General features: G+C 31.2%; 3 protein-coding genes across 6 annotated transcripts; 1 reads left to right on the forward strand and 2 right to left on the reverse strand.

Annotated features, from left to right (window-relative positions):
• Nucleotides 1-1,888: 1,888 nt before the first annotated feature.
• LOC112681951 (myb-like protein AA) lies at nt 1,889-6,994 on the forward strand. 2 transcript variants are annotated; one of them, XM_025552346.1, is made up of 3 exons: nt 1,889-2,536; nt 3,254-3,625; nt 5,117-6,994. In XM_025552346.1, exons 1-3 carry the CDS (start codon nt 2,423-2,425, stop codon nt 6,683-6,685), a joined length of 2,055 nt encoding a protein of 684 aa, XP_025408131.1. In that variant the 5' UTR covers nt 1,889-2,422; the 3' UTR covers nt 6,686-6,994. The 2 variants fall into 2 exon arrangements, with proteins under 2 accessions (XP_025408131.1, XP_025408123.1); XM_025552338.1 differs by having other exon boundaries at nt 1,891-2,536; nt 5,114-6,994.
• Nucleotides 6,995-31,535: 24,541 nt separating this feature from the next.
• Nucleotides 31,536-45,680, reverse strand: LOC112681707 (dedicator of cytokinesis protein 7). Of its 2 annotated transcripts, none has more exons than XM_025552006.1 (34): nt 45,288-45,680; nt 44,908-45,198; nt 44,582-44,819; nt 44,288-44,509; nt 44,058-44,197; nt 43,693-43,984; nt 42,766-42,925; nt 42,441-42,694; nt 42,172-42,364; nt 41,971-42,105; nt 41,556-41,875; nt 41,271-41,462; nt 41,064-41,167; nt 40,752-40,923; nt 40,515-40,687; nt 40,309-40,424; nt 39,977-40,148; nt 39,726-39,897; nt 38,672-38,848; nt 38,257-38,522; nt 37,904-38,175; nt 37,536-37,837; nt 37,214-37,460; nt 36,113-36,348; nt 35,605-36,036; nt 34,803-35,006; nt 34,428-34,610; nt 34,046-34,315; nt 33,880-33,977; nt 33,608-33,788; nt 33,363-33,543; nt 33,021-33,293; nt 32,779-32,953; nt 31,536-32,118 (listed from the first exon to the last, which is right to left on the reverse strand). In XM_025552006.1, the coding sequence occupies exons 1-34, from the start codon at nt 45,335-45,337 to the stop codon at nt 31,764-31,766; spliced, it is 7,248 nt and encodes a 2,415-aa protein (XP_025407791.1). In that variant the 5' UTR covers nt 45,338-45,680; the 3' UTR covers nt 31,536-31,763. The 2 variants fall into 2 exon arrangements, with proteins under 2 accessions (XP_025407791.1, XP_025407781.1); XM_025551996.1 differs by having other exon boundaries at nt 38,672-38,851.
• A 6,879-nt stretch (nt 45,681-52,559) lies between these two features.
• Nucleotides 52,560-59,686, reverse strand: LOC112681899. 2 transcript variants are annotated; one of them, XM_025552255.1, is made up of 5 exons: nt 58,982-59,686; nt 58,181-58,338; nt 57,553-58,102; nt 53,075-55,625; nt 52,560-52,936 (listed from the first exon to the last, which is right to left on the reverse strand). In XM_025552255.1, exons 2-5 carry the CDS (start codon nt 58,282-58,284, stop codon nt 52,629-52,631), a joined length of 3,513 nt encoding a protein of 1,170 aa, XP_025408040.1. In that variant the 5' UTR covers nt 58,285-58,338; nt 58,982-59,686; the 3' UTR covers nt 52,560-52,628. The 2 variants fall into 2 exon arrangements, with proteins under 2 accessions (XP_025408040.1, XP_025408029.1); XM_025552244.1 differs by having other exon boundaries at nt 52,560-55,625; nt 58,982-59,685.
• Nucleotides 59,687-72,089: the final 12,403 nt, after the last annotated feature.

Below are 72,089 nucleotides of genomic sequence, written 5' to 3' on the forward strand. Positions count from 1 at the left end.
CCGGTCCTTGTAATCGGTCCACTTATTTACATTTCAATTTTGATGTCATATAATAAAACATTGAGTTAATTCCTTCTAAAATTTAAACTAGTTTTTCTCAAAAATGTGCACTACATTTATGTATATGTGTGTATTTATTTATGAAGTTTTCGTTTATATAATTTACGAAAAAAATACAAGAAAAAAAATTTAAAAATTAAACTCTTCCAATTAAATCTGTCAATATTTATCAATGAAAATCATGAAAAATACGTTTATGAAATCCTATAAAGTATCCTTATCACATTATACTTGTAATGAATAGTTTGAAAAAAGTATTTGGTGTACTTTATAAATATTTATGAATAATTTTAATTAATAAATAATTTCGGCCGAAAATAAAAATGTACTAATAACTCGTATTTAAAAACTTTTAATTTAATTTTGATTGTATGACAAATTAATAAGCAAGTCACTCAATTATACTGTAAAACTCATAAAAATCATTTTATTTGCCAGTTAAAACCTTGAGCGTAAATTTACAACTTATAAACTCCTTAATTTCCTTAAGACAAAAACATAAACTATGATTCAGTAGTTTGGTAAAATTTAAAGACATTTTCTAGTTCATGACTTCTAAAGAAATAAAATAAATTATACCCGTAAACGAAACCATTATACCCGCAAAAACCAATAATGTTTGATTTTTTTCTACCATCCAGAATTTATATGTAGTATTTATATGTAAGCACTAAAACGAACACCTGTGGGCAATCGAATTGATTTTCTGACGATTTACGAAAGTCATTAATAGTATTTTAATAGCAATAATAATGAAAGTAATAGCGATACTAATTTTACCATGAAATACTTAAATACTTCGAATAATTTGTACCAACGAGTCTAATAAAATTGACCAACTCAACCAACGTGAAACTTATAATTTATTAAACTCACCCTACTGTACAATATAAAGAAATAATACTTGTAATTCAGTGCTGTGAAAATGTTTATTTTTAGTCTCTTTTTAATTTCATATGTATAATTTATATGAATAAAATTCAGTTGTAACCTAGATTTATAGATTTTGGTGCAATGCTAGGTGAAAAACCCGTTTACTCGTTATTTATGTATGATAATTAAAATCACTTTGCATATCAATAATCATTTAAATTTATACTGTTCCGTATAATTGTTTATTATCAATAAGCGTATTAATAAGCGCGACGGTACCTATATCTATCAAATATTAAACTTATAGAAAGTCGTTCGGTCTCGACGTTTGTAATACGCAGCGTATGTAATGATATGTGATGGCGCATTACTATACGCTGCTACTAGTTCTACTACCACTGGAAACGTTATTTAAACATTAATAAGATGTAGGATTAATCTTAGCATCAGCGACCCAACTACTGCGCTTCGCGTTTAATACATTAATACGGCTGTAATGAATTATTATACCTACTTATTATGTTTATATAAGTCTCCGTGTATAAATATAGGTATGCACGTTAATTTTAAACGCAACACCAGACAGATCGCCATCTCGTCGTTGTATTTCGGAATGATCAACGGGGCGACCAGTTATCGTCGATTACGGACCTTCTCAATACACGTACCCATAATGTATATATAATTCGCACGAATCCGTACTAATTTCTCCTATTACGATTTATAACGATAATAATAATATAGGTTTTTTCGATTATAATACGTTCACGCACGCACACACACACGCGGTATTTTCGGATAGGAGATATTTCCTGTACCACCCCGGCGGGTCTAGCTTTACAGGTACACGATCGTTGCGGCGGCCACCAAGTCGTAGTACCTATACGGTGTGAATCGGTCCTGCGACCGCGATCAAACCGGTTGAGTCGACGCTCTTGGTGAGTGTGTGCAGTGAGAGTTTTCAACCATCTCTCATGTGTACACTTTCTTATTATACTTTACGTTACCACCATTACCACTATTACTACTACTACTACTACTATCGCAACTCGTCCACTGTTAACGCCGTCTGCTCGCACGCTAAATCTGCAAACCCTTAGTGCCGAGGATCCGCAGCGCATAGTGCCTGTTCTCAGACAGACTCGTCCGGTCGTGGCAGCAGTCATTTTGCAGCGTGTACGATCGCCAACTAACGGGCAACGACGGCTGTATTCGTTCCGTAAACGTTCTTTAGTTTCTCAAATACTTGGGATCTTTTTTCTATTATTTTTTTTTTATAAATTTTTGTGTTTCCGAATCGAGCACCTAACGCAAAACTGTATCGCCGCGTTTGCGATTCTCCGTACAATTATTTTACGTGGTCACCGTTTGACCGAGAAAAATCGCTTTAAATTAATTTAATAACGACAATTCCGTTCGTTGAATCCCAGTGAATGGCAACGGTGACGACAAAGACGAATCAACGGTATCTATTGAGACAGGATTGATCATGATCTTTACGGCTGTAAAATCGTACAAGATCGCACAATGTCATCGTAAAATGCCCGTGACCAGCGATTCAATTCATAATTACGACAGCTGTGACACCGACGCGACGATGAGGGTGAGTAAACGATTAATTTTCTTTTTCCCATAACTTTGCTATCGTCTTTTAATTGCAACTTAAGTGTCGTATAGTGCCAACGATTGATATCAGCATTGCGGACACGTATATCGCAGCAATTCAATAGTATTTATTAGTCACAACCAGATATTTATTGGAGGGTGTACGATGGTATCGTTATATACCCATAACGAATGTTGTAAAGAAATACGTATACGTAAAATAAAGTATCATGTTATAGGTATTCGGTAGGTATGTGGTGGGTATACGGGCGGGACACACATGTTACTGCAGTAATAGACAGTAATTATACGAATATATTAATATTTCAGTCCAGAGTTAATTTCTTTTCTTTCTTTTCTTTGATCACACATATTCATTGTGAAAGATTATATTTGGAAACAAACTGGTAAAATATATTGTAAATCAGTTCAACTAAGTTATAACTTAGTTATACTATGCATGTACTATAAATTGAAGAGTAGTAATTTTCTTAGGTTTTTATTTGTAGAAAATGGCACATACCCAAGACATTTTTATCGATACATCCGTTGTCACAACGATTTCGAAATGAAAACACTTCTGCGAACGCCGGAAAATAAAATCAATCGTTCATAGCGTTCTCGATGACGCTAAGTGTTTTTTTTTTTTTTTTGTATTAGCTTTTTGTTTTGTTAAATCGCCGTCTAATAAACGCTTTCGTGTTGAATTTTACAGAACAAAATCAGCGCCGCAGGTGGACGGCGCAACACGCTCATGCTGGTGGTGTCAGTGGCGATATTTTTATTAGCGTTCGGCAGTGGTGCGACGAACGCGGAGGCCGCGGCCCCGGCCCAAGTGGCGGCTGCTGTGGCCGCGGCTACCGGTACCGACGTAAATCTCGCGGGGCAACCGGCGACGGTCGTCGAGTCTCCGGGTCCCGCAACGGATTGTGTGGACCAGCCGCACGGGACGGCGTCATCTCCTGCGGCACAGGAAACCGTGGCGATCATCACGGGCTATTCGACGGGATCGCAGACGCCGACGACCGGATTGCAACCGCAGCAGCCGGCCGGCGACGACGGAGGCAGCAGCGACGGTTACCGCAAAGTGAGTTCCAACCGCGGGAATCGGCCTAAACCGCGAACGTACGCGGCGGTTCCCGGTCTCGGGTTACTGTGAATTAAAACGAAAATCACCGTTCTGCGGTCTCCCGTGGCGCGCGGGTTCGGTTGCGCAGCGCTCACGTGTGCTCGGGGCCCGCAAGGTTCCGTCGTAACGAAATACGCACACGTCCGCCACGATACCGGCAACTATATGGGTGGAGTGGTGGTGCGACCGTACCGCGACCCGCGGTCCTGGTTCGTTGCTGGATCGTTTACCCGGAAACGTGTTTTCGAGATTAAAAACGTACATCGTTTTCCCGACTGCATTGTTGTTACGGGTCAAAAAAACGTCGAATAGGAACAAATTGTTCGGGCGTACGAGGTGGATGATGATGATGTTGCCCGCGCAAAAGGATCCCGCGAACAAATACCGAACCGACACCGGAACCCTTAACACGGTGCCGGTCCGCCGTCTGGTTTTTAATGTTTTACTCTCGTTCGGCGAGCGCACGGGTTACGCTATCGATTCCCGTAGATTTTGAGTTCCCGTCCTGCTCTCTCTGGGTATTATATACACGCGTACACACCAAGTGGATACGTATAATTTTTACGTGCGAACTACAAGATAAGAAAGTGAGAGCTACTATTTAGAAAACTACCTGTAGCGCTAAATGTACCACAGCCTCGTCTAATACATGTAAGAATTACACACACACACACACACACCAAATTACAGGTACGTACACGTGTATCACGTCGCGTACAGACTCAATACCGAAACCGGTCTTTCCTTTTCGACGTACAGACGCCACGTGTGTGTACGACAGCACCGCGTCGATACGAGCCCTCGAGCATTGTTCAGCTCGCTTGTGTGTTCGAGAGCGCGGCGCGTATGTGTGTGTGTGTGTGTGTGTTGTGTATAAGTATAACCGCGCGAAAAGCATCGGCTCAGAGACCGCCGACCGGTTTTGTATATTATATTTTTAATTTTTTTTTTTTTTACGGTACACACGTGTACTTCTGTGCCGCGCCGTGTGTTAATTCGCCTCGACGCGTTTTCTAGTGTACCCGTCGCCACTGCCATAGAAAGCGCGAGTGAAAACAAAACGAAAATACAAGCGCGCGCAAAAGTTGTTTGTGTGAACGCACGAGTATATATTGTGTGTGTGTGTGTGTGTGTGTGTGTTTGTAAACAAAATGAGGCATAAAGAGAGATGGATTTTCTATACACAAGACGAACGTGTATTAACCAACTCACAAACTTCCCCATATTATCGAATAAGCTATTCCATCGGCTGTACTTTGATTTTAATGGCACCTAATGCGTACTATGCCTCCGGGGTATTGCTATTTTTTCATGTCTTCGACGAAAAAAATCCCAATCTCGTGTAATATTAATCGTTGTTTTAAGAGTCCATAAAGACGAACATAATGTTATACGGCGTTTTGCGCGTACACATACTCATGTACTAAAACGTTTATTCGATTTCAGCAGCCACAGAACAGTGGTAATACCTCGAAACAAGACGAGGAACAGCGTCAACAGCAACTTCTTTTAGCGCCGTTGTTGATGCCCTCCACATCCGTGTCTGCGGAATGGCCATCATCGCAGCAACAATCCACATCCGTCGATGGTCTTTCGGTGGTACCTTCGTATTCTTCCGTTGTCGGGCGAGAACGTACCGTAATGGAAATCGTTTCCGTTCCCAGTGCTTCTGAACAGCACCTCGTCGACTCATCGTTGCTGCAACCGTCTCAACCCGAGTACAATTATCTGCCGTCCGGAAATCAACAGTCGGAATCGGAACTGCAACAACCCGACCCGGAACCGCAGCAATCCAAACCGTCCGACGCCTCAGAACTGATGCAGATTCCACAGCAGCAACCGCAACAGACGAACGTCCCCTCGGACCTGCAACAGTACTCGTATTACTACGGTAATAACAATAACGTCGTTACCAACCTCAACAACGACGACGATCAACAACAGCAACACTCGAATCACTACTACCATCAGCAGAACCTTGGCCAGCAACAACAACGACAATTGAACATCAACAACAACAATAACAACGCGGCGGCCGCGTACATACCGTTGCCTTTGCAGTACGGTGGCGGTCAGTTCCACTACTATAACAACTTCGGTGCCGTTGGCAAGTATCCACAACAACAACAACAACAACAACAACAGTTGCAGCAAAATCACCACTACCGCGCCAGAGACGGCGGCAGACCGCTGACACGGCGCAACAGTAGGTCGCAACAACAACCGGCGTACGACAACAATGGCAACTTCCATCACTACGCGCCGCTGCAGCTGCACCCGCAACCGCAGAAACCGTCACCGGACCACGGCGGTGAAAGCGGCAACGTGATCGGCATCAAATACGACCAGGATCAGACGGCTGGCGGCGCCGCGGGCAAGCACCAGCCGGTGCCGCCGTTCAGACCCAGCCATCCGGTGTGGGCGTCCCAGTACCCGGTGCCGTGGACGTACTACGTCAAGTCGTCCATGGTGCAGCCGGGACGGCTAGCGATGCCGTATCCGCAGCACAACCATTTCCACGGTCGGAAGTCGCGGTACGTGCTGCAGCAACCGGGCGGCGCGGCGTCCAACCGGATCGGTTATTCGGCCGCGAAACCGCCGCGCACCAAAGTCGTTTACATCGAGTACGGCGGCTTCAAACCGAAAATGGTGCCGTCCGTGCAGATCACCGCGACCGAAGAATTCAACCACAACAACAAAAACAATCGCCGCCAGTCGGCCGCGAACGACGGTGACGACGAGACCGCGCGGCCCAACGACGGCGGTGGTGATTCCACGGCGCAGGAAAATACGGATCATCGTGAGCGCACATCCTCCGCTGCGACGGTGCCCGTAAACGGGACCGCGGCCACGGCGACGACCGCCGCGGCCGCCACGACGGCGAGCATGACGACCACCACGAGTTCGTCTTCCGCGTCACCTTCGTCACAGCCACCGCTGTATCAACAGCAGCAGCCAACGGAACCGGAACAACTACATCCGCCAGCGGCCGCCGGCGTCGTCGTGGTAGTCGTTTGATCCCGCGGACAGGTGACGTCGAGAAACCCGTTACACTTACACGAGGTTTCGTATGTTTCAACGGACCAGATTCCGCGCGTGCGTTTAATTTATAATTTAATTTATATTATTCGATTAGTGTTTTTACTAATGGGCTATTTATCGTAAAATATTATTGTATTACATATGTGTAATTTTTTTTTTTTATAATTTTTTTTTTTTATTCGAATATATCGTATCGCCCATTTTGATTGCGGTATCACCAATAACAATAATTTCGGACAATTATATATACGTATATATATAAATACCATTTTTGTTTCTTTATAATCTTATCGTTTTGTTTTTTGTCTATTCGCCTAGATTTGGTGTGCTCTATTCGAGAGTGGGCGGTCTCCGTAAGTCGATGCTTACAGATTTCCGACCGAACGTATGGGTGAAACACGACTGTGGACGCTTTACCTTTTTTGCAACCCGATTGCGGACGATCATAATATAACAAAAGGTATTATTTAGCACCCAAAAAATGACAAGACTGCGGTCGAAATTTAATGAAGCGTTGCCAAGTTGTGCAACGCAGTTTATTAATATAGTAATATATAATATAAACATTTTAAGTTTAAAAATTGAAAATCAAAAAAAGTAAAAAACAAGCGCTCAATATAATAATAGAATATATGTATTATATATAAATATTAACATTTAAAGTTAAACATTTATATTTTTTCCCCTCTGTAACGACAACTAATTTTTTTTAAATATTGTATCACGTTTTGGTGATTTTTATAATCATTATAGCTCTGAATAGTTAGGTTGATTCTATCTAAATCTTTTTTGCCACCGATTTTTCTCGACCTTTGTTTATGAATGAAATAATTGTCTCAGTTTCGCCTTGAGTTTCTTTTAAACTTCTTTAATTTAATTTCTTCTAACTGCAGTATTTAACAAAAATGACTTGTAACTGCATACCAAACTTAATTCGCTCAGAATTTCCACATTCCCACATTATCAAAGTTTTATTTATTAAATTGGCAACATGTGTCCGTTATAGTGTAATATTCGGGGGTCCGCTGATAAACTATAATTTCGATTAAAATGGTCGCCCCGATAAGAACCGTCCGCAGTCGTGTATCACTGGAACGTCTATCTTGGAACAACGTCTACAATGAATAAACGTTAAACATATTCAAGTAAAAAAAAAAAAACACTTTGTCTCAAATATTAAAACGTCCATGATTTGTTATATTTCATACACTTAATAGATTTTTCAACGCTTACATTCGAATATTAGAGTATATAGATACAAAATTTGGCCTATATACATGATGTGGTTTTAGTTAAAATAGTTATTATGATGAACGACAAAATACATGGTTGTTTTTTTCAAATAAGGTCTTAATTCTAAGACACAAAATGATTAGGGAACATTGAAAATCATTCGTATCACAACTATTAAATAGTAAAATAAAGTATTTCATAGAACTATTTAGAAGTTGTAGAACAGTGAAATCAATTGATTTATCCGACGGTCGTCAAACATTGTCCACTGGAATCCCTATATAACATGCCTTCATTTGCCGACGGAACTGTTTCTAAATTGTCCGAAGAACTGTAGAAACGGCACGTCTAAAGTGTATCGTATCAACCGTTTGCGTAGTATCAATTTTCAATTTATCGAGGCGACGGATTTGTAGACGTGTTCGAAACTTTTGACGAACTCGCGAAAAATTGATTGCACACGAAAGCGAAAAGAAAGGCGATAAAAATTAGGTGCATGTCCGGTCACATCTTCGCTTCGAACGATAAACGTGTATGAAGCGATAAAATAATTGATATGTATTGTTACAAACAACCTCCACTCGACGGACGCTGTGAAATAACGAGTACCTCGCCTGTTAAATGGGTCAATCTCTGTGCGCGCGCCGTATACGCTGTTGTACGTACACAAACGTATCGATAGGTATTTCCAATGATTGTACTCGCGTTGCACTGCGGTGTATGAAATTTGACAGCGGATACACAGGAATTAGTATACTAATACTCGTATGATTAAATATCAAACGTGCCATTAAAAACGATTTATAATATACGTGTGTATGTGAGTGCGTGCGTGCGTGCGTGCGTGCGTGCGTGCGTGCGTGTGTGTGTGTGTGTGTGTGTCTCGTATTTGTGTGTGCGTTTTTGCGGTATTCGTATGCGCATACGAGTCCGTAATGCTATATACTCGTGTGTGTGTACATAATATTAAGGGTGAGGATTTATCAGTCATCGCTCTGCACACAGGTCCCCCGAGTACGCCGCAGACTAGCATTAATACGGATTATAATATATGTATATATAATATTCCATCGCATAGTATAAGCTCTACGGCGATATCGTATAGCATTGTTTATATACACACGCACACGTTTATATATATATATATATATGTATATATACACATATACATATGTTATGTACAGTGCGTGTGTGCTCAGGTACGATCTTCATTATACAATATTGTTCGCTCACCGTGTACCACTATTATTTAACATTGCGCGCTCGCCCACGAATCACGCGCGACACGGCCGCGTTCCGCGCTGTGGACAGAGACGGTTCTCGCGTACTTTCGATATCGTCTTAGGGCGGCGCGTTATATTATTACGGTGCGCGCACTCGCGCGTCTTCCGTCCCTCATCCACCACCGACGGTTTCGGCTACCGCGCGAACGGTAAACGGCGAATCCGGCGACACGTGCGAAACGCGCTACGGCTAGTGGTATATTTCACGTTTCCACGTTCTTATTTTTATTTTTCGTTTTTCGCTCGTCGTCCACGGCCCTCCGAAACCGTTTTCGCGCTACGCAAACATGGATCACGAATGCCGAATAAAATGTATACGTTGCAAATAAAACGGAAAATCTACTGGCATTAGAGCGCGTGGGCACGAATACGCAAACACCAATAGAGTGACAAGTAGTCGAACAAAATACACATAGACGCGCGATAAAATTTGAATTCGTCATTTCGAAATGCGATAGAAAAAAAAAAAAAAAAAACCATCATACATTCATATTTAGTAACGCGAAAACTAACAAACGTCTAACGGAGATTTCGCGCTAGGCGTGTATACTGAAAAGATCATCGGTTATACTCGTTTTTACGCCTGTAGGTATTTTAACTAAATAAAACGTATCCAACCATTCGTCTGTATGTATACGTATATATCACATAACGCCAACAATGTAGATAATGCGTTGCGTTTTTCTCGTTTTGTTTTTACTTTTTTATGGGTGATCCGAACGTGCTGCGCCCAAATTAACGCCAGACAAAATTCTACGAATAGCCCCGAGATATCAAATGTAATACGACCGACGTGGACGAACTTGTAATACAGACCGTCCTATGCAATGTATAATTTATTATATCCGAAAGAGGTATGCGGTTTATCGTGTCGCATACGTTTTCATGTTATGTTATTACCATAAAAACACGTCGAGGCTTGCCAATAAAAACAGATGATTGTCAAGACGGAAGTTTACGATCGTCGATCGACCGAGTGTGACGATCGATGCTTTAAAAGTTGATCGTCGACACACATGAGACGACGACGGAACTACCGTATCAATTTGGGACGCTTTATGCACAAAACCCAAATTTGACGATAAGTCTTAAAATAATGTCCTATATTTAAATGCACTGTTTTTTTCTTATGACTTAAAACTTAAATAAGTATTATTTAGTTGTTTTCCGTTTAAAAAAATTAAGTAAAAACTAAAATATTTTACGATTCTTAGCAAGTCTTTTAGTTTAAATGTAGAACAAGATTAGTTTTAATGCATGTAATTTACACAAAATAAAAAAAAATTATATTAAAATTTTATTTTGATATTATATGAGTTATGATAGTAGATATTATGGATGCCAAATCCATGGCATGTAAGAAAATTACGAGGACAAGTAAAATATATTTTTTTATGTATAAACTATTTATTAAGTTATATTTAATTTTTAATAATATGACAGCACATTAAACATTTTAAACACATTTAAAAATAGTATCGACTGTTTCATTAACTTATTCAAGTCACTCTTTTTGAAAATTAATTTATCAAATATGAACTTAGAAATATACTTATTAACAATAATATAATATATATTCACCAATAACAGAATGATTAACATTTTTTTTAAACATATATTAGGTAATGCACAATATATTGGTCTACTCACTAAATCTATGGATTTTATGTGATGTGATGTGAAGATGACTTCTAACTATATAATATCTACATAAGTATCATCTAAAATAAAATGTAATTACAAATTAACATAATAATAATAAAAAATGTAGTACAATAATATAATGAACGTTTTAATTATACGGCACAAAAAAAATCATATAGGGAAAATTAATTTAAATATATTTTAGTGTTTAAATGATTTAAATTTACTTAAATCTAGTTTAAAATATATATATTATTTATTACCAATATTAATTTGATTATAATGATCAAATGTAGAATTACAAAAAATAGATTGGGTGTTTGATTTATTTTTATTTCAGTGTTACATGGTATGATAAACTTAATATTATCAAAATTATTATTGTGCATATAATACATAACATTTTTGATATAAATATAATTAAAATTATCTACAACGAAACTTGAGTGGAGCATCTTACTAAGTAAAATCTTGATTTTCCTAAAATTATCTTTAATAAGCTACTAAATGTAATATGAATGGAAATGAGATTTATAGGCACTCCCCCAAATGCATATTGCGAAATTAGATTGTGCTTTGGCAAAGTAAATAATTCTGAGATTGTTTATGTTTAATATTTTGAATTTATAAAATTATAAAATGATATAATACTACTAACGAATGAAAGCAGTAATGCTGTTTTACTTTATAAAAAGTTATAAATTATAAACCGATGATAAATTAATCGGTATTAAATAATCAACAACAAAAATCACATCAAGCATATAAATAAAATACGTAAATAACGTTACTTTTATAAATTTAATCTATATTTTGTTAAATTCAGATTGATAAATATTTTCTATGTAGGTAATATTTTTCATAATTTAATGGCAAGCAGGAAGAAGAAAAAAAAATCGGGTAATTTTTAAGTAATGTTGTATTATAATGTTTAAAATAATTGTTTTACTAATATTAAAAAAATTCCTAATATATGCAATAGAAAGAAAACGATATTTCGTTTGAAAATTGTATAGATATATTGGATGCTGAACTATTAGAAATAATAATTTGATCAATATCGAATATTTACATATGCTTCGTTTATAAAGAAATACTGCGAGTCTCACCCCAATCACTGTTCACAGTGTTTATACCACGATAGATGCTTTAAATATGAGTAATACAACGGACATGTAATCATTTGAATACCGTTCAATCAACCTTTATAGTACGTGGTGGACAGAATTTCCGTTTCAAAATCAGTTTGCTATTTGAGTAAAAAAAAAAAAAAAATGACAGAATTTTCAATCAAACGTGGAGTGCTTAATACGGGATTATGATTATTTGTATTTTTATTATTATAATTGTTTTTACACGTGTATATACGTATATAACAAGTAAACGTATGCGTTTTATAAATTATTCAGTTCGAACAGTCGGTATGTTTATGAATAATATTACGGAAATAATAAAGCGATAACATATGCATTTTGATAACTTTGGGCGACGGCGAATGGCGCGAATCGATTTTTGTCTACCGGTTAAAATTCGCCGAAAACGTATTTCGAGGTATTTTGTGCACCTGCGTGAATTTGCGCGTGTGTGCACGCGTGCTAGTGTGTTCGGGGAATCGCGAGTGGAAAACATCATATATGCGGTGGTCGCAAAACACGACGCGAATTTCTATTTCATTATCGAAAGTTCAGTAAAATATAGAATCGCATAATCGCTGTACATGCCGTCGAAATCGAAATGGTCGCCGAACGTGGGAAACGAAAAAACAATTAAAAACTAACACTAATACCGTTATTCCGAAGAACTTTCAGCGTGCACACAAAAACGAGTGGAAAAGCGAAGGCGCACGGAACAAACGTTTTGGCGGTCCCGCTGGAAACGTTAGACCAGTGGTTCTCAACCGGTGTGCCGCGAAATCGATTAGATGTGCCGCGAAAAATGTCTGATACCTGAAAATACCGATTGATAAGACTGTGACAGTTGAATGTCAATTAATTCTGCAGATATATATATATATGTAGATAAACTGTGTAGTGTACACTGCACGGTTAAAACCTTACTGGATTTGGCGTAGCCAAAGTTTTTGTTGTAGTCCAGTGCATGAGTGTGCCGCGAAAAATTGTGATGTATAATAGTGTGCCGTGAACAAAAAAAAAAAGGTTGAGAACCACTGCGTTAAACAATACAATTGCGTTCTTGAATAAAGTCTACAATGACGAGAAATTAATACCTACTAGAACGGCAGAACGTAAAGATAAATCTGCGAGCGACGTTTTCGATTTCGGTATAACATTTTACGCGAATGCCTCGCGTCGCGGTATACATTTATAAGTAAATTATGTAAAGTGTATGGGTGAAATCGTTACGAGTATAATATTATGAGGCGGAATTCAATTATTGAATTCAGTCCGCCCGAAGTAAGACTTAAATGATAATTACTAATTAATAATTTCGCTTTTAGCGCTATGTTATATACGTTTTCGTATTCGTAGATTAATTGAATACGTCTTATACGTATTTAGCTTCACATCCAATAAACTCAAAATGTATTTGTTTCGCATGGTTATCAACGAATTTCGCGTCCACCGTTGGATTAATTACCGATTTAATAAAAGGAGTACAACAGATTATAAAAAATATATATATATCCATGTATCCATATCATTTAAATAATATTTAGGTAGGCTGATTACAATATTAAAAGTTTAGGAAATATATAGTTATCTTGGATTGTTTTCTTTAGTTACCCAAAATATTCTATACAATGGAGCACTTTTAATTACTAATCTAATATTTTTTGGCAACAAAACTAAGGCAACTTTTCAGCATTTAAACATGTTCTACCAATATCTAAAGATCAAATATCAAGTTAAAATAATTATTTGATTCAATGAACTGCTAAGGTAGTACCTGTAATACCCAGATACTGCCTGTACGGTTTCATCCAAACGCTTAATAGTCATAATTAGAGACCGGATTTACATGCGTTTAAAACCTTAGAAATAAGATGTTTCTATGCTCTATAATTTCATCAAAATATTCTTTTATATGCAGAAATATTATTTTTCATAAAAATGTTTTAAATACTGAAAAAACAAATAATAGTAGTAGTTTACAAAATGTAGGAAATTTTCGGCATTTTAATTTACCAAGACATACACTAAAACATGATACTTAATACACTAGTAGTTAGTAGTAGTAGTAATAATACGCTTAAGACTTAACAATAATTAAAATAATTAATGAATTTGTGAAGACTATTTGATATCTGTATTCTGTAACCCGTGATATAAGTATATCACAGATAGAGACGTTAGTGTAGTCTACGCACATGCGTAGAAGCATAGAAAAATGAAGTGTGTAGAACACGATAAGTGCTACCCACGTAGAACGCGGGAACTATTACCATGGTTCGTTTATAAAAATAAGATAAGAGAATATATAGAGAATAATAATTTTTAATTAATTTTCTTATCAATGTTAAGTTCTTATCAATATTCCTTTCGTCAAGATAAATAATATAATAAAAAAAAAATTGGGATTTTTTTATAAACCATTAGATTTTTTACAAAATATTCAAATTAAACTCCAATATACCAATATATTCCTAAAACGTGTTTTTTATACAAAATATTCTTTTTTATGCTCTAAAAACTTTTGTATATCAGTTCATAGATAAATGAACTGTCCAGAAAACTTATCCAAATGGAGCTGCATACTCTCAGTAAAAATATGTAAAAACATAAAAATCCGGTCAATAGTCATAATATATATATTATTTCTGATAGAAAAACTTCCAAATGTCTACTCGTTGTTTTATTTGCATTTCAAACCCGTTTTTTAATCACTGTGTATTTATTTATGTACATAATACATAACAATTAATCCAAATTAATGCTGTAACCTAATTTTTATCAAAAAATACTGATTCTAAAATAATGTATTTTTAGTATACACAATTGTGTAATTCTCGTACCCTATAATTTCTGGTTGATTAAATATAAACATAAAAAGTAATTACATATTTTAATTTTTTTTAAAAACCTATTTTTGTTATTTTATTTTTAAAACATAGAACACATTTCTCTAGTTTTTAATGCATGAACATCCGGGTCATAATAACTTATGAGTAATGAAACTAGTGATAATTAAACCAAGAATAATAAAAACATTCTTGGGGGCAAAAGTTCAATATTGTTCTTTGACGACGGTCTTATTTGTAAATATATAATATATATATATACATAGCTTCAACTCGGCATTATGTTATTTTTGTAAAAGTATATATTGCTTTATTCAGTTTATTTCCTAGAATATGGATACCATTAAAACGACTGGAAATAATGAAAAAACAGTACCGGAAGGTTTAATTATACTCGATCTAAAACTTTTTAACTTGATAACTTAACAATTTACACGATTTCATATACCTAAGAATTCTGTGCACTCAAAACGCACTTGGGTACTTTAAGCTTTGTGCTTTATTTTTAATACTTTTTCCATGGCACTTATTTTCCATGTACTTTATTTACACCGATATTTTTTCACCAAAATCCTTTTACCCCTAACACATCGTCTTATATGTATATACATACCACTCATATATGTATCCCTATCGATCCGTATATTATGATTATATCTCTTATACAACAACCTGAATCAAATCCATAAGAGTATATGGCGGACGTTCCACTCACATTGTTATGTAGTATAGCACTTGCAGCTGGCAAAAAAAATAACAATAGAAAATAAGTCGGCAATTTACAATATTAACGTTGTGTAAGTATATGTTATTTGACTTTCTTGTTTTGTTTTACAGCTAGTGGTCACTGGGAAATATAAAATTCGATCGATCTGCCTCTATTGTAGCTTATGCCTACAGTTTAGTAATAATGATACGAGAACAAATAAACTGCATGAATAACTAAATTGTAACATCTCGTGACCTGGTATATTGGTATAAGCGACTTTTATAGTGTGTCAAAAAATAACCTGACTTAATGTTTCCAATACAATAACAGCGATGTATTTAGACGACCTATATTAAATAATAGTAAAATTATTTTTCCAGTTGTAAAATCAATGGCACTAAGTCCTTCTAAAGTTAATTCAGAAACTATTGAAGCTCACAAAAAAAAAGTAAATATTTAACTGTTTAAATGTAAGCTGTATTCGTAGAAATTTAAGGAGTGAAATTAAATCAATAATTTTTACCACAAATTAAATATTATGGTTTTCGAAACAAAATACAAAATAACTTATAAGACGTTTTAAAATCAAGTTTTAAAACCACGCTTATGGTCTGTGTACTCCAAAATATTTCAGAGATCATTCATGCGAATGCGCATTGTTTTATTTGCACGCTAATACAATCAGTGGGAATTGTGATACCTTTTATAATTGACGAATAAAGTAATTTTTATTTTTTGATATTTATTAATTATACATATTTAGTATGTAGTGTAGAAAGATAGAACAGTAATTCAAAAACAAGAAAAGTAAACAATCAGCTCTGAATACAAACGGAATATAAGATTAAGTATAAAATGATCGCTTATAGTAGGAGAAGAGACGACACCGAGAGATAAGGATTTTATGAATGAGTTTAGAAAATTATTTTGAAAAAACAAGTAAAAGGAAACTCTAAAAATATTATAAATAAAAATATAATATAATTAATACACTATGCACGATAACACCAAACGTCCATTAACATGTGTTATATTTTAATAATTTGTGTCAAGTTAAACCTATGTAAACATCATAATTATAATAATAAAAGCATATTTTATACTATAACAATGTGAAAATATAATTTTTTTTAAAGTTCATTACGTTTAAATTGTTGAAAATTATGAAATATTTGGTCTTGCAGTCATGTTGTTATATAAAACAATCATACTCCAAAAATGTTTTTTTAGGAAAAAAAATTATCAGCAAATCCACGAATATAAAACAAGACAGTCTGAATTTCTGTTTATATAAATTGTCTATTAAACTATATTTTATTTCCATAAATAATGGATCAGTGGAAATTATTATGAGCGTATTCCAGCTGATAATACACTCACGATATTGAAAACGATAGCGAATCCAACGCGTTAACCTAATTTGACCAAACTTATTCGACTGCGAGAAGATTAGAATGAAAATAAAAAAACATTTCATTAGATGAGTGAGTTAACAAAACGCTCATTAAGAACGGGCTATGTGTGTATTTAATATTCGAATTAAAACGAACGGCGTTGGACCTTATTCGGCGTACCTCGTCGGTCGTTGGGACACCCGGACAATACTTGTTTTATCCGTAGTACGTGTGTATATGCATATAATACAGCTGTGTGCAAAGTTCCCGGGGATCGTGTTTACAGATGGAATTTTTCACCCGTGTGCAGTGGTAATTTACCACCCAGGGGCGTATTTAGAGTGACTGGGAGCGTGGGTGAAAGGAGCTGCAACGCCGAGTGTATAGAAGAACTGTTAAAACGATTTTCTACACCCCGAACTAGACTAATATATCAAAAACCCTTCCGTTCCGTTCCCTTCTTAACGAATAAGTATATATATATATATATATATATATATATCATTATATTTTTATAATTCATGGAAAATCAATAATCAATTTTATGTAAAATAATAATTTTGCAATACTTATAATTAATAAATAAAAATTTATATTTTTAATGAATTCACATGAGCATTTAAGCGTTCCACTATTAAGCTTAAATATCTATATAGTTTATGCAACGTTAGTTAATGCATCCTTATCGTCTCGTCAAATGCTGCAGTTATGTCTTGTCTCATAACTTTTAGGTCGACCGTATCCCAATATTTTATAATTATTTATGTCTTACATTACAATGTTCTTGATAGGCTATTTAATCTAAATGGGACATAAAATATAATACTATATATATATATATATATATATATATATATATATATCAAATCGATAAGAAATAATTTATTCATGTTCTCCCCCGTAGTAATTATCTACACATATTTTACTTTCTCGCCAATTCTTTTAATAATTCCATCTCATAACCATTATGTTACACATAATATAATCCCAATGACCGTTCTTAATCAATTGTTACCAAACACAGGACACTTTAATATTTAATACTATCATAAACGTTATTTTAATTATTAAATTTGGTGGTTCTGAAGAAAAACGCGCATTTTACTCAATAAAACCCAACTACTGAATAATATGTTGGCTACCTTTGAAATGTACTTACTAAATATTTATATTTTTCCACAAAATGTAACATGAAAATAACAAATTTAAAATGTAATTTTAAAAAACTCACTTCCCATTTTTATTCGAGTTAATTATTTTTAAAGTCAAACGAGTATTTAATTACACTTATTTAAGTAACAATATAACTAATATTAACTTTCATTGTTGATAATTACTGAATTTAATTTTTCATTTTTTTATTAGAGTAAAAAATGTTTAAATCTCTGATAGTAAAATATAAAAATAAATTTCTTTTAAGAACAATATATTTTCAAATATGAATTTAAATATTATAATCTAGAAATATTAATAAATAATAATTAAATATATTGATTAAAAAAAAAAAAAATCAAAATGGCCTAAATGAAAATATTTTATTTCTTCTGCTACAAGTGGAATTCTAACTTAAAAATTATTCATAGGGAGAAAAAATACTTGAATAAAACTATGTTGGCCTACTCGTAGAGGAACGCTAAAAAACACTGTAGTAAGGATGAAATAAAATAAAAAAATGGTTCTAAGGTAATCGATGTAGTATATTATATACGCTTCGTGTTTACAGCTTCACGTAGTGGATCTACTGCATACACAAAAATAGGACTTGATAATCTAAACAGTTACATTATTTACAATATTTATTTGTAGTTATTCAAATGAACATCATTAATTCACATGCATGGTATTTTCTGTAATATTTATTGCTAGAAGATTCATTAGTCTTTTATGGTCGAGCTTCTGTACCAAGAAATGTCATATCTGTGTATTATAATGTATTATATTTCCATAATATATGTTCCATTTCATTACTCGAATGTATTACCGAAATAAAAATTGCGTAGTTTTAATGTATTAACAATACATGAACCTAATGGTTTATGTATTGTAAATAAATTTGAAAAATTAAAAGTCAAAATGAATAATTTAGCGAGTTATAGGACAGTTAAAAGAAAGCTCGAATATCTTTAGAAACTGTTGAACCCTTTGCGAATTTCATTACTTTAAGAATAGAATTGGTACAATTAGGTAATACCAGCTTCTGATATATTATCCTAGACAGTAATTTATATTTCACATCAATAAAACTTGGCTCTTATTTTAATAATAATTTAACCGTCAGATGAAGTATTGACAACATTAAAATATTAACTTGTTTTGATTTTCGAATATTACATTACTCAATATAATATTAGATTAATATGAATATGTATATATTTTAAACGAAACTTCGAAATCACAAGATAATTATATAATGTTTTAAATAAAACTTTTAAAAGAAAGTACAGTAAAAATCAATTACTAATCAGCAAAAAAATAATTTATTTTTTTTCTAAAAGCTCATAAGTGTACTAAATACTATGTGCCAAGGTCAGCAATTACTTTATACTGTACAATGTTTTATTTTTTAATATATATGCTAATATAACTATATACTTTATATGTATTTCAATTTTTCTTGGATAAATATAAAATAAACAATGGTATCAAAAATTTAACAATGAAATAAATAATAAATATGTACTTTTTAATAAATGTAAGTCTGTCATGATAACATAAAGAGAAATACTATCAAAAAGGAAATAATGATGTACAGCAAAATACGACAATATTGACATAATTTGTTTCATTCAAAATTTCTGATCGGATATGAATTGTAAATATTAAATGTAAATATGATTAGTAAATATGAATAGTAAATTCACAATAGTAAATAAATGAAAGTATCGAATAAAGGCAGTTTTGTTTGTTGAATTATGTATATGAATATGAATATTGAAAAAAACAGAAATTAATACCCAGTACTGTGAGTTGTTTGGATGAATAAATTTATTTGATGACAAGATCGCAATATATTGTGCAGACTAAACTTTTGATATTTTTGAACACTTGGAACACATACGTACATTATTTGCATAATAAAATTAATAATATTATAAAAACATTTTTGAAAAAAAAACCCAAATTTGTAAAATAAAAAAGGCCGAGGTAAGGATTTAGGAAAAATCGTAAATTGCAAGTGCCTATAATCATCACAAATTTCATTAAAATATTTCGGAAATTATGAAATTTCATGAAAACTACAATGAACAAATATTCAAGAATTTGCATTTAATATTTCTAGAATTACAGTCAAATAATAAATATCGTGTATAGTCAAAATTCGTTGCCATTCCAGATTTTATCAAAATTTCATTTTTTCAAGCTTAAAAGCTATTTTACAACTGTTCGGTACATTTTTTTTTAATTCTAACTTATTGTAGTATAATCTATACTAAAAAATATCTTATAATAAATCTTATTTTTGTAATCTTATAAAAATACTTTATCCAATTCTGATCTTATAACCTAACCTTAAATATAAAAATGTAATGTCTTATAAAGTACAAAAATATATTGGATTTTTCTGATATTTGTTGTTTTATCAAAATTTAATATGCAAACATTTTTTTATATATATATTTGATTTCAATTATTTTTTCATTAACCAGTCAGAAATATATTCGTATATGAAGACATTTTTAATATATTTTCAAGATTTTTTATCAAACTGAAATAATTTTACTGGCATTTTACATTAATACATTTAAAATTCATCCACTTACAGCGAACAATGTTATAAATATTCAGTAAAAATTTCAAATCTCTACGGCTATAACTTTGCAATTAAAACGAAAATTCGATTTTGTCAAAATCTGATAAATTGTACATTTTATAATTTTTTTCAGTTTCTCACAATTATTATAAATCTACTGAAGATAATAATAAATCTATTGAAGATAACAATAAAACTATTTAGAAATACACGCAATTATTATAATGATCGGAGCAATGCTTCTGATGGAAATCGTGTACACAGATACAACAAAAAAAGTAACTCATTATGGTAAAACTAATATATTCCATTCCACAATTTAAAAGTTTTTTTGAAATATTTGTGAAATTTTTCTAATAATAAATTTATAAGATAAGATATGATCGATCATTTCAATAGCAAAATTATTATAAGTAGAGTATGGATTTTAAAGCAATAAAAAACTAAAGAAAAGCACTAAAAAAAGCAATAAAGCTGTATAAATCTTCCAAAAAAGCTTAAAAAAACCATTAAAAATGGGTAAATAAAAAAAAGTTAATAATCTTCGGCGTATTGAAAATTACTATACGGTTTTACAATCAAATCTAAACTATAATTCTGAGTAGATAATTTCCAGAGCAAGAGCATATTTTTGTGTTTATTGTCGTTTCCAGATAAATTAATCTACCATACGGTACGTGACAAACTGGGAAAAGGTTATCAAGGAACGATTGAACAAGATTTGGAACATAGCATATAATATGAAAATAAATACTAACTTCCAAATACATTTATTTAGACCACATTTTGAAAAAATATAACTAAAAAGCAAAAAAATAGTTTCTAAAAAAAACATTAACATACAAAAAACTGAAAGAAGCAAAAAAAAATGTCGTGCATTTTATTCTAAGTAGTATAAATCGAATTTAGAGCTGGCGTAGCTTCATTTTAGAGCAATGGAAAAAAAAGCAAATTCCTTCAAAATCCGTACTCTAATAATAAGTATTGCCGAAAAACGAAAAAATCCGCGTACCTATCAGTATATTATATTCCGCCCACAGACAGGATTTAAACCTAGCATGTACCTCTGCAATGGATAAATGTACTTCGAGACACCCCTTAACCTCTTCATCAGTTACAACGGTAGAATGAAATATATATTCCAAGACTATTTTATTATACCACGATTATCGTTTACCTATAAGTATATTTAAGTGTAGCCACGAGGGCAACTTTCTTCTGCATGTCGATGGATTACCACGAATGAAAATAATTATTATTATTATTATTAATTACTACTTTGTCAACAATATTTTTGAATTGATTAATGAATTAATTATACATCTTAAAACTTAGTAGCCAGATTTCACGTCGGAAAATGATGTGTTAAATGTATTATATAACTTTCCGTGTATAATGTTGTAATTCGAAGAACGTTAGCAGGTATCAAATGTACGAGAAACCTTAAAACCAATTCGTGCTAACTCGAACCAAAGACATTAGTTTACATTTATGTTATTAAGTTTACACGTACGTTTCAGTATAACATAATTTGAATATGCCATTGTTTTCGAGGTACCTTTTTGTACATTTTGCCATATACATAATAATTAGATAATACATTACACAATATAATGTTATCAACATTTCAAAAAAACCTTAGAAAAAAAGGAACTTTCAAATATCTATTAACTACTCAAAAATAGTTTACATATTTTGAAAATTATACCATCTATATCTAGTGATATAATAATCATTTAGTGAAAATGTGAAGTTATTATAGGTAATAATAAAAAAAATGTAATTTTGTCAAAAACCAGTATACCGCACCTTTTACCATTTTCGTAATTATTCAGAAAATTGTTGAGAAATTCATTTCTATCAAAGTATTAACTGAAAAGTAAACATTTTATATTTTATATTTCTTATTTTATGATGATTGAAGCAATCCTTCAAATCAAAATCGTACATACGAACAAAAAAAAAAAATATGCACGCACATCATGGTAAAATCAATACATTCTTCGTTTCACACAGAATCGAATATTAATAAAATTTTCGATTATTTATATATTTTTTAAGCATATTATATACAAATATAGGTTGGTAAAAAAAGAACGAATATGCCCTAAAAGTAAAACCCCTAAGGTGTGCAATGTCCATTTAAATGCAAAACGAAATTGCAAAACTAAATTTGTCTTATAATATAAAATTTAATAATTATTTCTCGCTCTACAATTTGAGCGGTCATGTAAAATAAACATACAAACGCTACGAGCAGAGTTGACAATTATCTAGACAACAATGTTAAACATCAATCTATCTAGCTTAGATAAACAATTTAGTTATATACTGTTTATTTATCTAGATATTTTTATTTATGAATTATATCTAATTAATATTTTGAGTGCTTCGGGGACACGGGAATTTTTTCACGTATCACAGTTAAAATTAATATGATTGAAAAAGTACCCATACGTTTTTTTTAATTTCGACGAACAATTATGCCCTGTTGAGTATTGACCAAATGTAGCTATTATTTAGTGAATATATATATATATATATATATATATATATATATATATATCGCTGGGCTTTACCAAGAACAAACATATATAATAACGACAATCAAGTCCGGATTAAGAGGGGACAGAGAGGGCCATGGCTTGGGCCCACAATGGATATCAATCGGATTAAATCGGATTATTTTTTTTGTTAAATCAAAATCAGAAATATTTGGATAAAATATATTAACGTTTCCTATAGGCTATGTATGAGTATGTCGATAATGGATAATATGTTATTATTATGCTACCATAATATCGACAGTATCGTCTGTTTTTTGGCAGGATGATAATGGTAAGGAGGAATTTAAAGGAATACTCGAGTATATTGAATATCGTCGATTACGATAATGAATTTACGGCAGTTGAAATACTCGTATTATTACTAGGTATATAAGATATAAAGCTATTTATGATTATAGAACATATATCTACCTATTAAGTTATTATTAGGGCTAAGATTTATATGCAATAAAAAATTATATAATATGCATTTTATTTACCAAAATATGTAAAAACAAATTTTTATTATTTTTAGAATTATTAATTATCATAACTTGTTATTATTACATTATATATTAGTTTATATAATATATTTTATAAGTCGTACTAATGAAATTAAATACTTCTGTACTGTCTCACAATATAATTTCTAGATACCTGCATAGGCCAGGCCCTTAAAATTTAAATCCAGGCCTTATGTGTCAGCAGAAATTCGGACCGGGCCGGGACTAACATTTTTGGCCCGTGCAGACTTCTAATAAGTACGTCATCAAATAACGCATGAATAATTACATCGATCAATACAAAGATAAGATTATATGTGCATGTAGTATATTTACGACGAATCAAAAAATAAACGTTCATTAAATAAATACCATTTGAAATTAGCCATATAATAAAAACTTGAAAATTTAAGTTTAAAAATTAACAGAATTAACAAGATTCTCAACAATCTATAAATATGAAATTATAAACATTATGTTCAAAACATACAAAAATATTCAAAAAGAAAATGGTTCTATTTAATCGAAAATAAGCCATGTCTTGGATATTCTGAAAACCAATCAATTTGGAATTAAGGAAGAATCATGAAAATGCATATAAATTCTAGCCCTAGTTATTACTTATTAATATAGGCCCCTAAAATTATTTGGCCTCGGGCCTTAATCCGGGCTTGACGACAATCAAAGCTTCTTGGGTAAAGGATTATAATTAACAATAATTGTCATCGTCATCTACTCTTTCTTGTCAAAAACTGTTAACATTTTCTTGAAAATAAATCCTTCGATCCACACCGAGCAGTTTTCTTTTCGTTAATTTTATATTAATAAATTGTAAGACATTGTGACGCGCTAAACGGCCGAACGGGTAAACCCATTGCTCATCCACCACCAATAACCGCTCACTAGTGTTTTTCCCGCACGATCGGTTTTACCACCGAAAACGTCAACGCTTAAATTAGATTCAGAAATAAATATATAGTATCAAATTTTTACCCACTCATTTTTATTCAATTTCAAATCAAGACACATTTTATAAGCCTCAAACAAGTATAAAATGTTTTATTCCTGTTATGTTTTATTATTTTTTCTGTTCATTTTGACAATTTAACATTAAATTATTGTTTTTTTTTTTTTTTAATATATCTTCTTTTTATCTAGATGAATTACGATTATCTTTTATAAAGATAATTTTAGTTGAGCTCATTTTTGTTTTTATCTAAATGGATTTCTGGTATACTATCTTTATTTTTATCTAGATAAAAAAATATTTATCTGGCTACGAGACCTTTACCGTAGTGTCACCGTTAAGTGTTAAGTGTTACTGATTAAGTTCGAGCACGAAGCGATCGAAACCATTTCTGGAGAGTTCGTCCGAAATTATTCAATATCCGGCCAACAAACCGATGGATAATTTTTATCGCACCGAACGATGCATCCTAAACGCGTATTGCTGTTGCTGTTGCGGTCGCGTTATAATGTGCAGAAAACGAAAACTCTTCGTACGAGAAAAAAAAAATGCCTGAAACGCACGGCCGTTGGTACCGAGTGGAGGCGCGTGTGCGATGGCGGTGCGAGTTAATTTTTGAACGGTCCGTGTCATGAAGAACGCCACGGAACAATACGTAAAAAAGGACGTGATCGTGTATAAGTAGAACGATTCGGAACAAACTGGGGAGGGGGAGACTTACGGGATAACGGTGGAATTCAGGCCGTCAAGAGCAGACGAAATCGATTAATCGGTTGTCGCGGGCACGCGGGGGGCGCGCGTTTCGGCGAACCCGGTACCAAGCCGACCGCGGTGGTGCGATCCCTTCGGAATGCGCGGTCGCCCGGAATCGATCTCGACGTGGGCGCGGGCGAGAAGCCCTGCGAAGGGCCCGCAAGGTTTACCGGCGCGCGTTCGTCTTCCGAGACGACTTGCACACCCGGAACGGCGAGCGGGACCGCGTGCGCGTTTCGTCGACGCCGATCGCTTTTGCCGAGCGATTGAACGATGGCCGGCGGGACACGGTTGTTCTCGTTGCGGCACACGGAAAGAACGCCTGCCGCAAATGGCCCGTTTCGCGCGCAACGGTTTCGTCCCACGTACGATTGGATGTCGTACGGATGTTGTTTTCACGCCCGACGGGTTTCCCCCGTGAATCCGTCTGCACGTTTATGATTGGCCCATTCGCTTTCGGCGTGAGTCGGAATCGCACTACTGCTGTGTTGATTCCGTAACGTCCCGTGAAATTACGGCGTACGTTTCATAGAAAATTATCGTAATCCGTTTCCGGTTCGACGAAAACTTCTTCCCAGGCCTTTCTCGTTCCATTTCCGTTTTCACGAAGTTCCAGACACTTGTCCCGCAAACCAGGTCCACTCGCTCCCACTTCGGAAATCAACAATCCTGCGTCAATACCGCCGGTCGTAATGACACGATGACGTGTAATAATTATGAAATTCAAGACATTCGATTGGATTGTAATCATTTTCGTCTTAAAATCAAGAAACGATAATTGTCGTTACGGTATCGCCATGGTCAATTATGATAGTACACAGTCCGGTACGGACGTCTGGGGAAGCAGCAATAGTAAGCAGCCCAAGGAAACCCTACGGAACGGGTTTTCCCGTGATTCCCCGGGTGGTCCTAACACCGTCGTCGATCCGCACGAAAAAAAATATTTATGAATAATAGTTAATTCTGACGTTCAGTACGGATAGATACCGGCTGTATGATTCTCCGGGACCTACTTGCGGTTGAATGTTTTTAAAATATTAAAACACTGTACGTATATGTTTAGATAACTTTCCATGTGGGATAGATGATTTCTGTTTTAATCTTAAATACTCTTAAATAAAACAAAATTGTCCACTTTAAATGATCCGATAAATAAAACCTCGTTATTGTGAATATTATACACCGTTAATGAGATTAAACACTATGTTAAAGTCTGACGTACAAACGTTGTAATCATATTCCAACAAATATTTTTTTAATACAGACTTGATAAAATATGTACCAACATCGTAGTTTTCGCTGCATAGAAATATCATATTATTATTATTAATTATGATTCGTGTATATGTCGTGTCATTACAGAATTATTAATTAATTAAAATGTATTATTATTTTATACATTTGATAAAATAAGATTCTGTTAAGTTTTTTGTAATCATAATGTAAATGCATTATTGTAATATTTAATACATTAATAAATAAAAGAATATAAGCCTACATGATATAATAATATTTGATTTGGAAAATGATAATTATTTTTATTTAAAAAGTGTTCAGACGACAAATTCAAATCGACTCTCACGCATACTACGACAAATGTATTTTTGATTTTCGTTGAAACCGAAATCAATATCATGTTCATTCTTAAATCAAGGTTTGGAACTATTTTTTCTTCTTATAACGCGAATCAATTAACGTATTATGTTTTTAGTACTCGATCACTATTTTGATTTTAGCGAGAGAACGGTCGAAAACACGAATTTTTAACTCTATATAATTTGGAAACCTTTTAAACTGATAAATCAATAATGAAAAATGCGATTTCATCATCAATAATCGTTATTATAGTTATGCAAATTTAATTGAACATTTCACTCACGCTGAATCCTAAATGCTTACGAATGCAAGTTACGATGTGTCAATACATCAACAATTTTTTTTTCATTTGTAAATAAGTACTTCTCTCAGAATCTAAAACTATAAGATACATTGTAAAAAGAAATTAATCAAGTGATAAAATATTCTCTTTCATAACTAATTTACTAAAAAAAAAAAAAAAACAACGTACGCTAAAATGATTTTCTACCTAAAATACAAAAATAGGATTTAGATTTCGCTTTCGTAATCCAGCGTCGTTTTGGTTTTTTTTTATTAAATTGTGTACATAATGTGTTGATTTAAATGTTGAGTTTCCCCTTCAACGATTTGTGCACTATAGTAACTACAGTTCAAGAGCTAATAAAATGTATCCAGACGTAGCCCATACTCACGATGAACCTATGGAATTGTTTTACTAAAGAGACATATTGAACCCTAAAAACGACCAAGCAGTGGTTATTAAGTAGCTACGCTTCTGTTATCATTTGAATGTGAATAAATGGCTTACAGTTAAATGAACTCTGTGGTAAGTACAGACGACGCTGTTCGTTACCCAATAGAATTCTTGAAAACTTTAACTTTAAGCCAATCTGGTTTTCCATGCCGTTGGTTATTGTTGCGTATGTCGGGGAAAGGGAAAGCATCCATAATGCGACTTATAAATGTAAAATTATCTAAAGTTTATAACGGCACGGGGCTACAAGTTGATTAATTACAACTTTCGACATAGCGTTTTTTTTTTTTTTTTTAATCTCGTTTGCGTTCATACGACTGAACCCTGGCTAAACGTTTGCTAAACGCTAACTCTGCGCTAGGTAATGAAATTTAGTTTCGTCTATACATTTGATAATGCATTAATTCAGATACGCGTCGAACATTTCAAATAGAGTGTCTCGATAGATCGCACAAAATACAAATGTCACATTGTTCAATCATGCAGACGTCACAAGCTTACAGCTCACGGTAGCTAATGACCAGTAACATTTTCTCATGGAGACACGGACACGAATGGTATGTAATAAATCGCGTTTATTCGGTCGTAATCGAAACGCAATAAACACTTCGGTTAGCTGCTGGGTGCTATCAGTCACCGTGAATGAATACGAATACGATACCGCGCGGATTTTTTTTTTTTTATATAAACGTACAGCCTGATTTCGCAAACGAGACTACAGTCGGGTCGCGACAGCACGATAAACTTGACAACTCGAACTTTTTAGGCATTTATTTCCCTCGATATATTCTCGGTAACGCTATCATTGGTTTCGTTAACTCGAATAGAATAATCGTTATTGTCCAGAGCTTTTTTCGCGCATTCGTTAGGTCAACATTTGTTATAATGTACAACATGTATATTATACGTCCATTGTCCCCATGACACTATGGTTTTATTAATAAAATATTGATAATTCTGATAAAGCGGACACATGGGATACGATGTTATTACGTTTTCACAAACTGAACGAATTAATTTCGAATAATTTTGCAATAAATAAAAAAAAAAGTTTAAAAATTAATATACAAATTAATGCGAATAAAAATTATTGTTTCATATCACTTTTTTACATACCTCGGCAGTGACGGTTATACATGATGTTCAAGGGGATGGGAGTGAAAATAAAACCAACCCTTCCCCACCCCATACCATTTTTATATATATATTATAAACGTATAATATAAAATATACATACGGATTATAGGGTATAAATGTATAATATTTATATATTAATAATATTAACACTAACATTAATATACTGAAAAAAAGATAAAAATGTATCTTATAATAAAAGCATATACCTAAGTATTTTTTTTTTTTCATTAGCAAAGCGTATCATAACATAATATTATCTATATTAACATTTATGTCTCTATGGATATGTAGCTATCCCATTTAATCAGACTTCGCTAGTAGTTGACTTCAATCATGTCTTCATTCTAAGTGAATAAAGCAAATCACATGCTTAGTAGCAATACATAGCATTGAATAATGTTAAATAAAAAAATATTAATCAAGGAATTACTCAAAAGCAGAGCTTGAAACCTCTCCCGGAAAATGGGTTAACGGGTTTAGGAAACCCGGAAATTTTTTCGGAACCAGTTGCCGGTCTTCGTGGTTTTTAGAAATAGTGGTAATTGATAATCGGTAACCGGTTACCAAAATAATTATAACAAATGGGATTACTGGTTGTCTGTTTGGAAGCAGTTTTAAATCATTAAACTTACCGGTGATCACTTTTAAACCTTGTTTTCGTTTTTTTTCAACAGTCGATTTAAACTTAAATCTTAAGTACCTACTCTTAACAAACCATTTATGCATAATGTTGTGGTGTGACTGTAGGTAAAAAGAGTCATAAAACAAAAATAAAATACTACATAGCTACATAAGTAGTATACGTATATCTTATTTTTCTTTAAGATACATAAATAATTTAAAATTATTAACAAAAAAATGAATCTGTGTATTCCATAGTGTATTACTCTATAATGTGTACTTGTAAAAATATTAAATATTAAACTTAGAAAACATATTTAATTTCCATACCTATCTTATTTGCTATTATAATCATAATTTCATTGAACAAATCAGATAATGATGATCTTAAGTCATTACGTATAAACTTGAGATCAGAAAATTAACATTCTACAGTTACCTATAACAGTTCAATCTTAAATAATTTAATAATATTTAGTTAAATGAGTACAGCTAAATTTCTACTAATAATTACTACATTTATTTACAAGGTAACGTTAAAATGGTTTTAAATCCACAGATATTTGTTTTATTTTTTCTGGTAAGTTATAAAATTGAAATTAAAATTTACTAACCAATCGATTGGCTCAATTCAATAATTTATAATTTATTTACTTTTTGAACAATAATTGTTTTTGCCTTGGTATATTTAATAACATATATTTGGTAGTATATCATACATAGGTAAGTTATAAATGCATAATATTACATATCATATGTGTCAGCTATTAGAATAATCTGTATACCGAGAATCTACCCGCATTGTTTGTGAACCGATAATATTAAGGGTTCGAACACGGATTGTTAATTTTGTTTTGCTGTTTTTACATTTTTATACTTATTTCTTGATTCTAAAATAATCGAATATACTATTTTAGAATTATTTTCGATTATTTGTAATATAATTAAAAAAAAAAAAAATTGTTTAATGTTAATTGGTTTTGAGATTTATTGTATTGGTTTATTAACCGGTTCTAAAAATAAACGGTTACCATTATAGATTTCCACCCTTACCAATTTACGCAACTACCGGTATTCGATAACTACTTCTCTATATTGAAATACGAGAACTGGGAAACGAATACCAGCCCAAAGAGTAGTCATGGTAACTGGTTACTGGGAAAAATCAGTTACCGATTTCAAGTCCTATTTAAAAGCATTCAATCATTCAAGACTAATACATATTTTTAATGAAAATGCTTATATAGGAATATTGTGAAAAACATAAGCAAAGAAAATTAAGTAGGTACTTATTTTTACATAATATTAACAAATATTTTTAATTTTAATAGAGTGAAATAAACTAGAAGAATAAATTATTTATATTTTATACTACTATACCATTTAGTTAATATTAAGCCAAATATAATAATATAAACTAATATGTAAATAAAATTATTGATATTCAAATGTTTGTTTTATATATTATCCATGATTAAAGCAGAAAAATATTTTACTATCAAATCATAAGTTCGAAAACTTGCAGATAGTCGTTGTTGGGCCAATGACATACTAAATTTAAAAAAACCAAATCTCAAGGAAGGACAATCCACCTATCACTTCCTCTCTTTATAACCACCACTGTACCTTGGTCTTATTAATGACAGTCAATCGAAGATTTGCACAGTATTATTTCTTGATTTTAAATCATAGAAAAAAAAATATTACATTAGTATTTTTAGTATATTTAGGATTTTTGTGTTTCACCTTAAAATTGTTTATCATTAATAAGTACATTATAAATTATTATTGATACTAATTTTAAATATTAATTGACTAAAATATGAATAAAATACTATATGACACAATACTTGTCAATATAGTTTATAATAAATAATTATAAAAATTTCTTTTAGTTAAAAATAAATAAAAAATAAAAATAAAAATCACACAAGTTAAATATAAATAATCTATAAACTTAGTTATAAATCACACTAAATTAAGTATAAAAATTCCTTTGGTTCATGACATTTTTTTAAAATATAACTATCTGTGTACGGACAGTCTTACATACCAATTATATAAGTAGAAATAAAAATAAAAAATACCTATTATAATTAATTTTGTAAATACACGAACACTTGTTTTCTGCACCCTAAAGTCGTGCATTATGAATTATAATTATTATTCATTAGCTTCTATATAAAAATTGTAGTGATGTTCTTATGTGAGACTCGAGTCACCATTTAAATTACTCAAAGCCTCATTGTCCCCATTACTTATATTAGTTATGGTAGTATCATCTTCTTCGTCTTGATTATCATTATTATCGTCATAGCTCATAGATGGTAAATTACATGCACCATTATGATGGTAAGGTCCACGCGCATTCACCGAAAGGTTACTATAGACAATGTCACTACCCACAATGCTGCCAGTTAGAGAGGACGCTGTACCAGCTACCAACAGCGGAGCCAATTGATCAGTAAATTTTCGATAATTACGCTCCAGTTCGCGTTGATAATCCCGTTGATCAGGTCCGATGAGGGTTTTGTTTTTCGCTAAAGCGTCGGCACATCTATGTATAAAAAAACATTTATTAAACAACGTATACAGTAACTATAGTAAAATGTAAACAACACAGGTAGACGTCATGCTTGGATTGTGATTAACATGAAAATAAATAAAACAATGAATACATATATTATTTGTCTAATTAACCATGGTAAAAAATGTTATTTTAGGAGAAAATATATGAAGAAGAAACATTTATATTTTTGTTTATACATACAATCATGTATTTTACGGTGTATGTAATTAACTATAGAATATATAACAAGATTTTCAATAACTACCGAAAACATTAATATTATCAATTATTAAATATCATTAAATTCATTCAACAAATAATTAGTTATAAAAAAAATTTAATTATTTATCTTAGTATATTAATTTTAGTTGTTTTTAATTGAAAAGTTTTAACATCATATAGTTTAACTTATAGTGTTACTATATGTAAATATCTATTTGTATATGTAAATATATATGATTGTTATAAAAATTCGAAATAAGGTTATTAAAGTTATTGTTTATTAAATTACTAAAGAATATCTATAGTATTTTATAGCATTAAATGGTTTCTTTTAAGATCAGATTTATGGTTACAACAGGAGTATAATAGTTTGAATGTAGTAAACTAAAAATTTACAATTAGTTACAAATAATATATTTTTATTACTTTTTCGAAAAGTCTTTAAAACACAATCGTAATTTGTTTTGTAAACGAGGTGGTGGTGGCTGTACAACAGATTCATCCAAGGCATCTGGACTTTTATTACCACTACTCTTGTCATATCGTGGAGGAGTCAAAAATACTGTCGCCATTTCCATTGGTCCTCGATTTACAGTAGTGCCTATTAAAAAATATCAATAAATAAAATATTCAATAATATTATTAGTATAAAACATTTTAACTATTACCTATGCATCCCTGAAGAACCATTTGTAACATTTTCGGATCAGCAGGATGTTGACGCACACTACGTGCCAATTCGTCGGTTTTCTTACGCAAGTCTTCCAATGCCACTTCTATAGGCCCCATAACGACCGTTTGACGACTTTGTACGCGGATTCGAGTTTTTAAATATGGAAAGTTATGCGCAACGGTCAATATAGTCTTACGCTTGTACTGCTGATTTAATTGTCCATGAGCTCGACCATCGGGTGTAAATGGCGTAAAGAACACAAAACGCTCTAAATTGTTTTTTTTTTTTTTAATTAGTTTAATTATGTATACTAAAGTTGTATCGAATGGACAATTACTCAAGTTGAAATTCCTTTGAAAATGTGTGGTACGTATACGACATTCATAAGCATCAAAATACGGTTCCACGTAGGTAATTTGTATATACGCTTTCCGTGGATCTAATGTGCCAACGTCTACTGTGTTGGAATCTTTGATAATAGTCACACAGTCTTCACCAAATCGATTGGAATAAAAATTCTGTATAGTAGAAATAAAATACATTGATTTATTTTAATAAAATAATAATAAATAAGTATTGCACCTGTAGACGGCCAAATATTTCTGAAAGTTTCGTGAGAGTCGGTTCTTTGTAAACGAATTCCTCGCCGTCTAGTCCATCGGGTCCAAAAAACTTAGCGCCATAAAATCCTACACGGAAATACGTGCCAAACACACGGCGGCCTTGCAGCCGTTCCAATTTACTGTATGCATCATGTAATTTCCTATGTAATTAATTCTGGAGGTTATTACATGTACATCTTAAATTATATTGGTTATAAATTGAAATTAAATTATTAGTAATAGTATACTTACAAATACGTATCCGATAGCTTCTTGTAATCATTAGTCTTTTCTATCAAAGGTATTGCTACTTTGTTATACACTTGACTCATTACTTCAAACATACCAGCCTGTAATGATTAATAAAAATTGTTAATCATTTCGTTTTATTTGATGAACATTTTTCTTATCATTTAACCTTTTGAAATAACTCAGCCGATCTATCCAACAACGATACAAGACCGATTTCTGTGAATTCATCTCCTAAGCAGACTTGATCAGCTGCTTGACTAACTACCATTACGTCATCCGATACCGCACATTCTTCCAACACGTTGGGTGATATACATTCTAAACACGTTGCGCCTCGACAACCGACTAAATCGAGATTTTCTGTTGTAGTAAGATATTCGGCGACTAACGAAGCTCCATGAACTAAGCACATTGCAGCTTCGGTAAAATTGTTTCTCTAAAAAATAAATTAATTTGTATTTTATAAGAAATGCTTGGAAATAATTAATAAAACGGATACATAAATATTTATAAACACATTTACAAAATGTAGAACACATTAATCTAACCTGACTATGTTTTCGAGCCATATTTTCCAACCACGCAAGTCGTAGGTCTGGTGATGAAGTTTGTTGATAACCTTTTGCTACACGATACATTAAATCCATTAGCATGTCTGGATCTTGACTATATTCTTTCATTTGCACTGTGTCGGATAGTATTGTGTGTAAGTTTAATACTAAGTCTTTAACCTGAAGATTTAAACAAATATTATAAATAAACATAAAAATATTACACATATCAATAATTATAAAAACTCATAGACTCCAAGCGAAATTTCTAAAAAGTTAAGATCACGAATCGGTTTAAATCATTTAAATAACGCTCTTAAATTAATTTGTTCATAGAATTTCTTTTATGTATTATTTACAGTTTTATTATACCTGATCAGGAAATGTGGTATTTTGTAATTCAGCGGAGTCACGCTCGGCGTATAAAAGTATTGTTTTCAAAACTCGTCTTAAATATTCTTCGTTGAAAGACAATACTTCTTTCCTACTTTCACCCGTAGCTGTCGGCGACGCTCCAGCTCCTCCTATTAATATGCTTAATGCCACAGTTATTTGCATTTTTACTCGAGCAAAATTCTAAAAAAAAAAAAATGTACACTTTATATACAATTTAATTAAAGGACATGTTATACAAAGTAATGATTTAGAATAATGAACTTGAAACAGAAACTTTTACTCTGTGTACTTAGAAAATAAAATGTCCACTACAGTACAAGCGCAAAAACATAAAACACTTGGAATAAATATAAATTAATTACCTATAAATATGTCTGCCCTACATGTACATATTTAATCAACCCGATTGACCCTATGTAAGAATAAGTTTAAAAATGTTATACAATATCAAAAAATTTTAAACTTAAGTAAAAAAATAATTTAAATAATCTATATATTAATAATTACAACTATTTTTTTTCTGTGGAATTTTTACAAAAATCATTTAATTCGCATAGCTCAAAATATTATTTTAGATTCAAGTTATTAATATAATAATATAGGTACCGATGAATAAAATTATATTTTAATGTAATAATAGCTATTCATTAGATCACTAAAACTTAGAGACTAATTCTTAAAATTAATTTGACATTTTTCACCCTGAATTTGGGTACTTGGTACTTCAAAATAACCAAATCTAAATCATGTATAAACATACAATAATTAAAATACATACGTTTTCAATATCAAAATTTTGACGCATCAACGAATATAATGAAGCAGCGGCTTGCGCTCGGACTCCAATCGTACTTGAATTTATAGCACAATGCCGTAATAACATCAAAATCAAATTAGCACAACGATTAGTAGAAGAACTACTAGTAGAAAAATGGTAGTTTTCCATTCCTATGTCATCTTCTTCATTATCGACATCTAAATCTCTTTCATCTTGACCTTCACCGAATAATAATTCCGGAAACTTGGCAACCATCGATCTCTGAGTACCAAACATGCATTGAAGAGCTGTGTTTGTTGTTGAGTTGGTAGCATTATTAGTAGTAGAAGTAGCGGTGATAGTAGACATAGCTCGTAGAAGTAGTTTGAAAACACGATGTATAGACCAATGAATGGGACTAGAATTTTTTAACCCTGTAGGTAAGGATGCCACCTAAAAAAATAGAAAACTATTGTTGTAGTAGTTGGTCGATTACTACAAATATTACTTTAAGAAAACAAATAAAAACCTGAATAATCTGTTCTATAGTATCGAGTACTATGAAACCAATCTCATTAACTAAGTCAAATTCAACATCAGACTGATCTTGATTGATGCCAAATATCTTATCAAGTTGTTGTGGGCCATCGGCACTACAAGCACATGACTGTAACGACGAAGGTCTATTATACGTTAAAACGTGGTCTTTTCTCCATCGCACCTTGCTAGTAGTACCCGCATTTCCATTTCCGGAATCGAGTCCGGCTTAAAATATAATAAATAACCATCATTGTGTTGTATTGTGAATTCATATGACATATGTATACATATATTCATATGACTGCGGTAATATATAAGTATTAACGGTTTATTGATAATAATGATAATAATAATAATAATAATAATAATAATAATAACTAATAATAATGCAGAATAGACAACAACGTCAAAATTATATATTATAAGTACCAAACTAGTACACAAAAATATTTAAAACCTATAAAAATGTCAAAAACTGTAAATTTATATTATTTAATTTATAACTTCTTATTGTTTTTGGTAATGTGTTGTTTTCTGAAATAATAATCAATATTGTGTCGCACAAAAATATCAACATATTAGTTATACTATTTCTACGTGTTTTTTTTTTCATAATGTAGATACTATATATTAAGTATTGTATTTATAAGTTACTTATCAATTTTATAATAAAAAAAAAATTTTTTAAGTTATCTAGGTACTTTCCATATGTAGATAAAACATACAATTGCTATTTCAAAGATACAAAATGCTATGTTAATAAGTTTAAGTTTAAAAAATGTTAATAAACATTTATACTTCGGAAATAATTACTTAAGGTATCATTTAAAGCCAATATCTTTTTAGAAAACTTAAAACGGTAAAGACTAAAATTGTGATAATTTAGATATTTGTAATAATATCAAGACATTAATTATAATTTATTTTAGTTATTAATTTAAAACATTAAAAATATTTATGTTGTAGTTTTTCAATTTTAGTATGAACGAACTCGTATATCGTAATTATAGTAAATACATTTAATTACCAATACATTTTATAAAATATATGACATTTTATGATTTATTGATATGTATTTCAATTTATTTACCTTTACGTCGCATTAACTCTGATCTTGCTGATCCTTGACCTAATATTACTTCTTCGAGCCTCGACTTAACATCATCAGTAGTTGATAATTGTGTCGTAGATGTGGATGATAATGAAGTTGACGAAGCTGTTGTTGACATGTTATTGCTATTATCGGTACAATAAGTTTCATTTAAAACCGGTTGAGAGGAATTAATATTTGACGTAAACAAAGATTGACTGTTGCAATTAACGCATTTATGATTACCCTATAAATTTTAACCAAATTGATTAGAAACGTAATACTACTAAATTCATGAAATTCAAATTAAACGAATGAAGACCTTTTTATAATTATTTGAATTATTGTAGAAACGGTTAATACATAAAGTTAATAACGATAATGTATTTTGAGCTCTTTGGAAAGATGACTCTGCTAGCCACACGTGCATTACTTCATTATCTAGATTCTTTAATATCCATAGTATGCAAGCCAATACTTTAGTAGATGTTACTGCATTCAACTTAGATTTACGACAATTATTTTTATTTGTTTGTCTATACCATGATGCTGTGGTGTTTTTAACACCCATCAATGAGGATGCAGAGATGGCATTCACGTTATCATCAGAATTAGTTTCTGGAGCTGCAATTATTTAACAAAATAATCAACATTGAAAATAATATTATATATTATGTATTAATTTTTTACTTTTAAAACCGTCATTAGTACATGAATCAATGTCGTTTTCATTTTCTTTGTTAGGTTTGATTTTAATCATGTCATTATTTTCAAAATCCAATTTCAGTAAATTAAGGAACGACGAATCCGTTGTGACAGCTGTTAATAGAGGCAAATACATGAGTGTTACCCGGCTTGATGTCTTACGTTTTGACGACCATTTCTCTTGTTGATAACGAGTATCATGAGATGACATTAATCCTAATAACAAGTCGACCACTTTTTCTTTAACTTTCAAATCGCTATAACAAAATAAAAAATATATATATATTTGGCAACTATTTAATTTATATAAGCTACTCGTAGAATATTATTTCAGATACCTTTTAGTACACTGTAATACTGTGATGAACTCAGATAATACTAAGCCAACTAAATAATGGTGACGACGGAATGCTAATGATAACTCAGCATATTCTTTTACTGTGGATTCGGTAACTGTCATCATTGTACCACTAGCCATTGATAATGATTGGTTTGAAATAGTAGAAGCCACAGAGTAAGTTGGTGAAATATTATGAATATTATGACTAATAAGATTCAATGGAACATAATGTTCATGACTGCAGACAATTTTCAAGAAGTCCAACTGTGAAAATATTTTATATAAATATAAATTATTTAGTTAAAAAAAAATAATTCAATGGTGGCCGACTCCAAATAGTTGAGAAAAAGGTGAAGGAGAAGAAAAAATTAAAAGAATAATTTAACGTTATAGAATTAATTAACTCAAATTACTTTTAAACTAGATAAAGCGGAATAATTTTCGTGGTGTGGTAGCTGGATAAGAAGACTTTGCTGTTTTGAAAATATTGTTTTTACATATGTATTTATTAAGCCAAATACAAATCCTCTGTCTGCTAAAGACAACAAATCATGTATGAACCACGCTAAATTACAATTTATTATGTTCACCTGCTAAAAATATATAATTCATTAGTTAAAATTATTTTTAGTATTATCTTTTTTTTATATATATATTAAACTTAAACTAAACAATCCAAAAAATAAATAAATCGTTTTAAATAATATAACAAAATATAAAGATCATAAAAAAAAATTCATTAAAAGAATTATATGAAATCAAGAGATTTTTAACTGTAATTATTCTTAAAAGTTATTTTAATTTATAACAATGACAATAAAAATTTGAAAGAAAAATTATTTTATTCATAAAAAAAAAAATGAAAATAATTAGTTAATGTATTATTCAAGATTTTGTATCAAAAAATTATTTAAACCAGACTGCAAATTATTTTCATATGAACAATGTTACATTGTAATCATAAATTGTGTCAATTATTAAACAAAATGCATACACGTGTATTTAATTACTAAAAGTATACAGATATTGTTACTGATGTTACATCATCTTTATGCAGAATAATTATTCAATATTATTTACATCCATAGTAAAATTACTTAGGTATTATATAAAAATAAGTATTTATTAGAACTAGTTAAATACTTTTGCATATTATATTCATTTTTCAACAAGAAATATTTTTAAATTGATTACTAATAAATATTATTTATAATATTAATATAAAATTATAATTATTTGATAAGACATAATATTTTACATAATTGAAGAAATAATAAAAATATTGTTTTTATGCATTTAAATTGTAACATTTAATAATAGTCATTATTTGATTATTGAACCAATGAAAGAGATAACTGATTTTATAGATTATATACCACTAAATTTATTTATTTTTCAATATTCTTTTAGTATATAAATAAAATATTATTATTATATATTATTTTATAAATATAAATATATTTATACTTTGGAGCATTTTTCATAATTAGATACAATATCTAGAGCAAAACTTGTGCATAATGTGGAAATGTCATCAAAAAATTGATCACTAAACCGATTTTTACGATCACTATCTAACCCTCCAGGCACCATTGCTAATGAAACGGCCATACTTTTTACTATAACGTCAAAGAAAAATCTAAAAAAAAAAATTAAATTGTATAAATTTTAAGTTCAAAAATAAAATAATAATAATTCTAAATTCAATGAAGTTTAACCTTGAATTGTTAGCAGCTGCATCCCTGCGTACTGTACTAGTTGATACTACCCACTGAAACGCTAATTCTTCATGAACACTTTTGATATTAGTCAACCTTTTTTGATCAGAACAAAATAACTGACTTTGTTGCTCTTCAAATTGCGTTGGTGGAAGGACACCTTGACAACGACCTTAAAATAAGTCAACTGAGTATAAGTACAAACTAACAATATTAATCAACTTTAATAGTAATAGTCAAACAATAAATAATTAGATATTAAATCACAACAGTAAATTATAATAAATAAAATACTAATTTAAAATTTGCAAAAATTATATAATTTCTAGTACCAGTTTTCATACTGCATGCTCTGTCCAATCCACTGTTTTTAAATGCAGCAAATGTGTTACCATCCAAAAGAGGTGAAGAACATGGTTTTTTAGTTGAATCAGGATCACTATTACTTCTATACAAAAAATAAATGTAATTATAATATTTAATATATATATAAATTAAAAATGCTATTGATTAAGTTCTTATTTAACGTGTCTATTACCTCAACCGAAAATATTTATCAAGCCTTTCTGAATACTCTTGCCCACTAGAGTAATCATTTTCATTCTCATTAGTATTAGTTTTAGCATTTGCCGCCGCTGCTGCAGCTACATTACAACAACAGCATTGATAACGCACATAAGATGATAATATTTGTTGTCCTTGAGAATGGCTCTATATTCAAAAATATATTTTATCAGTTATAAATGAATTAATCAAGGAATATATACAATATTACCATTGTCATTGAAACTAAGTCAGTCAGGGTACGAAATATTGTTAGCCCTAAATTCATGGATTGTTGATGTTGAGTAACAGGTGATTCCACTAAGAGAGAAAGCAATTTGTCGAATACTACTGGTACAAACTCTATTAGTGGGTCAATTTGACATCGCGCCAAGTTTGAAATCCTTCAAAATATAAAATATATGGTTATTTAATATTAGTATTAAATAATATAATTAGATTAGTATAATTTGTGTACATTTATATTTTTTGAGACATAAATATATAATAAGTAAATATATATTTTAAACTAATTTGATTTTACCTATGTTTTAGTTCTGCTTCAATATTGGATTCAGCAACTCGGCGTGGCAATGGATTATGTTGCAACACAGAACAGTAGTTAAAAAAATTGTTTAAATGAATATCCTAAATAATATATAACTAGTTAAATGCGTACACAGACCACCAATTATAACACAACTTAAATGTATATAAATTAAATCTATTAAATTATAATATAAAATTATACCCTAGGATGAATAGATGATACTGGTTCCAAAAGTACTGTAAACAGACCCTTATGGTTTTCTACCCATTCAATACCTGGTAGTGGTACATCAGGTGTTATATAAGAATAATTTGCAGGTGGTGGTGGTTCCAATGCAACAGGTAAACATAACTCCCCAGAACTTAAACATCTGTCTTTCAATAGAGGTAACCACTAAATTAAAAAAAAACAATACAAAAAAAAAAAATATAAATATTTCACAATTAAATAATAATATTAGGATAAATATTAGAAGTGAATAATTACTGTATATCCAATAGGTGTTTCAGGTGCAACTTGTGGTCGATGTTGATGATTTTCTTGACCACCAACAAGAGTTCCACGACGACGGCAACTCACATGATAAAATGTAAATAATAAATGATGCCGGTCATCCAGGTCGGCAGGTAGCTTGATTTTTATTTCATCATAAAATGAAGGACAACGTTGATGATAACTAACTGTAGTGTAAGCTTCACAAACAAAACGAGGACTTGAAGATTTTCCAAATATAGCAAATGCAGCATCTTGAGGTTGTCGTTCGCCACACATGAGTTGAATTTTAACCGCTATATTTCTTGCAGAACCTAAAATTCATTAATTTTTGTTTAAAAAAAATATATATATATATATATATATATATTTAAAATAATTATAAACATAAAATATCATAGTATAATACCTGTTCTTCCTGCAAAGTTTAACTCTTTAGGATAAACATATAACAGATTACGGTAAATATAATGGGGACTTGAAACACGACAGCTTGCTAATGGAAACTCCAATATTTCCCTAATAGGTCGAATTTTATCTTCAGCTAAAATAATAACAGATTATTTAAAAATATTTGAATCATTCATGAGTAATAAGAAAAGAATCTTACAGGCTATATCATAAGACAATAGTGGTATTAAGTCTGGGGTTAAACATTGTTTAACATCATCTGTTGGGCAAGGTGATATATCTAATTTCAATAAACCATTAAGATTTTTTAACTTTTTTGATGGGCAACTTGATGGTTTTTTTAGTTCTGGTAATAATTTATACAAATCATCATCTTTAAGTTTATCAGTTTCCTAAAAATGTCAATAAAATATTCATTTTTATGAGCCGACTGATATTATGTATTCAAGTTATTTAAAAATGATATACTTGTTTAAAAAATCCATTAACAGTTAAAGTAACTGGACGAAATGCTTCAGTATTAAATTCATCAGATGACCAACTGTATCTATTATCATTAGTAGCTGCACTACTATAACCACTGGTACTAGCAGTTGTTGAATAGTTAGTCCTACGATCTAGAGATCCTCGGCGTACAGTTGTATTAGAATCTGCACTACTTCCTCCAGCTGCAGCCCATTTTTTACGAAAACGATCAAACTCACTGAGTCCAAATCTTCCATCTAAACATAGTTTTTTTATAAATATAAATTATTTACATATGATATTAATAATAATAAAGTATATAATTTACCTAAGCTATTTGATCCACTCCCAGTACTATTACGATCAAGGCTATCAGAACCACCAGGACAGCAAAAAACATCTGCCATATGCACAGCAGTCCAAGCATAAGGCATGCGATACTTAACATGTTGGTATTGAGTAGATTTACCACTCGATTTTACATCAGTCTAAATCATTAAAATATAATACATATATAAATTTAGCTTCTCTTCTTCTTCGCCTTTCTCCCAACTATTTTGGGTCAGCCACCTTTGTCCTTAACCTCCACTCGTCTCCATTTTCTAGATTCTTGACACACACACCATCAACCCTCATATCATTTTCAATTGTATCCAACCATCTGTTTTTTTTTTATCCTCTTCTACCTCCCTCTTTTCCCTTCAATGTTCATTTTTATAACTGCATTTGTTTCTTCTCATCTTATCACATGCCCAAACCATCCAGTCTATTTTTTCTCATATTGTCCACTATAGACGCTACACCAAAACTACCTCTCATATATTTGTTCCTTATTCTATCTTCTCTTGTCAATCAACTCATCCATCTAAGCCTTCTAATTTCTACAACACTCATATTCTGTTCTATTCTTCTTTCAACTCCCCAATACTCTAAACTATATAGCATAGTTGGTCACTACACTCCTGTAAAATTTACCTTTTAGCCTCATTGAAATTCTCTTATTGCATAAAACGCCTGATGTTTTTCTCCATTTTGTCCAACCACACTTAATCCTATGTTTTACATCCATGCCAAAACCATCATCATTTTGTACTAAATATTTAAAGTTCTCGAATTCATCTATTACATCATCACTTATTGTCATTGGTCTCCTCATACCCTCAACTTCTTGGTATCTTTCTCCTAAGTCATACTCTATATACTCTTTTGTGCATTTAGCTATTAATTGTTTTATTAATTAAAATCATCAACTTACATTATTTGAAGAAAATGTTGATGTATCTGTAGAAGATATAACAGAATCTGAATCACCACGTAATGGTTTCTCTAGTCTAATGACAAGAAATAAATCATCTCCTGTAGAGGATCCTGTGCCATCTATATCAATTACACAAGTACGACTACGTGTAGTTGTATCAATTTCATTTCCAGCTGAGGTACATGAATTAAAGTCAAAATAAAAATTTTCAGACATTTTTTTACGGCGTCGAACATCATACAATGATATATGTGCATATATAGGTTCAGTATCTGTGTCTATAGAACATCTATTTTTAATAAAAAAAAAATAGACATTAGAAAAGCAAATTAAAAATTTTTTTAGTGATTGGTATAAATTACTCTAGTTGTAGACATTTTACTAGAATCCGACGACTAGAAACAATCTCGCGTGGTACAGGTGGTTTATTTGGGTGTTCAATATGACTGTTATATTTTTGCCTTGTTTTAACAACAGGTAAATAGGTTCCAAATAAACGATTCTAAAGTAGTAAAAATATTTATAATTATAATGTTTTTGTTTTAACTATATTATTTTAATTATTTTATAATATAAATAAAAATATAAATACTTGTCTATTTTCTTGTCTTGCCACAGCATTTAATCTATCAAGTGTATCAATAGGTAATCTTTGAAATACAGTTCCAATTAATGGATCATTAGCTGTGTTAATCAAATCAGTAGCTGATGATGAACTACTGATATTGTTTGATGTCAATGAATTTTCAGTACTTGAATTATTGCTTGGGCTATTTGAATTTTTACCTCCATGTTTTATTGAATCTTTATATGGCTGTAATATCAAGTAAAACAATTCGTTATTTACATTAATTTAATAAATAAATAAATCATTGTTTTATTTTACATGATTGTGGTGATCATTTTTATAAAGTAAGCGTGGTTGAGTACGTTGCAATGCAGAATTTGTAGAAGTCCTACTGTGAGAACTGCTTCGAGAAGAAGGTATCCAAGAATCTTCATAGGCTAATAAACTAGACCTATCATCTTCAACAGTATTTATTTGTCTATAAACATAATCAACAACAAGCCAATCTCGGTTGTAGGCTCGAACGAAATCATGTACATGAGGTGCTAGTTTAGAGCTAAATTAAAAGAAGAAATTAAATTAAAAAAAAAAGAAACAAACTATAATGAGTAAGTTACTACATAAAATTATCTGAATACACATACATGTCTTCTTCCGGGCCAGTGGGTATAAGTGTGCGCACTTTACGAGGCAAAACATAAACGTCCACATCGTCTGAGCCGTCAGGAAATTCCAATAGAGGGTCATCGTTTTCGATACTTTTAGTGTCACTACAAATATGATGCTGCAGGTAATTTTCATAGTCCACAGGCTCCACAATAGTAGGTGCGATATTGTTTATTCTGACAAAATTGTTCGGTTCACTGTGGGCCGTAACAGTATTACTACTGTTATTAGATGCTGAATCATCAGAACTTTTTGACGTTGAAGTGACACTAAAAGCGAACAAAACATATGAATCAATGGTGAAAAATAATAACGATTACCCTTTAGATTTTAATTATTACAACTCGACACTACGTACTTGCTGTTGGTAAGTTTTTGAGCGAACGCTCGTTGCATTTGAGATACCATAAATCAATGTACGTATTAATAAAAACACTTAGAACTCAAATCAGCGGTGCATTGTCAATAGTAATAACTATACTGCGAATAGAAAACCAGCAGTAGCATAGTTGATTATTATTCGTAGACGCGCAGTATACAAATCACTTTTTCCAAACATTACCAGAAAGAAACAAAAATGCTATGTCGGCCAACAGTACGCTTTCGGATTACAATTATAATGTTCGATAATCAAAATTACAAACATCGACTGTTTACGCGTAATTACTCATTTTATTATAATTATATATAATAATAGATGTTTAAATAATGATTAATATCATTACTAATGCGAATATTAGTTCATGAAAATAATAATAATAACAATTGATAAAACATTTTGATACCAGCCATTGTTAACAGACAGATTCTACAAATTAGTTGTTCGGACAGATAACGATTTACAAATTACCACAGATACATATATACAATATTAATAATATTATAATTTATTATTACAGTGACACAGTGGCGTATTTAGAAATAAAATTTAGAAAATGGGGGGGGGTCATACCTAGTAGTGAAATAATTTTATAAATTAGTATAAAATGTTCTTTATCTACTTATTGTTTAAATACTAAATAATAATAATAATAATAATTATTAACTATATCAAACGTATAATCGTATTAATCGTATTTTAAATTACTTTACATTACGCATAAATGCATAGTGCATACTAGCAACAGACAAGACGTGACAGTCACGGACTAAGATATTGATATTCTTATCGATCGATAATTTATCCATATCAGATTATTTATATACCGTGTGTGTGTGAGTGCCGTGCGGTCGATTGTTTTTATTATTATCCGATTACAATTTAATTATTAGCGATATTAATTTTTTTTTTATATATATATAATATGTATTTTTCATTATACTTTAAAACTTTATTTAATAAACTAAAATTATTATATTACTGATATGTTTAAAATTTGAAGTTTTAAAATATTTTTTGGAGGGGAAACCCACTGCACCCGCCCCATAAATACGCCACTGTATTATTATATATATGTATGCAAATTACGACCATCTTATCAACTGTCTTCGATTTAAAGGACTTTGGTCTGGGCTATGCATTTGCAATATTTGTATGTACCTATTTCGTCATTGAGCAAATGTTTTTTTATATATATATTACGGGAAATGATACGTTTAGGAAATGATATTTTAATTGACTTTTGACGATATTTCATAACAATGAATACATAATTTTGATTTCGACTGTAAACTCCAATGTTCTGTAATCTATGCCGATAAAAGGTCCACGTAGATACCGACTGTTAATATTTATTGGTACAGAATTTCCGTACAGTTATCGCTTGTAGCATTTATTCTGTTTTATTAAGTGTTATTATCACCAACACAGTTCGTTTAGTATTGTGTAATTATTAGTAAGTACAGTGCGTTTGATATTTATTTTTTAAGAAAAATATAATATACAATAAAAATGGATTTAAGTGAAATGAGAAAACAATTTAATGACACAATTTCATTCATTACTGGTGAAAAACGTCATGACAATAAATCATTCATGAATAATGAAGAATATGATCATCACATGGAAGATGTAAAATTATCCAAAATTTAAACAAATAGGAGAGAGATTATTGAAACATTCATAAATACGATGTTATATTAATCAACGACAAAGAGCGCTCAATTAAAACGATAACTCATGATAATGATAGTATACGTTATCTATTACGTTAAAAATTATTCCACTTTTCTTCATAGCGATCGGTCATAGTGGGTGCGATTGTATAATAACTGAAATCAAATTAAAGATCAAATTATACTTTATAAACAAACAAAAAAGAATATACATACACCAATTAAGCTTATATAATTAATTTTATATTTTAAATTTAAATGATAAGTTAAGACATTTTAATGACATGTTGAAAGAAGCTTACTTTTTTATGACAATAAATTAATTATTTGACCATTATCAATATTTATCAAAATTTCTTTTTCAACTGACATTAACATAAACGTTTCAGTATTTTCATTAATAAGTTTACTTCTCAACATATTTATTAAATACTTTAAAGTAGAAAAAAATCGTTCACAGGCAACTTGGGTAACAGGAAGACACAATAAATACTTATAAGCAACTGTTAAGACTTGATGTGCGTTACTATATAAATTGTGCCTATTTTATCAATACTTTTAAGAACACAGTGTACAGTTTCTAAAACTATTACACATAACTTGACTTGATTTCTCAGCAACCCCGGCCCCTCATTTGTGTAAACGAAACATGCACAATAATAATAATGCTTTTTTGTATCCCAAAATACCTATATTAACCATCCAGCAGGCGCGCCATTGTAAATAATACGACCATTTTATTTATATTTATTTATTCAACTTATATTCTATTTTTATTTTATCGGCGGTCATGGGTATTCCTCTGAAATGTTATTTACTATGTTTTAGACACTTTTGAAGTGCAAAAACTTCTTTTAAAAACTAATTAATTATTTAAAAAAAAAGTGATACGGCCACGGCCGTCAGGCCAATGAAAAATCCCAATAAATAGGTCAGGCCACCGGGAACGTCCCGGTATTCCGGTGGGCCAGGCCGTCCCTGAATAGTTGTGAAATTTAGCTTGTATTGATGAATATACAGTGTGTCTAAAATATTACTGCAAAAATGTAGGTTAAGCAATAATCAAATAACTAAAACGCCATAAATCGTACTTAGTAAAATTAGTGAGTACCTAGTAGGTAATAACTCCATAAAATCGCTATACTAAGCACTAATGCTGTAAGTAATGTTAAGGCTGTTGGAGCATGCCGTATTTTGTATGCCTTTAGACTAAAAAGAGAAAGATTAATTTTAGTACTTTTCGATTTCTGATTTCAATTTTGAATAAAAGTATGAATTCACCATCCTTTTTTCTAGGTTATGTAGGGAAAACATTTTTGATTTTTTTATTCAATGAGGCTTAAAGAATACTGTTAACTTCTTAAAAACCATATAACTATTTTTAATACAGTAGTTTTAAACTCTATTTAACATAGCTCTATTTTCAAAATTTTAAATCGGGTTATTGGAAGTAAATGAATAAATATTTTTCTTTTAGCTCGGTAATTACTATAAGATCTTTATGCTTCTCAGGCCCGTACTTAGGGAGGACAAGGGTAGGCACATGCCCGAGGGCGTCAAGTCTCAGGGGCGGCAAAATATTTTAGCAAAATTAATTTTAAAAATTATGTACCTAATGAAAAATATAAATAAAACGATAAAAAAAGGAAAAAGTATGTTTTATTATCTTATAATTTGTAAATAAAATTGTTTTTATTATATTATAATTTGTTTAATTTGTTAATTAAAAAAATTATTAAGTAATTTTAATTTATAAATTATATTTTAATATTAAAGAATTTCGATTATGGACGAAATAATAAGTGATATATTATTATTATTTATTTTTTTTTTTGAGGGGGCATAAATTATATGCCCAGGGGTGCCAAATTTTTAAATACGGGCCTGATGCTTCTGCTACAGCAGGGGTGTATTTTAGGGGAGCGAAGGGGGCGATCGCCCGTCCCAGAATCCGTATTTAAAGAATCGATCATATATGAAATAAACATTTCAAATTTTTTAAACGTGGATCATTTTATAACGATACTTAGTGTCCATACTAGAGCACCAAAACGTTTATATACCGTTATAACTTAAAGTATAACGTTAAATTATTCAATAAGCGATTGAAATTGATAACTGATAACGAAACAGAAACAAAAAAGGATTAAAATTAATATCGAATAACATAACAGAAAACGATTAACGATTGAAACATAAAAGAAATTGCCTTGGAAAAATATTTATAACTATCAGTAAAATATATTTGGAACATAGTTATTTTTGTAAAATTGACTTAAATTACTAGGTAATCTAAATAAAATAAATATAAAAAGAATGTTTAAAACAGTAATAAATTTAACAACTAATAATAAATAAATAAGCATTACCAATTATAATTTATAAATATGCTTTCTGAAAATACATCGGATATTGTCGGCGCGGAACCCGTATAATTTCGGTGAACACCGATGAAATATTAGTTAGGTACACCATTCACAAGTTATTTTATTAAATTCACAATAAATACATATTTTACGTGGCATGTACATTTTATTATTGTTATAAAACAAATATGATTGCTTTATTTATAAGTTATGAGTTATGATAATTACAAAAAGAAAATATCGTTAAAGTTAGGGGTGTGTTGGTACGTATACGCGGGTATACGGTGTATTCACATCAGCAGATTTTCGATTTTCGGCGTAGGTAATCGATGAATACTGATCAATTAAACTTAAATTACGTGCTGACTAGACGATTGGTAACTGGGAAAAGAAGTTCTTGGTGACTTGGGCGGCATCACACGCACCACGCCGGGTGCTGGCGGTGTTACGCGTTGATGACACTAACCTCCCCCCCTAGAAGTAAGTCTATAGACGCCCCTGAAATGGCGAGTACAGAAACAAAAAACTAATATATGAATAATGATAATGTGTTGATGACCACACGAACAACGATTGACTACAGAAAAAAGATACATGGCACACAAAAACTGCCGAAGAACAAAAATAAAGAAAAAATATTATAAGCTTACGTAATTTGGTTACAATATTATAACACTTGTTTTTTTGGTTGATCATACACAGTGCTCTCTAAGAACATAATTCGTTTCGTGTAACGAGGGTATCAATTCTACAAATTTTATTTTGCATTTTTTTTTTTACATATTTCGACGTTTTTTCATTTTTAAAACATTTTTAGTATTATTGGGTCATTTTGTTGGTTTTTAATGCATATTTGTTCGACATACTAATCAAATTTAACCTATTCAAAATAAAATCAAAAGACAAATTATATTCTTGATATTTAAGTAGGTTTATCAGGTTTTTCCATACACATTGTCAAACTTTATTTTTCGATTCAGTTTTTATCTTATTTATTTAAAGACTATGGAACGTCACCAGTATTCGGTTAAATACAAATAATCAGTCAGTTCGTATTACATCGCAGATGTTGCTTGGATTACGTGTGAATGTGATTTTAATGTATTAAATAGTGTGTTAAATAATGCCTAAAATAAAAAAAAATGTATGTCATTTTTGTGGTAAAATGCATTTTTTAAAGACAATTTTGGCTATTTTTTAGAGCATATTCGTATGGATTTAAGGGCATTTTCATCCAGACCATATCTTTGATTTATGTCATAAAACAAATGTTGTACTAACTTAGCATATCATACGACCAACCAGAATATGCAAATGCATAAAAATCCACGCTCTACTAAAGACTACAACCAATTGATAATTAACCTATTACCTGAAAAATGTAAACATTTTTAACATGTTTATAAATTTGTATAAATATGAGTACATTAATGAAAAGATATTATGTTAATCACATTTCATATAATTCATAATGGTAGTAATAAACTTGTATGTTACTGGCAATTTGGATGATTTAGGTGTTTTGCTAAATGCCTAGGCATTATGCAAATTGCCAACCCATCTTAGGCAATGTAAATAAAACATATAATTTTTAATATTATTTTACATATAACCTAGATATTATGCAAAATGTCAATTTTTTTTTAGGCAAAGTACAGAACATTTTATTATATATTATACTACATTAAGATTCTTATAATTATTATACATTATTACTCATATAACAAACAATATTCAATTATTATCTATTATTATATTATTACTTTTATATAAATATTTTATTTAAACTACTGTTTACTTATAACATGTTGTAGAAAAGTGACATTTTGAAGCACACAACATTTTATTTTTAAGCCAAATACACTTTTTATTTTGACACTTGGACTTACAAACACAATTTAAAAATCTTTGGCCGATTCTTGTGAATTTAATTTTTATCAACTCATTATATTGTTCATCAGATAAAAAACTAGTATTAGTTGCCATATTTTTAAAAAAATTTGACTTCATATAAATCGTATACATAGTTGCAACACTATAACGAGATGCGAAAATGACAATATTGTACCTCAGATTTATTATTATAGTAGTAAAAGAATCTTAATCTACGTTGTGTTAAATCGTGCACGCACATTTATGATAAATGGTAAGAAAAGTCGTTGGTAATAGGTAATGTCCAATTATGTTTATTTTCATCATATTGCCTGCTCCATGTTTGGCATTTTGCAAAATACCGGATTATCTATGTTGCTGGTAACGTATATATTTATTTTTGATTTTTCTACCAATATTTGATTATAAATGTATGACTAAATGGAATTTTACATCTAAAACACACATAAGTAATAAGTATAATACAATTCAATTAAAACTGAATTATATTGTAAAATAAAATAAATAATCCTTGAAGCTATAAAAATACCTTAAAAAAAAAAAAAAAAAAAAATAGTTAAATCTAAAGATTATTTAAGGATTTATTTACAAAAGTCACTCAAATAAAATAATATTATAATTTTATTTACCCTATATAAAATAATTTAAAATTCGTTTTATTCACCACACAGGCTAAAAACAGTACATTACAATACAAATTACGATTATACAATAATTGATGATTAACTTGTTTTGATTAATCCTCTACGTCAATGGGAAGAGAAGTATCATGGCACCAAATTTTTATTTTTGCCATAATATACACATATAAAAAATTATTAAAAATCAATTTGTTAACATATAACCAATAAAACATTAATGATAAGTACAAATTATAAAAATATAAATAAAAAAAAAACCATCTCCTTACAAATGTATATATATATATAAATACACAAATTATTTTCAAACAATTTAATTTAATTAAAAAATAAGAGTTAAATGAACAGGAATGATTATACTAAGAAATGAATAAAAAATATTAAAAAGGCCAAATAGCAATAATAATTGTTTACACATAGGAACCCAGACAGTCTTTTTTAGATTATTTTAAAAAAATTTCACATCATAATATTATATATTTAAACAATAATGCACAAAGAGGATGGTGTTTATCGACAGTAAATACAATCATTATTAGACTAGGTTATTTGTAAATTATCTATACATGTATACAATTTAATTGGGCAGATATTTGGCTAATGATAAATAATTATGTTTATACTTAAAGAATAATTTTTTTTACAGTTAAACCTAATAATAATATTGACTTTAAATTAAAATTTCACCTATACAAAAATGTTAAATAAAAGAAATTAATAATGAACAATAAATTCTAATATTTACTATAAATCAGCCAAATGTACAGTATTTTCTTTTTGATCTTGCTGATTTTCAATCACAGTATTGTGATTTAAACCTCCAACACCTGGACAATGTTGTTCAAATGGCTGGGAACCAACAAAACAGCAATCTTCTTCAACAACAACACCACCAGCATTTCTACCATTATTTGCTGAATGGTATCTTTTAGGTCTACCGACATCCCATGTAACTGTAGTTGGAGCAATTTGTTGCTGCTGTTGTAGTCTTTTTCTTTTTACAGTAGTTCTAGTAGTTTTACCAACTACTGTCATTGATGATGACAGTGATTCTAAACAAGATGATAAATTATAAGCAACTGCCGATTTTTTAGTTTTATTTCGATTAGATGAAGCTGAAGAACTGTTGCTGGAAGACGGCAATAATTTCATTCGATTATTACGAGTTGAAATTACACATTTCAGTTTACCTGTACTTGTTTGAGACAGGACATTTTCTTTTTGCTGTTCGGGTGACATAGACGTTTGATTTTGATGATGACGTTGTAATTTCCATCGTTGACGCCGACCCACACTTCCTCTAGGCCTTCCACAACTTCGTTTTACAACTGTATTGGGCTCAACAGTAGATTCAGGTACTGGTGCTATCGTTTTATTTTCCAAAAGCAAACGCTTCCGTCGTTGTTTCTTAGCAGTCAATTTTTTTTCTTTAATTTCTGTAGTGGTATTACTAGTATTACTACTAGCTGTTGTACCATTACTACTCACGCTAGTCTTACGACGTCGGTATGTGGTAGTCTTATTTTTTTTAAGTGGACCAGGACGTCGACCTCGGCGTCGTTTAGGTAAGACTACTTTATCTTTTACCTTTTCTTTAGCTGCCAGTTGCAGCTGTTCTAATTTTATTCGTTGTCGTCTAAGTCTCTGTGCTCGTGCTGCTGCTGCTCTTCGACGTTTCAACATTTCTTCATTTCTTTCAACATCACTATCAACATTTAATGTGTCGATGGTTGTGGATATTGATGAAGCAGAAGCTATAATTTTCCGACGTTTTTCTTTTGGCCAACCAGTCATGTTTGGTCGTTTTTTCTTACGTTTATTTGTAGCTGATATCATGTCTGTTCCGAAATCAGAAAATACACTATCACCATAATAATTATTTGTTAAACGCTCAGCTAAAGCCAGTTCACGTTGTTGATGGTACATTTGCAAAGTTTCATCAGTTAAATTAGTACGGAGAAACCTTTTATCTGCAGTTTGTTCGTACATAATTTGTAAACACATATTATCAGGTTCGCGATCATTTTCAACTTCTATAGAAGACCAAATTTTATCTTGATTGTTTTCAAGTGGTAAAATTGGAAAATCGTGTTCAATTTCATTATGCAGAAGTAAATTTTCCTCAGCTAAATTACGGCGATTCAGTTCAGCTATTTCTTGTACTCTGTGCAATTGTTGACATACGAATGCAGCGCGTAATCTCTCGTCCCGTGCTCGCCTTCTAACTACATCTACATGTTTTGTACGTAGTTTCACCATTTCTTGATCAACTACAGAATCATTTATAGAATTATTTTGTGGAACCGGTTGTTGAGCGCATAATTTAGGAGGCGGTGGAGTAATCGAACGACGCCGACGACGACGCCGTTTTATGATATCGTGTTGATGATCTAATTGACGACGTCTATAATGACGGAATCCAGACTTATGTTCAGGCTTTGGTACAGCCATTTTCAAAATACATGGCCCATCCATATCTATAGAATTTTTATTAGACTCTTCTATATCTAAGTCTATTTTTTGACCCGTTTGTTGGGCTATTAGTTTATCATTACAACTTATTCTCTTGCCAGACAAAATTGCTGCCAATGTAGATGCATGTTGTCGAGGTGATTTCCGGGGACTATTTGATTTAAGCACAGACTGAAAAAGTTTATTTTTTTTCCCCGGAGGTCTACCTGGTCGTTTTACAATAACAGGGGGTGTTGAAGGATATTTCAAACCACTTGACACTTCAATAGAGGGTTGAATACATTTGCTAGCAGTTCCACGTCTTTGTACAATTGATGTTTGATGTTTATTAATTGATGATATACTTTTCAGTGGTGGTGGAAGAGAACTGTTAATTTTAGTAGTTGATCCTTCACTACATAATAATCGAATTTTACGTAATGAATCTTTGGATGCTTTTTTTTGAACATGACCTGTAAGTGCTGCTGCTGAATACTCCCAATTTGTTGGCCAATATGTGCAACCATAAAAAAAAGAATATGGTGTCCTCTTATCAGTAAATTGTTGATATCGATCACCAATGTTACAGCTAGCTAAGAAGCCATAATGAACTTCATCCTTTGAAGTGGTTAATAATGAAGACTTCTCTGTTGAATTACCTTCAGTCACTAATGAATCATTGTGATTATTGGAGACTAATAAACGCTTTTTACATACTACATCTGTGACATTAGATTGTTTTCTTTTACGGGCATTACATTTCTTTTTACAAGCATCATCTAAAATAGCACATTCTTCATTTTTATTAATATCTGGTATCAAAATTGAATGTTTGTCTGATTCAGAAATCTTTGAATCAATATTTTTATCACTATTTTCTTGATCATGATTGTAATCATGAATACCATTACATTGATTTAATTTAATTTGCTGCGATTGCAAAAGTTCTAAATTACAAGCAAGTGATTCAACTTTTTTACTAGTGTTTTGTAATAATAATTTTCTGTTAGCTGTATGGTTTAGTATTTTTTGCCGTGGTGGTCGACCACGAGGTCTAGGGCCAGGAATGGGTGAATTGGAACTAACTGACTGCACTGAAGTTGCGGTAGAAATAGTTGATTGATGCAATGCAGAAGGTATCGAAGTAGATGATATCGTTCTTGTACGTAAGCTAAGTCCTGAAGAATCATGTTGAATTTTGTTAAAATTTATCTGTTTATCAAGCTCTTCTATTGTAATAATATGTTCCTGGTTATTAAATGAAACTTCTTTATTTTTTTTGTCTATCACCTAATTAAAAAAAAAAAAAAATAAATTATGTATCTGTAAGTATTAAATAGCTGTAATAATATATCAATGGTGATAAAGCAAAAAGAACTAAGCGATATTTTCAAGGTTTTCAGAAAAGGTAAAAAAGTTTTTTTATTGGTTTTACTATCAAATAGTCATAACTTCTTTATATGTATTTTACAAAATTTTGATAAGAGATTTTTTTCTAGTACAATGTTATATTGAAAACCAAATCATTTTCCATAGGTTTAGATTATAATTTAAGTAATAATAACCCCCAAAAACTTTGTTTAGATCTCATATTTATAATTCTAAACAGAAGTATTGTATATATCCAAAATTTTCAAATTAAAAATCTCTTTGTACAGTAATCACAAAATAGTAAGACTTTGACTGACAGATGGAGCTTGTATTCCACTATACAGCCATATAAATGTTGTCGCTTAGTCTCTTTTGCCTTGTCACTATTGATATATTTATAATATAAAGGTTATCTAAAAAATATAACCTATAATTACGAGTATAAAATTAAATTAAGATCTTGTAAATAATATTATTAAAGAAAAATGTGATAATCACTATAGAAATAATTGCTGCTTTCTTTTTAAATCAAGTTATCAAACTTTTTTCCAAATAAGCTGATTAAACAAAAAAATGTTGCATTATGAAAAACTATTAGCTTTCTAATTAAAATGAGTTAAAATTTAAAATTAATGAAGTATTGGAAGAACAATAAAACAAAAATTCTGGACTGGATTATTTAGGTGACATTTTTTACAGGTTTTAATACATTGTAAAATTAATGTATCGATTATTATTTCATTCAAAATTGGTCAATTACAATAACCTAACCTTGTACACAACATAAAAAACTCATTAGTTGTTCTTAACAATCTTAACCAGTCATCAGTGTTATCTTCTAAAATCATACAAAAATGTCATCGGTTTTTTTTGACCCAACTTTACAAAATAATAAATAGTTGAAATAAACAACCTTTTTAAATTAATATTTGTTTTAAGTTAGTACGATATTTTTATAATACTATAGAACTGAATTTAACATAAATTTAATATTTTTGCATTTCATTTTTACATTTTATAAGAATCTAGATATAGTCTATTTAGAATAAGAAACACAGTTAGCGGCGACCAATTTTCGTCGGTGGCAGTCAGGCAACGCCTATTGTTACCCCCACTTAATCAAATATCTATTCATTTGTTGAACTGACAATGATGGACTCGCCGTACCAATGTACGCAATGTATGTGATCAAAATAGTGTACAACAGTGTATTTTAAGTTATTGTTTCACAATGCTGGTCAACAACAGATTAATGTGATGCTCAGGCTGGCGGCGTTGGTCTAGTATCGTGTTTTCAATGAAATCACACCCATGAGCAGAAGTCGGCCGCCGATTGTGTTTTTTATTTTGAATAGACTATAGATAAATATGTTTTTGAAAATAATTATGACAAATAATACTTATCTACATAATATGTATTCTATTTGACTATGGGTACAACCAAGTAGTATATAAATAAAATATTAATAACATTCAATAAACAAAAAAATTAATAAAAATACAATCAAAATAATATGTAAATGAAGGGTGACATACATTATTTTGACCAATAGGTTAATAATTAACAGAATTATTCTCCTTCTACTTAATACAATTTGAACAAAACATTAATTATTCTATATCGATAAGTGGAAAGGTAATGATGAAAAAAGATTAAGTAGTTCCAAACACACATTATTTAAAATATTAGAAACTTAATGGTCTAAAAGACCGAAGCCACTGATGACAGGTTAAATTAAATAATGAAGTTTTTGAATTATTTGGTCATATAATATTAATAAAAAAAATGTTTTTAGTTCAACAAGGAACAAAAAAAAAAATTGATTTTAAATAAAATAATAATTACCTCTAATACAGGAGTTGATGGTGGAGATTTAGAAGATTTAGAAGTCATTACAATATTAATATTAACAGAATCTGTTACATAATTGCCTTTATAATCATTTGGGCAACGAGTCGAAGTTCCAGAACTATCATTAGTAGTATGGCTGTTGCTGTTACTGTTGCTAGCAACTGTCAAGTTGTTCCGTAACTTTGTATGAGATGCAGTACTAACCATGATTTCTCTCATCATTTCATTGAAACAGTTATCAATAACTACAACTAATTCTTTGTTAAAAAGATCATTTGGTTCGAGGTTAGAGCTATCGGTAAATTTTATGCCACCATAATTTTTCAAACGATTTTCTAGTTTTTGTTGCTTAGGTAATATTTCATGAGGTTGTTTGTCATTATGTTGATCGTCATGATGAATACCATTAAGATTATTTTTTAGCACTCTTAGTTTAGACTCTTGTTGATTTTCTAATGATGAACCACTATTATTTCCGTCTAAGTCCCTCTCTGATAATTGTACATTACTCTCTTCATTTTTTTTAAATGTATGAGCATTTTTACTAGAAAAAGAATATCATACACAAAATGAATCAATGACATATATAATAAAATAAAAACAAATTAAGTTTAATACTTACCGCTGCGGGTTAATAACTGCAGACGGGGGCTGATTTTGTTGGATCAACTGGCTTACGTCTTTGGGCGCCAGTCTATGCAATACAACGAGTGGTTCATATGGCATTTGTAATGATTGATGAGAACTTTCGAGTTAAACATGTAGGTATCTGCTTCTCGCCTGAGAACAAAATTTAAAAATTACATCAGAATCATTACATAAGATAATAATTAGGAGTTAACACTCAATATTAAATAGTAGGGGAAACCCATGTGAATTTTCGCGAGAGGTGAAAAATATATAAAACGACTTGCCGAGTGACTAACAACAAATGAGAGGTGAGAAAGCCCGTGATTCCGGAAACATGTTAACCATAAGCGCATAAATGTTTGCATTGAAAATGATGGCCAGTTGTGTGTATAGGATCGACTTACGAGTAGAGTGCCGTTGGCGATGGCTCGGAGCGGGGTCAAGAAACATCATCGAAAAGTAAGCAGTTTCAACGCGCGCGTAACATCATAATCGAAGACGTGTTACGCACTACCAGGACAGCGCGACATCGTTACTGCCGAGGCGGCAGTCGTTTCGGAAAGGCAATAGCGGTGTACACGACACCATAGTCGATGGCCTGTCACGTAACGACCGCGACGACAGCAGAGGAGGCGGCGGTGGTAACGGCAACGACCATAATCGATACGCAACTCAGAGGCGACGCTCCCAACGTCGTCGTAATCGTTTTTCGGAAACAGCTCCGTGCTCGACGGACGGGACGCGGCCGCTGTTTCGCATAATTTATTTTCCTCAAAACCAATATCTTACTCACCTATCAACCACGTCCGTCGTCGTCACCGGTGCAGAACGTCAGTGGACACTGCCGTGGAATCGAATGTTTCCGAACGGCAAGCACATAGAGAGACAACGCAGTAGCAATACAGTGGTCGTCGAGAGAACGGCAACCACGGATGAATATCCACGGACCGTCCGGACGACAAATACGTGCGTATGCGTGAACGCGTATGTGGACTGCGTACGTATGTGCGATAGGCGCGCGCGAGTGTGTGCGTGGTGCGTGTGAACGCGCGCGACGCGGTAGGCAACCGACGCGGGGACGAGTGAGACACGGCGACCGAACGGAAACTTGAACAACGCGAAGCAACGAATGCACGGACGGCGTCGAGGCGGATCTGCCGTCGGACGGCGGACGGCGAAAAATGACAATTGATGGTGTTTACCGTCGATTGACGAAAGTCGGTTGACGCATTCACGACGCACTCGTTAATGGCAACAATAATAACAATAGTAATAGTAATAAATACAACAATAATAACAAATAATACGATCGGTAATGACGGCCGGGAGTAACAACGAATGCGGCGGTGATAGTCGTCGTCGACGAACAGCGGCTGTGACGGCGGCAGCGGTGGGGGAATGAAGTAATACCAAAACAACGGCAACGACCGTCGACGACGAAACGTACGGGGCAGCGGCGGCGGCAACGTTGGTGGGGGACGATCTACGGCGCACGCCAGTGTACACCGAGGGCCGACCGTCGTCGACGGTGTGCATGTGCGTGCGTGCCGGCGCGTGGCCGTCCGTGCGTGCGTGCGTGCGTGCGTGCGTGCCTGTGTGCGTGCCGGCGAGAGGTGCGCGCGGGCGGGTGGCGCGCGCTATGCGTACCCGCGGCGGCGGGGGAGCGGTCGACTCACCGGATTGTTGGCCGCCGCCGTTGCTGGCGCAACCGACGGTCGCCGGGCGCGCGCGCGCACGCACTGGAACGCACACGACCGCGACGCAATCCATATACACGTCGCACGGCGGTGGAACGTTTCTCTCGTCGGGGTACGGAATAGAGACAGACAAAAAAAAAAAAAAAACGTTTTCGACGTACGCAGTTAATACGTTTCTTTTTCCTTTTTTTTTCGTCGTTCACCATCCGGTGAGACCCGCACGCACGTTTTCTAAACCCGTTCATTATTTCCGACGTTTTTTCCAAAAAATCGAACCGATTTATTCGTCGCGAGTGTGCACCGTTCACATAAATCATTTGAATATTTTACTGGGCCTGATTCACATTTTCATTACTATTCGGTTTTAATTCGAAAAGTTACTCGTTTCCAATAAAATGCTAACAACTACTATGCCCAGAAATGTTTTTAATACGTACTCGAAAGTTAATGCATCGTGCACGTTTATAACAGTCCTATTTTTAATGTATCTATGATGGAAAATTAAAGAATTATATAGTATTATAAATATTGTGAAATTCCAGAACAATCCATGAATTCCTCGTATCGGAAAAATAATAGCGTGTATTTTATGAGCCACAATAAAACGTAAGCAAGGCTTTAATTACAAACGAAATGTTGGTATTAAAATAATATTTTTATCATATTTTTCCTGCAACAATGTCCGATTTCCCTGCGCAACGATCCAATGTGCGCCGCCGCTGTAATGTCCGTATATGGTATATATATATATATATATATATATATATTTAAACACATGTATACGTTATACGCGTGTACGCTATAATACTATTACGTGACGATATAACGATTTATTATGACGAACTGCATGCATGTGTGCGCGTGCGAGAGAGAGACGCGCTGCAGCGAATAATGTCCGAGTATATAATATTAAATGTGTCAGTGGACGATATCGCTGTGGTCGGAGGTCGGTTTTCTAACTAATAAAACCCGCGTCAAACATACTATATTGTTCTATCTCCTGTCGAGTTGGTTCTTCATAGAAAAACGTTCCTTTATACGACATTGGTGCGTCTAATATTGTACGTTTCACAGAACACAACTCCAGGACGTTTAAGTTCATTAGAGTACATAAAGATTCAGCTTCAGAAGGTTAATATTTATTGATTATAATTTTAATTTTACTTTTGAACTTATTTCTCCTATACTACGCACCACCGTGCACCAAACCGTTGTTTTGGAAAAATAAAGTTTTACAGTTTAACAACTTGTTCAATAAAATTTAGTACATTACAGCCAAAATTTATATTTATTATGTCATTAGTATGTTCTGACTGGTATTTGTTTCGTTTATTGAGGTAATAAAAGGAAATCTGTACAAATAATACAATTTGAAATTATCTAAGTACGTAAAATACGTATAAACGCTTTAACTCAAATTTCAACGTTTTATACGATTCAGAGTTGTTTGATTTCAATTCATATTAGAGTTGGTATGATTTGACATCAAAACATACAGGTAAATTTAACGATATTTGCATTTAAAAAAGGAGTGTCGAAGAAAAGACTGTCCCTGCAGGGGGTGTCAGAGTTCTTTGAGACATACAGTCTCGAGTACGATATGTGTATAATGTGTTAAAATAAAATATTCCACGTAACGATTCGACATATAAATGCAATCTACGTGAATCTACGGGGGGTAATCCCAACCACTACGGGTCGAGTAAAAGTATTTTTTGAAGAAGGACAAATCTGATCTTGACTTACAGTTGCCTACTAAATTCAGTAAAAATAAGAATAAATTACATCTTGGTAGGTGAAACTAGAAATGGAGTAGAATAATAATTGACCAATGGACTTAAGACACAATGTCAACCCTGTTTATTTATTTTTTAAATATTTTTTACTACAAATCACAGTACTTCAGGACATTATAATGTATTCAGATTTTTGGTTTAACACAAGTTTCTCGTTAAAATGGGCTCATATAAATCAAGTTAAACTAAAGTAAAATTATTATAAATAATATCCATAACAATTTCATAAACTATAGTTTGTGAATGAATAAATAATTGAATTTTGCGTTACGAATAAATAATAAAATGATTTCATTTTGTTTTGTTTATAAAATGTATAGAGTTTTGTAGAATGATATACAATATTACGTTTAAAATAGTCTGTTGTTAATTTGTTATTGTTATAATTTACACGATATAAAAAGTGTTGATGAGATTAAGTGCACTTATTAAGTGTACTTCTATTGTTAGAGGTCTCGGAATTTGCATTTGTATGCTTTAAACCTTGTAATTATTTTATAAATTCGAATAACTAAATAAATATTTACGTTAACTATATGTTTTGAATAAAATAATTGTATACATTTTTACTAAATAAATAAATCTATACGATTAAAATATTTATTACTTATAACATTTAGGTAATGAGTATTAATTTTCTAGAACTTAGCAATACACATTATACCTTATGTCCTGAACTCAAAACATAAACAGGTATGTTAAAAGTAATTAAACCCTTTTAGTACGGATTTATACTTAATATAATAGTTTTTAATAAACTACTACCATATGTGCTTCTTAATCCCTAGACAAAAAATATAAATGTTTCTTATAATCAGTATATTGTATAATACATAAATAAATATACAATCAGTACATTCTCTCAAATCAATGACTTTAACATAATACTTAATAATAGATGAAAACTTAATAATTACGATCGAATATAATAAATAAGGTACAATTATATAAATATAATTCCATTGATTGTTACTATGATTCTAAGAATAAAATTTTGTTTTTAATGTTTCTGTTGTTGGTTTATATATTAAATTTTAATAATTTTATTGCATCATGCTTAGTACGTTGAAGTATTAAAATTTTAATGTAATAATACTTTGAATATTAATTTTTTATTTATTGTGAGTTTTCAGTTTTATTGGTAACTGTAAACTAACAAGTCAAAAACAAGATTATGAATTAATAGTTTCTGAATAATTTCATATGACAACATTTCTCTTAGGTTGGATTTTTTTTATCATACACAATTTTTGAAAGCATATTTCACGACTTTTCGATACATTAAAACCACAGCCCTTTAAGCAATAGTTATGGAGAAAAGTTATTATTTTTGTTTCTACATTTTTTAATAATAAAACCATTAATGGTGGGTTTATACTTTGATACTCAATAATTGTTTGCATTATTTCATTAGCATATTTTCTCGTCGTGTTTTATTATAAAATAACTAACATACTTGTGTTCGTTTCAATATACCTATAACGTAAATTATTTGCTGAGTACGACATTGGGAAAACGAACGATCAGCGGTTATTTTCTTTTTTCTATTGTCAATTATTGTAACAACGTGCCTAAAAGCAGCGCTCGAGAAAATAATAATAATAATATTATAGTTCGTGGTAAAGCGAAATGTTACTTGGTCGAGGCGATTATTTTAATTTTGATCCCCCCCCCTATTTTTCCCTTCACAATCGTCTACGATTGTGCACGATGTGTACGCGACTTTTGCGCGATTCGCTTCTCGACAAAACGTAATACTACACAGATGGCGCTACTAATACCTCAACACATACACGCGCTGCGTATACGGACGACGTGTACGCGGGTATTGGCAAAGTCACGTCGACACCGAGGAAATATTGTCGCCGACAAAATTTCCTAAATGTATTTACTATAATTTTGTTTCCAACTTTGATGTCGACAAAATGTTGTTTTCCAACTAGTGACGGTGAACATCAAAATATGTACACAGACATTGTCAGCTACAATGTCCGCGTGCCTAGACCAGTCAAACTTTGTCTTTGATTATAAAGATAATAATAATGATAACGATAATTACACCCCTCGAAAATCATTATTGCTTTTTGATTCGTTCGTAGTTCGGTTTTGGATTTGATTTGAATACCATTCGTCATCAATACTTTGTAGTCACTATGATCTCGCGAAGTGAAAATGTGTAGCTTTAACATTATACATTTTTATATTTTTTCGCCTTTAAGCTTTATCGGAAACCTACATTTTCTCTTTACAGCTTTTTCAACCACGCACGCGATTGCGGAAATTACAGCATAGTTTTCATCCGACAAAGATCATGCGTCTTTAGTTAGTGGTTTGGTCGAGCGCGCGTTTCTCCACGTTGTCGCTGACGTTGTATGCGTTTCTAGAAATCTGTATGCGACTAACGTAGTCCTTGGTGTGCGGACGCGGCTTAACGTTCGTACAGAAATATCCCGTGGCAGTCGCGGCGCGGCGAGGAGAGTGAGAGGAGGAAGCAAAAAAAAAAAAAAAAACCTACTGATAATTATATGCAGACGCGTTGCGCGTGTAACACTATAATGTTAACGTTACATGCACACGTCGAGTACGTCGCATCGCTCACCGCTGCACGTCCGTGGATGGCCAACTGCAGGCGGCCCGCGAACCGCACTCGACCTGCCAACCCTTTCCGTCCGGTGTGCGGTTACACACGGTACGCGCACACCTTTACACCGCAGTACGATGGTTATGGCAGCGCACGATACCGTATACATACAACTAGTGATGGGAATATTCGATTATTAATATTTGGCTATCGAAATAATTAGCGATGGGCAACGATATCGATATCGTGGCACATTTTCGACACCGATACCGTTCTATTATTGTATGATATATCGTGATGTAAGATTTAATAACTTTTCTCGAAATATATTTTATTTGTAGATTCCAAGCTTTAGTAAATTGTATTGTGTGTGCCGTGTAATAAACCATTAACTAGTGACACTAATAAGTAATAATAATAAAGTAGTAATAAAGTTGGTACACGTGTAACTTCAAGGACGAGAAATAGATTATCGTTAGATCGAGTTCACAATCTTCTCTTTTTGAACTCTTATTATAAATCCACTAAAACATCAGACCATAAGAAAACTATATACTTTTTAATTTTATAAAATACACGTATTATAAAATTTAATTGAAAATTATTTATATACAATTAAAATAAAATTTATTTTCTAGGATGCAGCAATTGTGTTTGAATATAAAGAATAAAAACGGAGTAGTTTTGTTTAGTTATGTTTATTTTAATAGCCATAAGTTAAAACAAGATTTACAATAATATTTATTTAATTATTTGAATGCAATTTCTTATTGTTCAATAACCAATGTTTAATAAATAAGGAAGTACGTATGGTAAAAGTTTACGATTTTGATGTACCAATAATAAATATCAAATATGATATCGATATCGTACAAATTACGATATCGCGATACAATATTAGGAAAATCGGAACGATATCGATACACAATAGGGAATTTTTACATAACGCCGGTTTAACGTTACGGTAAAAATAACGTTCGGTTAAACAAATCATTTTTATTTTTATCGTAATTGATAAAACTTCAGTTTTTGCATAACCAGTGAGGTTTATTTTAACGTGAGATTATAAACTGTCATCAAATTGAAATATTATTTACGCAAGGTAAATTTTATTTTTAATTAACTATATATTAGAGTAAGAGTATAATATATTTTCTAATCTATTGTTTATTACATATTTTATAATTTTATTCGATGTTTAAGCTTTGAATATTTTCCCACCGATTAGCATCATTGTAGGGCTTTAAACATATCACTTGCCGTAATAAAAACAAATCCTCTAAGGTTGAAAACTGCAAACGCTCCTTTCTGTATTCCATTTTAGAAATAAAAATAATTGTAAAATACGAAAAGAAACTTACAACTAACAAGTTACACTTTCAAAAGCTTCGAAAATTATGTATTATCATAATAGTAAATATTATATTATTTGATAACATGGTTACCGATATTACGATAACGGTATTACGATAAATTGTCTAAAATAGAGGTTCCCAAATTTCTTATAGTACAACTCATTTTGGAAATCATTTCAATTTTGACAGCCCAAAATGGTTGTTTTAATATCTATATTTTTAATGATAATAAGTTTTACTTGTGTAGGGGAAGGGGATGTGGGAGCGAAGCCCCTACGAGTTATTTTACATTGAATAATATAGCCCCCCCAAAAATTCCACCAAATGTCCATCTATGTACATGGGTACATATATAAATGAATAAATTATACTTGGAAGTTAAAAATAAATATTATAACCAAGACTTACTTAAGTAGATACGACGTAATAAAATTATATTGTTTACTAACTTCGAATATTAAAAATTAAATATAATAAGTATAGAATGAAATGATCAAATAAATAAATTTAAAAAACTAGTGATAAGTATTATAATATAAAAATATTTTAAGTCTATAATGATAATTGATTTATTTGATTCGTGATGATGGACAAGTAGATAATTAATTACTCGTAATTATTTTTATGTTCCATAAATTCAAGTGTGAGATCAGATATTTGTGATTAAGTGGATTGTAAGCCATGATTTTCTTTCTCTTTTAATCACACGCGCAATATAGGGATTTAGACATTTTCTATTTCCAAAGTACCGATTATTAATAGAATATAATAATAGTTGATTATAAGTGATTATTACTTATTATCATTCGAGTGACTAGTATTTCATTAAATTCTTTTCGAATAACTATAGTATTTTATTGGCAATTATTGATTTAGTAGGTAGTTACTCTAGAGTCATTCGATTATTTTCACCCGATTGTTGTTCCTACCACTGCATACAAATATCTCTATTGGGATGACAAACATCATCGTTCGGTTGAAGCGAGCGAAATAATATTGAGGCCACACGAACGGAAATAAAAATCAACCAAAAAAAAAAAAAATAATAATAATAAAAATAAAAATGAATAACGCTCGGATAGAAGTCAATAGCGCGCGAGTAAATAACGTAATAGGTATTATGTAATGCGTCAATAAAGTAACTGGTGTAGCGTAAAGCGGAGATCCGGTGCGCGAAACTGTCGGACTTCCCGGTAGATTTCGGAAAAATCGCCGAAAACGACCGCTAGTCGTTAACGCGTCCCCGCCGTGCATTTCGTCACCGCTGTAGACCGGGGTTATGCGATTTGCGGGTTCCGCTCGAAATGATTGCCGTCTCCGTCGGCATTTTAACGAACCGTAATTGTACACACCGGAACTCCTAATCCGGAGGGCGAGATGTATCGACGAGTGCCCGACATTCCGCGCATGTCCCGGTTTTCCCCAATGAATGGCACACGTTTTTCGACGTAATTTGTTCACTGCCAAACGGGGATATTTTGAACACACCACGAGAAACAAAACCTCCGCGGGTCTACCGTTGTAGGCAGCGTAAAAGCATAATATACCATTACCAGGTTTTCGGGACTTGGTATAGTACTTAAAATCGCAATAATAAGCGCTAAAATAATGGCACTCAGAAACGGTAAAATATACATTTAATTTATTTATTATTAATAATTATCAACATAAAACATTTAAAAAATAATGAATAATTATAAACTCGTTTGCACATTTCTCAATTTATTGAAATACATATGTACCTTCCCAGTTTTTAGATTTGATTTTATTCCAAATTAACTTTCGGCTGCCAGTTATACGAACTATATTTATCGGGAATCCTTTAAAATCATTTTGTAATTACATAGGGCTATACGACTGATACCGGCCATCGTATTTTCTAAGAATAAAGTTATTTTGCCAACATTTAAATTATAACGAGCCGTATAATATATGTCCTACATATATATTATATATTGTTGACTAGTGGATGATTGATGATTCAAAAACCAACAAGGAATTTAATGTAATTGTTTAAGTCACTCAAGCAAAGAATTTTAACATCTCAACAGATAAATTGTGTTATTTTTTTTTATTGTTTATTACAAAGGTTCGGAACTTTAGGCATTTGCATATTTGTTTAGAAAGTGCATATTGAAACTTTGTTTTGATACAAATTCGATCCATATTACACAGATTCCAAATACAACATTTTTTTTTGCATCATTTTGCATATTTCGTTATATTTTTGTAGGAATTCACATATTATTTAGGTTTAAGAACTTTTATTTGCAAATTTCATATATTTAACAAAATAATTTATTTCTTTTACAAATTTATAATTCAACAAAAAATATTAATTTGTGACAACCAAAATTCTAAATTTTATATTCTTTGAAAAAATAAATTAATTAATCTATGACTATTTTAGTATTACTCTCAATGTATTTAATGATGTTATAATTTCTATTGTACCAGTGGAGTGTACAGCGGGTAGGCCCGAGTCTATCTTGTTTTCAAATGTTTGTTATTAATATCCATAGTCGCAATTTCAATAAAAAAAACTGAGGGTGCTTAAGCTCTATATTTGTTGGGTATTAAATTTATATTAAAACTATAAGGATTTAATGAGCTGATTTTTAAATAAATACAAATAAAGGTTCTGGTGGGGTTCCGGTTTTAAAATTAATTTAAATTAGGGTTTCGGTGAACTCGACAAAATGTGAATTGACGTTTATCGAGTAACATTGTTTTCATTTATATTTCATTACAGTTTTATACTCTAACAGTCAAATGTCTGATAACAAAAATAAGTTTTTGATATATTAACACGAACATTATTTGAGGGTACTAATTGTAAAATTGGGGGTGCTAATACCCCCTCTATTTGCGCCTATGTTAATATCTTTGAATATTATTAACAAGTCAAATATGAGGAATTGTGTTATACACAATATTTTATGATTATTAAATTAAATTCAAAAATAATACGAAAATTTTACAAAATAGAAATGTGTACCTGTATAAATTAAAGTAATTATAACTGGGTCTGTCCTACATTTTACTTCTGGACACACCTCTGTATTGTATTCAGAGCTTAAAATGGGGGACGAAAGGGGATTTAGCCCCCTTACCTCTCACGACACTTATAAAGCGTCCCTTTTAATATTTCTTCGAAAAGTTTACTGAAATTTACAATAGTTTGTTAAAAATAATCGTACATAATAAAATAATTGAAAAATTGGCTGTGCAATTTAATTTATGTCACTTGGTGATAAACAGTGTTCTACTAACAAAATTGAATAATATTAAATACAAAATATAAATTGTATAGCAAAATATGATTATACATAAGTTTTTTAAATTTATTTTATTTTATTAAAAGATATTTACAATCAACTATTTAAAGTAATAAGTAAGTAATTTTCAAGTTTGTACATTTATACAACACATGAATAGTTTGTGGAGGAAATTTTTCATTAACAAGACCTCATAATATATATAAACTTATTTATAATAAATAACCTAGTCATTATATAGGACTATATTGAACGTTGGGATTGATATATGAATTAGAGCCCCCTGCTCTTTTTTGCCACTTTAAACCCTGATAGTCCTGAGAAATCAAAATAGTGATCGCCGATCATCCCGAATTTATTTTTATCAAAATTTATCAAGACATTTTTACCATTATATAAAGTGTTAGTTATGAGCAGGACTCGTAAGTTAATGCATTTGCATATCAATCTTGTAAAGTTGTATTTAATGCTAGATGACATAGAAATCCATTTCAAGGTACTATCAGTGCTTGACTTAAGAGGGACGCAGGGGGACTGAGTACTCTAACTAATTTTCAGAAATTTTAGCGTCCCACTACAATTATTACGTTATAATTATAACGCTTAACAAATCTTGAGGACGCTATTTTTCTTTAAAGTAACAGTGTCCCCCTTCTTTAGTTTTGCCAAATCGAGCACTGGGTACCACGGTTAAATATGTGAAATCTTATTTTGCATGATTTTGCATATTTGGCATGTTTTTGTATATTTGGCATATTTATGAATATTTCTATTTTATCGGATATAATACACAACATTCTATTATTATCTATCAAAAATCTAAATGAAAAATATATATAAAATTAAAAATAGAAATTGTATTATCTTTTCTTTTCTTATCTTCTTGATACTTGTACATTTAATGAATAAATTTGTTTTAAAAGTTTCAGATTTAAAATTAATTACTGACAAATTAAAAAAAATTAAGACGTACATTATATGCAGTTCACGAAGACTCAAGAATAGTATTAAATAGTATTTAAAATCTATTTTTTTTTAATTGTGACATAAAAAATTAAATTTAGCTATAAAAAAATTGAATGGATAGTTCATGTTATTTCAAAAGTTATTTATGATTTTTTTAGGTAAGCATTTTTTAAATGCATAATTTTAGATAATTAGTGCATATAAATGCATATTTTTTAAATTTTTAAGGCATACTTCAAAACATATTTTACCAATTTTAAGTGTATAAATGCATGCTTATTTAGGCATTTTTTAGGGCATGAATTTACGAACCCTAGTTATCACTATTTATACATTTATACCAAAGAAAATTAAAGGTTTGATAATGATTGTATAGTTTAAGCTACAATTAAGCTATACAGATCAACTTAATGCATTTAAGCTATATACTTGTATAACAGGAAGGCACAAGAATACACAAATATGCAGTGTTAATTATTTTTTAATTTAATTTAAATTCATTTTCCCTTGTATCTAATTTATGTAAATTATATTTTATTCAATACATTGAATATTTTCGCATATTTTCCAAATTTTTACTGCATATTTTATTATCATGTTTTTTTAACACATATGTATGCGCATATTTGAGTATTTTTTTTGCGCATAAAGTTCCGAACCTTGTTTATTACACTAATGCCAGTAGTCATCAGATAATATTAGAAAACTATTGAAACCATTAATATCCACTTGATGTTCATGCTAATTATTTACTATTTAGCGATAAAAAATAATAAACAACGATAACCTATCATATATATTGGGTATTAATATAAGGTAGAATATTTTGAATAATTTAAGTACAAATCGAATAATAAAGCAGCTGAAACTATTAGATGTATTTTGTAAACTTAAGATAACTTAGTCATAGAAGCGTTTTAGCACATGATTTAAATAACTATTTACTTCAACAGAAGACTTATAGATTTTCACTATTTAAGTAAATTTATACTAGTGTATACTCAGGGGCAGATTTACTATTTTTCCGCCCCTGGGCGGATTCTAGCACTGCTGCCCCATAACCCACAAAAAAATACGTAAACATAACCATATTCAAAAACTTGTCTTTTATTTTTTCACAAAATATTTTAATAACCATTAAAATAAAACTTTAACTTTATAACAATTGTATTTTATATATAAACATACCGATTAAAACAAATACAAAATAGTAAGTCAGTAAGTAATAATACGAGTAAATTGGTGTACAATTAAACCATTTTGCGTCTTGATTTATCTTTAGCAAAATTATCTATGATTTCATCATATGATAACTGACGAGTTATTTGATTTTCAATGTTAAGAATCGCAAGTGAATTCAACTTTTTTTGGGTCAGGGTTGAGCGTAAGTAATTTTTTACTCTTTTTAAGTATGAAAACGACCTTTCAGTTGAGCAATTTGTGACAGCTGTGGAGGTGAAAATACGTAGTACTATTTCTATGTTTGGGTAAATATTTGTTAGATCTTTTTTATACAAAAATGTTTGAAGTCTAAGCAAATTGTGTTTTCCCCAATAGAACTTACATCGATGTGAGCTTTTAAATGTAAGACTTCATTAATAAAGTCGTTTAATTCTACATAATTTGTATAAATGTCTTGCTGGAATTTAACTGATATTCTGATTTCTTGATTGTCCAATTTCTTAAGTTGTGTTAAAAATATAAATGGCTTACAGAAAATATCATATGCGTGTCGCCTAATTTCTAATTCACGAAGCAATTGATCTATGATGGAAATAAATGTATGTATTTTAAAATTCTCCCGTGCCGATAAATCTAATTCTTCAGATTCAGATTCGTCGTGAAAAATTGTTTTTTTCTTTTTTCTTGTAGTATTTATTTTGAATCTTTATTAACTGATTTTGCTAATTCTTCCGTTTCAAAATCATCAAAATTTTCACGAGTGTGCTCTATAAATCTAATTAAACTATCATATAATTGAAGAACGTCCAAACAATCAATATCAACATTTTGTAACTTATAACTCGTTGTGTTTAATCAACTAAGTAAAAAAACCCACACAACTGACATAATTGTAGTTTCTAATGAACTCATTTTATTTATTAGTCCTTTTGCCTCATGTCTAATAATATTATTTTCAGTGTGATCATCCATTATATAAGTTAATGTAGCTACAACAGCAGACCAATTTTCATTTAAGCTCAGGCAAGCAAAATCTCTTGATGACC

This window comes from Sipha flava, unplaced genomic scaffold (genome assembly GCF_003268045.1).
Source record: "Sipha flava isolate LNK unplaced genomic scaffold, YSA_version1 103_pilon_pilon, whole genome shotgun sequence".
Lineage (NCBI taxonomy): Eukaryota > Metazoa > Arthropoda > Insecta > Hemiptera > Aphididae > Sipha > Sipha flava.

Excerpts from the sequence above, each read along its gene's own strand:
- LOC112681951 (XM_025552338.1), top strand. The coding sequence starts at position 2,423 with ATGATCTTTACGGCTGTAAAATCGTACAAGATCGCACAATGTCATCGT. Across the intron at positions 2,537-3,253 it reads ACACCGACGCGACGATGAGG|AACAAAATCAGCGCCGCAGG; the intron begins GTGAGTAAACGA and ends TGAATTTTACAG. Across the intron at positions 3,626-5,113 it reads GCAGCGACGGTTACCGCAAA|CAGCCACAGAACAGTGGTAA; the intron begins GTGAGTTCCAAC and ends ATTCGATTTCAG.
- LOC112681707 (XM_025551996.1), bottom strand. The coding sequence starts at position 45,337 with ATGGTATCTCAAATGCAACGAGCGTTCGCTCAAAAACTTACCAACAGC. Across the intron at positions 42,926-43,692 it reads CAACATTTTCTTCAAATAAT|ACTGATGTAAAATCGAGTGG; the intron begins GTAAGTTGATGA and ends TTAATGATTTAG. Across the intron at positions 35,007-35,604 it reads AAAATTTTGATATTGAAAAC|AATTTTGCTCGAGTAAAAAT; the intron begins GTATGTATTTTA and ends TTTTTTTTTTAG.
- LOC112681899 (XM_025552244.1), bottom strand. The coding sequence starts at position 58,284 with ATGCCATATGAACCACTCGTTGTATTGCATAGACTGGCGCCCAAAGAC. Across the intron at positions 58,103-58,180 it reads GCAGTTATTAACCCGCAGCG|TAAAAATGCTCATACATTTA; the intron begins GTAAGTATTAAA and ends TTCTTTTTCTAG. Across the intron at positions 55,626-57,552 it reads CATCAACTCCTGTATTAGAG|GTGATAGACAAAAAAAATAA; the intron begins GTAATTATTATT and ends TTTTTTAATTAG.